Genomic DNA, 72089 nt, shown 5'->3' on the forward strand with positions numbered 1-72089 from the left:
ACGCGCAATGCTGACTAGTGTTGGAGACGGATGGAAGAAAGTTAGGGGCGGTCAAACCAAAACATGGCATCAGTCCATAAAGTCATGAACTTCTGATATGAGACATGTTGGTAGATGCAAACTACTTGGTTGGGGTCTACGCGGCATCGCAACCATTGGTTGGAGGTCCTGGGTGACATGGCTTGGAATCGATCAAAATGACGTAGGTGTATACACTCTTTGTCTGCCCTTAAACCGTGAAATAAAAATTACTTTATATCTTTCTAATTCTTTCTTCCTGTTTTATATCCTTATACACGATCTTTCTTTTATACATCACTACCATTGAAGTAACTTCTTTAATGAATTTTGTGTTCATCTTGTTATGCTAATGAGGTATGGCAACTTGAACGAATTAATATATATGCCTGATCCTACCATATCGATGATTGACTGATTTTGAAGCCTCTGGTTCAAGATTAGGAAAACTACGCTCATGTGACTTATCACTTTATCTAGTCTACTTATAATATAGAATTTCAAAAAGCAGCCAAAGTATAAATTATAGGAACTATTCATAAAAAGAAACATTTGAATGAATTGTTGCCTCGACTTATTTTCAAATCAACGCTATGCTGAAACCTAGTGATATAGTTCTATTTCCATACAGTTAAGATCGAAAAAGGACTAGGAGAACATACTGAATAAAATATGGTATAAAGATAAGTTTTAAAATTCCTTAGTGTAAAGGTACTTTTAAAAAGGAAGTATAAAATACACTTTACATTCATCTTATCAGGCAACAACACGTAAACAGTAGCTTACACATTTTGCGCTCTTATAATAAAAATTTCAGAAGTTGCTAACGGAATTATATGCCCGGATTTTCTTTGAAAAACGTTCTCTTTCAATTATTCTACGTGATCGAGTGAATTTGATTTAGCATCTCGATGAGGTCATCCAGTTCGTGTTAAACTCTGGAAAATGTTATTACAGAGTAATCAACATGTTCAACCCCTTATGGTGTAATATTCAGGACCACTTGATATTTATTTATACATAATTCGGTTAATGACACAGAGGTAATTAGCTGACTAGTCTGCTAATAATCTCAACTTTATTTGACCCTTGAAAATTGAGAAAAATCTCCTTTGTAAATGATTGTGACTTAATGGAAATACGGGGGCAATCCGTGCTGGATGCAAATACACCAAAAAGAGACTGATCATTTGTCGTTCTAAATAAACATCATTGGGAAGATTTGTACAACCAGTACAAATGAATTAAAATTAAAACAGGTATATTAAAGTAGTTCTTTAAATAATTTAATATTAAAGCAGATGAAGATCATAATAAGTAATGGGAATAAATAAAAATGATAAACATATTAACTGAATAGTTTTTATTGGTACAAACATTGTTTTCAACTAAGATACAAACTATCGTTTAATGCAGGTAACATGCAACGTGTTGATTTATAGAAAATATTGCTAAGTATCAGTAAAAACTATTAGTAAACGGTAAAAAAGTATAAATTCAAACAGTAACTGCAGTAATCAGTCCGAAAGATACAGATTGTAAGATACTAAGAAAATATACATTACTTCAACGATCAACTCAAACTGCCCCATGAAAATACTACTTCAGAAATCTCCAGAAAAACAATCCAAGTACCAGCTCAAATATTGCTGAAAGCTCTTGAACGAATGATATAAGAAAGCATAAATGCAAATCAATCTCTGGTTCATCACTAAAAAATTCGACATAGCAACCTAAAATATCAAACTCCGCATATCTATAATTTCTAGCAATATTATTTATCGGTTTAAATATAGTATAGTGATAGATAAAGGTAAAAAAACCTCTAAAATATGCATGCTATCTCAAAGACAAAAACCAATCACTTTTAGTTATGGATTCAAAGGTCTTATGAATTAGGGGCAGAAAAAATCGGAGAACCAAATCGTGATTTCCACGTATAGCAGGGACATATAGTTTGGACACATTAAGTTTGAACAAAATAAGGTAAATTGTAGTGTTGAGTCACTTAGCTATTAGTATTACTGCAAACTCTACGACTGCATTGTATAGCATGATAAATTTACGTTAGAACAAGACATTTAAGTGAACAGTTTCTTATTAATAATTGAGATAGTCGATTGTGTTTTAACGGCTATCAGGAAAACCAATATTAGAATTTCGAAGGCTAGCTTCAAATAATTACATTAAAGATACACAATATACGTTCATTCCTTCTAAAACAAATTGTGGAAGACAAATTGATAGTATAGATAAAGGATCACGTTTAGGCTCTATCTTACTTGACTTTTTTCTTGCAAAATTAAATGAATATATTAAGGAGATTGCTGGTAGGTTGGATTATATATTGATCAACGTCTATTAGAGTATTCGATGAGAAATAGTAGGGTAAATTCACAGTGTTCTCTCGACAAACATGTTTACTCGTGAGGAACTTGACAGTAAATAGCACTTCTTCGACGTCTTGTTAAACTGAAAGGAAAATGAGTTTGTCAGTAGCGGCGCTCATAGTTAACGTTTACTTGAGTGTTGGTACGCAGTGGTTTCTAACTTCTTACCTATACACTACAATAGAAACCGAATTAAATGCCTTTCAAACAGAGCAAATGCTCATACGACGCTAAAAATAAAGAACTGCGGTTATACATAATTTGTTAATTAGAATAGGTTACTCACAGAGTCTTATGAATAAGCATATATCAACAACTAAGAGGAAGTCAAATCCATGAGCTGTTTGTAAAGACCCTTTCTTCCTGAAGCTACAATATAACGGCAATATAACTAGTGATGTCTGATACGATAGATTAAGCAGGGCTGTGAAAAAGACATCGTGTGCACATAATATCTATTTGTCGTTTACCAGTTCCTTAATTGAAGAATATGTTACCTAGTCTTATCGTCTCAATATGTATTTATGAGTTCAGCTAGTCATGTTGAGAAAGTCATATGGCCACACTAACAGTCAAATTGGCTAGCAGGTTGGCGAGCATCTCTCATTGTAAACGGTCAGACAAAATCTATACGCAGAACTTTCCTGTCACACTTGATAAATGGTGGTCATGTGCTCGATAAAATCGAAGTATTCATAGTATACCCTCAAGTCTTCCTAATAGGATGCGACCTCGCCTTTTACCTTCAGGAGAGACTATGAATATCCAAGCTAGCAACTCTAATCTTTGTATCGAAAAGACTTGCAATGACGTTATCCACTCTATGGTTAGAAAACGTCTAGTAGGCGATTAGACTATTTTTTTTACATCAACCCTTGATTCGCTTGATCTCTTTCTCATCTGATATTTACTACCTAAGTATTTGAACTGATTATCCATATACATTTTATCATACGATTTTTTCAAGTTTCAACATACTTCCTCTGCTGAAATTATTATTGTTATTGTTTTAATCACTACAGATGCCGATGTCATCTTACTATCAGTGCATACTTTCTATTTATTACGAATGGTTATGTAGTCTATTTAGTTGTAGTCAATAACTCACCAAGCGCTTAGACTTGTTTAATATTTTTTAAATATATGGATAAACATATTATTTCAAATCAGAGTAAACAAAACCTGGCAAAAATCTGATCACAAACAATACTATTCTCTTATATGTATATTATAGTTATCGGTGTCCACTTTCATTAGTCGTTACTGGTTAATATTAGGTTCTGATTACGAGGACCAATCTGTAATCAGCTGCTCTCTAATTTTACCATTAAATGTAATCAACTGACTGCATAATTACATAATTATTAAAGACAATATATATTTTAATATATACATGTCTTGACACAAATGAGTTTAAACAAGTTTAAAAAAATACATATTTAATTAGTTTTCTCGGTTCATAAATGATTTAAATACGTTGATTTCTTATTTACAGCTAAACTCAAATACATGGTCAGTTGCAGAATAATAAATGTGATTAGTAATACGTGGATATACATATGTGAAAATGCACATTATATATATAACGGTTCATAAAGATTATTCTTTCTATCTACCTGCAACAAACGTAAAACTGTTTTATAGTTTCCTTTCTTGAAACGCCTGAAGATGAAGATATCCTTTGCTTGGCTCGATCACTCACGAACACATCTCTGCTTAACTTCATGTTAATAATAATTTGGATGTAATCATTAACGTGTAACTGCATCATTACCTCTTATGGGGTTAGTTGTAGAGCCAATAAAAATTGCTGGACCTTATTAGAGACAGAAAGGGAAGAAAAAAGTAACTGGAAGAAAGTAATAAAAGAACAGTAAATATTGCACGTTGGACCAGTGGTATGATGAAACTAAATTAGGTTCTATGAAGAAAATAATAGAAAGTTACAGTTCAAATATTGTTTGGAGAGATCGTTGAAAATACACAATGACATCAATAGTTTGAGACAGTTAGATTATTGCTCTGTAGATTAGGATAATAAAGTTAGTAAGGGTTTGAAAATTCGATCTTTTTTTTTCAAACATGCGGTTCAGTTCTCATTATGATCGTGTTCAGTGATGATTATTTGGAAGGCTGTGTACAAATGTTTTAAGGAGCAATTTCAATCGGCCTAAACTGCGGAACCTTAGTCACGAGTGTCAATAGTATTTAGCATTGTTGTGTTCAGACAGATATCAGTTAAAAAATTACGTAATGTGAATCCACTAAAAAGAACCTAAATGAAAAAAGTATCACTTGTTTCTAACTACCAAAATATTCTCATGATCAATGATGATCGCTTTTTTGTCAGTCAGAAGGCTGCATTATCATTCATAGGAGTGTATTCTAACGACTGTTATTGAGTCTTTAGGCAATTTTTATGCTATTCATTTATTCAAAATATAAGCGCAAACACAGATGAAGCATAACCTACTTATTTTTATTGAGCATGAGTCATTATAAATTTCAGGGTTTTGAATTAACAATGTTGAGCAAGCTCTTGTCAACATACTAGAAGGATTCGTAATTGGTTTATTTAATAATAACGGTCTTGAACTGTATGGTCGCCATAGCTTTTGTTTTCTTCCAAATCGGTCTTTAAATATATCAATAGGTGGTAAAGGAAATGAAGCCTGGACGAAACAAAAGAAACATGATAAAAAATTACGTAGTTCTTTTAATGTTTGGGAAGATTTAAGAATAAAAAGCCTGGTTAACTACACTCTTTAAACCAGAAGTCTCTTGGAAGAAATTTTTGTCCAATTTACGAGTCCAGTGCAATTATATTTTCTCGAGTTCTATGAAAAACAATAATGATAAGAAGAGTAGAAACAGTGAACAATAAGGTTTATTATTTTCGTCAACAAAATATTGTGCTCATATAAATTTTCATTCGAAACCCCATACTTTTTTTATTATTTACGAGAAGTTTGGGATTAGATTGCAAAGTAGAAATAATGGCAATATTCAAACAATTAAATGTTAACAGGCTCTACTTAGCAAGAAACCAAAAGTAGTTACCTGGGATTGGAGGATGATTCAGTTGAAAAAAAATGAATTTTTGGTTGTACACCATGATAATAGAGTATCCAGACCGCCGTCACACTGTAGTTAATTAGTAACCTACTGGATATTCAAATTTTTAGTTTCCTCATACACAAGACCGTCGGATAAATTTATTTAATAACCATACCTTAAAGCCATAGCAATACAACCGGAATGAACGAAGATGGTATCAAATTCTTGAGTGGTGGGAAATATGGTTAATCTCATCCGTATGTTTAATGATTTTATTTCCATCATAAATAGAAGAAATGAGGAATGAAATTTTAGGTTTTCTTAAATCTTTTCATGCAAATAAAAGTTAAAAACTCAAGGGATTTTTCTTTGAATATATTGATCTCAGCATGTCAACCTATCACCTGAATTAGCAAATATCACAAGACGATCTTGATGGTTTTAAGAAGAGATGGATGTTGGCTAGTAGTGAAATCTAGGACCCTTGTTCCGTCCTATTTGGGACTCGTCAGCTGGGTGTACCTACGCCACAGAGTTGATGTTTACACCAACACTCGAACATAGTACCATTTGCTGCCAACTCCATCGTGTTATCTACTTAGCAAGAGTCCAAACAGCCACTAGCTTGTGCACTGAAGTGAAGTTTAATTCATTTTTGTATTGGTTGTAGGTACATACATCCGATGAGCCCCAGGTACAACGAAACGTGCCACCTGGATTCTACTGCTATCCACTAATTACCTTTGCTTATAATGCTTGTGACTTAAGGTAATATCGAGGTAATCCGCACAAGATGCGAATATGCCAATAACAGACTGACCAATTTCAGACTTAAAGATCAATCAGACTCAAACGACCAATCCGAAAACGAATGTCGATGGTTAGTGTAAACAATAACAATCGTTTACTTCCTTATATACAATCATAAATTTTATGCGAACCTCAGTACGTTGCTACTCAATCTTCTGGAAATAAAGACCAAGCTTTTGTTTTTCTTAAATATAGGAACGGAATAATATAAAACAAAAGTGAAAATTTTCAACGAATACCAGTATAAAATATAGAATCGTATCCTTAAGAGGTGATATGAGAATAGATATCGCCTCCATTTTGATAACTTTCTTCATAAAAGACAGAACACGTGAGCACCGTAATATTAAGGGGTTGGAGAATTAAATTGAAATATAACAGGCAATAAAATGTATACTAAATGTTCAATAAAATTCAACTAAGACACCATTTATCGCTGTACTATTATGTAAGTAATGGGAAGCAATCAAAAGCGAGATTATGGATTTATTCAGTATGATAATCGTTCAGTATAAGCTTGGATTATATTTTGACAATTTTAGTTATTGACTATTTCAGTGTGAAATGAGGTTGTATTCTGACAATTTCTGGTATATGAGTACTCGTTCAGTATGACATTTGTTCAGTGTGACACTTGTTTAGGTTCTAATTAATTAAATTTGGCTAATGATTAGAGACTTTGGGCGACAACTCAAAATCGTTCTAACTGACGAGAATCAATTCAAATTTTTTCTTTCCTTATATCACAAGTTTCTAAATTCCGTACAAAACGTTTTTCATCTCAATAATTTATTTTTCTTTAAATTGTACCTTCAATACCCGATCTTTTCTATCATCACTGATACTGTTACTACCTCTACTACTGTACAATATGGCCTGAGAAATACATATATCTGTGCTAATGAGGTATGGAGGTTTGAACTAAAGTACATAAGCACCAGATTATACGTTGTATATAACTGACTGACTAAAATCCAACTAACAATCAATTAGAAGAAACCCTTATTTAATAGAATGGTATTTTTCCTTAAAATATATACTTCTCAGTAACAAGCCGGGCTTTATCTTCTGATATGTCGTGGCTCGAAGAGTTATATGGTGCTGGAGTTAACAACCATATTGTTTGTCCAATAGTGTGGTATCGGTGCAAATCTATTTACAATTATCTTATAAAATAAACTTGGTCATATAAATGAGTTATGAAATTTTCTTAAACATAACACTATCTTTTCTAATCGTGTATTGCAAGTTGTGTGAACCCACATATGACATTTCGTGTATTTGTTCTTAGCATTGAATTAGTTAAACAATTATTACAAGTGATTTCAAGCTAAATTACTATGGTTTCCATAGATATTAAAAAAATGAATAATTGGTGCTTCTGGTGACACGCATAGACAGAAGTAGACATTATGGGAAATAGTCATATATTCTTAAAATTATTCAACAAAATACAAAATCTAATTTTAATTACACCTCACAGATTTTAACTTACTTGCTTTGGAGAATTTTGATTCCAATGCATAGACGATTTCGATGGAATTCTTTGTGTAAAAATAGATGTGTTCCCAAGAGTATTGCTAATGTTGTTCTGTTTCGCAACTAAATTCTCACATATTTTTTTATGCAAATGTGTTGTATGCTGGTTACTTTGTTCACTACCTTGATATATTCCAAATCCAGTTTTATTATTTGTAAATAAATTAATCTTTGGATTTGGCAGGCTTGATTCTATATTTAAAGAGTTGGATGGAGGAAAACATATAGCTGTGGTGACGGTTGATAAAATGTTTATTGGATTAGACAACGGGGGTAACGTGAAATTCCCTGAACTTGTAGTTTCATTCATCATACTGGTTGTATTCACCGACAGAATTTGGCTACTGCTGTTTATTGAATTAGGTACGGTGTGCAGTATTGTTGTTGTTATTACTAGTGGGAGTGAAGTTAAGGCATTACTTACTGTTACAGGGGACAGTAACTGACTAACATTTAAATTATGACATTTTGCTAAACTTGCCGAACAGGTAGAGTTAAGAGAAGTCTCTGTATTTGTAAAATGTATGTTTGCGGTTGTTGATGATACTGTGCTAAACAATGGTTCCTCCGATATAGAAGAGTATTGTGGTGGTAGAGGTGTACGTAATCTATCTAATGGAGCAAGTTTTTCATTATGGTATAAGTTAGCGGCAACACCAATAACAGCAACTCCACTGGTTCTGCTATGATGAGATATTTCAGGCACAGAATTATTACACGTAAGGATAAATTTACGTGGAACATTGGTTGCAGATTTATTGTTTAAACTGGATATTGGCCTGTTGATAGAAATAGTTCCAATAGATTGGGGACTTATACGAGATAATGTTGTAGTAATGGTTGTCATAGTCACTGATGTCAACTGTGAACCACCTACAGAAGATATTGAATGATTATTTGTAGAGTCTTTCAAAATTGTGTTACTTCCAGTGTACTGTATTTTAGTAAAAGGATCAATATTTTCCCTGAAAAGGATTAGTGAAATTAATCAACAAAAAGAATGTTAAACAACAAAATCTACTCAAACTGTATCATAATTAAGACAAATTCCTTTATTCCATTAAAAACACTGACAATTCAAAACATTGAACAGAAAAAATGATCCATTAAACGATAAAATTTATGGTTAAAACATTTTTAGAATGCCGATACTTCTGAACTATTTTAACGTCACAAAACAGTGTTTAGGAGTTAAATCAACCAGAATAAATTTGTAGGAAGTGAAAAACGTTTTGTACTTAGCAAAGGAACACAGGTTTATGCACTGAATATTGGGCCGCACTTTTATGTTTGAAAGCTAGTGATAGCATTTAGCTGCTCATATCTAAATTAGTGCAACGAGATTCTTAACTGCCATTCAATAATCAAAAAATAAATAACAAGCATTTGCCTACCACTGCACTGTAGATTGAACAACACTAAGTACTTATTTTTAAATTTACTGGAATTCAAAGCTAAATTCCTTGAGTTCAGTGTTATTCCAAGCCTCAACACTAAATATTAACCAAAACATGCCATTAAAAATATCATGTAGTTTCCTAAGTAAGGACCTATTGCAGATGCAACTCTAGTTCTTATTTTTATATATTTCTGGATTAGGAAAATTATTTAGCTTATCCTGGAAAAAACTTTAACTACAGAATGCTTATTTTTTTCTTTGAAAGATAAAAAATGTTCCCTTATCTAAAAGAAATTATATGACATAATTTCTTAAAAGTACATAAAGCCACATAATCTGATGACTTCATTTTAGTCATTGTTATTGGCAAACTGTAAAAGTATGACAATGTGAAGCGAGTTACGGCGTTTAAATGACATTGGAGATGAAGTCATTAACAAAACACTAAACTCATAAAGTATACATACTAGTGAGGTTAGTGTCGTGTTCATATGGAGTACCACTACTGCTATCAGATAAATAATAGGACCAGACTAACGGAAGTAAAGGGAAATTCTGTTTCAGCGTCAGAGATAAATTTTAAATAAAAAAAGACAAAAAACACAAGGAACAGAATCATAAAACGACGCATATAAGTCTAATAGAGAAAGAAAATGTAACCATCATTTATGGTGAAATGTCAGGTAAAGTAGAGAGTATAAAAAAGGGAAAATTATCAGGAATATTGTTTAAGTAACAAAAGGAAATATGTACTAGGTGGCAAACAAAAGGAGTGATACCGTATGAATATGCAAAAAGAATATCAGAAATCATCCAGTAGCTAAGTTACTATTCATATACGATGATATATATAACAAAGCAATTCTGTATAGAAAATGAAACACAGTTGATAGCTCACTAAAACATCAAAACGCCATTAGCTGTGGTACATAAAATATACAGACCAGATTGCAAATGTAATTTTTAGTTTAGCCAGCTACTAGGTTCAATTATTTTCAGTATAATCGAATTGGCTTGTTAAGCTATTTAGAAAGAAAGACTCACAGAGACCTTGCAAATGAAAAAAAAATACAAACATAGATTTATGTAGTGCGAATCTGTCAGCTTTATACTAAGGGGATTACTAACTCAATTCCCCAAGCTAGTAAAACACAGATGAAAATGATTTGCAGTGTTACCAAATTTGTATCTTCTAACATAGCAGAAACCTCGTTGAAATCACGGACCAGCCAACGATAAATAGCCGTCGGAAACCTGGGAGCACTGGATGGCTGTCATGTCCTCGTATGGGACTCATCAATAGTGCTCATCCATGACCCTGCACGCGGGACTCGAACCTGGGGCCGCCGATCTCATGTAAACGCCTCAACTCTAGACCACTGAGCCGGCATTCGACGATGTTAACGTCTACCATCAACCAATCCACGATATTGTGTGACCATCTTCTACTGTGTCCAGTGGTTAACTGCCTCATACTCGACAACGTTGGACTCCAGTGGTCAAGGCTTCTCCATAAAACTCACTAGAACGAAACGGATGTCCAGTGTTTCCAGGTTTTCAATAGTGGTCTGACATTAGTCACTTCATGATTTCAATGGAATTCAACAATCTTCACAATCTCATACTGAAAATAGAGGAAGTCTGTTTAGGAATGTCTTGGGCAAAAAGGCTTAAGAGCTAATTAACATGAATGAGAACCAACTAGATCTTTATTTTCGCCTAAGCAACACGGAAGATTGCGTGCACACATTAATTTGCTTGATTGCACGCTGATTCTGTCAGCCACTTATTATGGAAACTCAAACGTGTTAAACCTATCCCATGAGGTTGATATATGATGACTAAGAGAACAGATGAAATTTCGTTTTCTGAGTTAATAGTAATATGCCATCAGTTTTTTTAACAATAACAATACGATTTTACTCAATAAGACTTACTGAACTAACGACTTTTCACGTGTTTGAAGTGTTTTGGTTGAAATTTGCAATAGATCGGCAAGTTCAATATTTGACTCATGAGTTTGTACAGCGTGTTGACCGATGAGGCAATTTGGTGTATCTGAATTAGAATGCTTTGTTTGTTTAAATAGTCGAAACGATGGCAAAGCGGATGGATTTTGTGCATCACCAACTGATGAATCGCATCGTGAAAAAGTGGTATCGTGTAGCAGATGAGATTGAAATGGACTGTGAGAAGCTTTCTGACTAATTCCATTAGTTTCATATTTGTTTAAGTTCGGAAACGTATTCTCAGCTGACAATGAAATAATAAACATTTCAGGATTCATCATAAGAAAACTACTTTGTTAGTTGAAGTAAAATTTGAATAAATAAGAAACATAATGACAGTTTTCGATTTGGACCTAGTTATTTTCCACAAAATAGGATTGTAAGTATTACTTACTTACTTACTCAAGTTACCCCTCATGTAGGAGCATAGGCCACCCATCGGTATTCTCCATCCAATTCTGTACTGGACAATCTATTCCAGTTGCTTCCAGTTGTTATTGATTCTTTTGATGTCTGCTTCCAATTCTCGAAGCAGTGTGTTCTTTGATCTTCCTCTTATACATGCTGCCAAATCCTTCCTCATAGTCGAGGAAGTTGATGTGTAGTGACGAGTTCCATTTAATTGGTTGCTCAACGACGATTCGTAGTGTCGCGATTTGGTCTGTGTACGGCCGATCCTTACGGAATCCGACCTGTTGATCTCGAATCTGGACGTCTACTGAATCTTTCGTCTGGTTCAGCAACACTCTGTTGAAAACGTTTCTTGGTACCGATTGTAGTGTGATGTCTCCGAAGTTCTCACACATGTTCAGATCTCCTTTCTTTGTATCTTGGTGAGGTATCCTTCTTTTCAGTCTGTCAGTGGCACTTGTTCTTCCTCCAAAATCTTCCTGAATAGAACGTGGAGCATGTTTGCAGTTACTTCTACGTTTAAATTCAGTTCTTCGGTTGGTATATTGTCAGGTCTTGCTGCTTTCCCACTCTTGATTTGTCTGATGGTCATGCTGTCTTCTTCGATCATTGGTGGAGTGCAATTTATAGGAAGGTCTGTGTGTGCTGCTTTGATGTTCGGTGGATTCAGTGGAGCTGGTCGATTCAAGAATTCCTCAAAGTGTTCGACCCATCTGTTTCTCTGTTCTTGAATCTCACTGAGTTGCTTGCCTTCTTTGTCGTTGACTGGTGTCTCTGGTTTACTATATTTCCCTTCTAGTTTCTTCGTTGTGTCATATAGTTGTTTTATGCTTCTTCTCTTGTAGCTTTTTCCTCTGTCGTTGCTAGGTCTTCCATGTATTTCTGCTTGTCAGCTCTGACGCTCTTCCTGATTTTATTGTTTGCTTCTGTGTACTCAGCTTGTGCCTTGACCTTCTCTGTTCTTGTTCCGCCATTGTTAATTATTGTCCTCTTGTTCTTCTTTTCTTGAATCTTGTTCAGGTTTCTATAGAGGTCCATCCCTTATGATGATGTTAGATGCGCTTAGAACCTACTGACACGTTGAAGTTAGTGATTCTTTGATCTCTTTCCAGTTGTCGTCCATAGTAGTTTTTTCTTGTTTGAGTAGATCCTGTAAGGCTTGGAACCTGTTGTTGAGAGCTGTCCTGAATTCGTTGAGTTTGTCAGTATGTCGAAGGAAGGATGTATTGAACTTTTGTAATGATGTTTCTCCAGTTGTTCACTGCATTTTTAGCTTTAGTTCACCTTGGTCACAACTAGGTGGTGATCCGAAGCCATGTCAGCTCCATTAGTTGTTAAAACTCCAAAATCTATATTGGTTGAGAACATACAAAGAAAATATGCTTAAAGCAACAAACACAGATGCTTTGTACTTACATAATAACATCTTCATCCACTGTGTAAGATCATTCCATAACTGCTGAGATATTATTCTAAGAATCATTTCAACTGAATTTAATAGTGGGGAAGTGAAGTCGCTTTCCGAATGACAATTATCCAAACTATCAGGTTGCTTAACCCTTTCCAATGCTATGCAAGGCGATGAAGGGAAACACGAATTAGATACTGCATCAGGTAAGATGCATAATTTGTCATTATATTCTTCTGAATTCGAATGTGTTGGAGCAGGATTCGATTTTTCTTTGTGTTTATGTCTAAAATGATGATAACCGTGATACTTATGATGACCATGATTTTTGTTACTTTGATGGGACTTCGAAATCTTAGGCTCTTTACCATCAAATAACAATTTATCTTGAATATGCGTATGATCGTATGATGATAATTGTTTACTTTGTTCGATGTTGCAAGTTGGATTGTATTTGCTAAAAAACCGAAAACATATTTTATTGCCTTAAAATTAAACCGACTGAATGTGAAAGAAACTATTGTTTATACATTGATTACCATTATAGAAAAGTTGCTTATTGATACATTAAAATTGTTGATCAGCAAACAAACTGAATCTGGTGAAACAAATTATTTTCTCCAGATTGCCAAGACAAATAATATTAAAAGTATCCAGGAAGTATAAAATTTATTTAGAAAAGCATTACAAAGCAGATGTGGAATAAGACGAAGCTATTGATGCTAGATAAGCTTTGAAACAAATACTCGTTTCACCCATAGCTGATAGTTCATTAACTGCAATGTTTACTATCCATAAAGGTAAGTCTAATCATAAAAATTGGTTTATAAGTTATAAGCATCATTGTTAAGTTATTTTAGTTTTTACGACTTAGCAATCAATAAATTATTCCCAATGTCCTAGGTGTTTTGGAGCCGTTAACATGTTTTTCATTTATTACAAAGCAATTAAATATTATGATTAAAAAGGTTACCAATAATCTTGTTAATGTATAACAAAAAGAGAGTTCAGTGAAGAAAATTTTCCTTTCGACAAAATTACTTACTTAAGCTGTACATTCGTATTTATAGTTATATAGAGGATAGAAAAGATTGCATCATAGAATGGATTCCAGACTAAATAACAAATGAGGTTACGTATTATTCAAGGGGTAAGGAAGAAAATAGTTTATGGGTCAGATATTGGTCCAATTGACAGATATACAAGTTTTTTTATCAGAAGGGTTTTTTTAGTAATTTCAATTGCTGAGATCATGAGTCAATTGAAGCTAGACCACCATGGAAAATCTGGAAGCACTGGACGGCCGTTTCAAATCCCGCGAGGCGGATCGTGGATGCGCACTGCTGAGAAGTTCCACGATAGAACGAAACGGCCGTCCAGTGCTTCCAGATTTTCCATGGTGGTCTAGCTTCAATTGACTCATGATCTCAGCAATTGAAATTACTAAAATCTCCACAAAAAACCCCCTTCTGGTAAAAAAAAACTTGTATATTTGTCAATTGGACCAATATCTGACCCATAAACTATTTTCTTCCTTACCCCTTGAATAATACGTAACCTCAAATAAGAACTTTCGTTTAAATTTGAACGAATAGTTCCACAATATTTGGGCGCCGAGTTTATGTGAGACATTAAAAAGAAGAATATATTTGTAAAATCTCAGCGAATGAATTTTAAGTAAATCCAACGTTTCGCCTGGCAATCCGGTCCAAGCTTTTTCAAGGAAAATATCAAACAACAAAATTATCGAATATAAATAGGTACAAGGTTCTTCGGTTTACTGTATACTGAATAAGTCATCCAATCATCGTGAAGGATTTTTTTTATAAATAGGTATTTGTATTAATGTGTAAGAGACATGTTTATATGAAAATAATAAAGGTCAAACAAGTAAAAGTTCATTTGAAAATAACCAAGGGGAAAGGAAGAATAAGAAATTGTCGTGTTATCCTAGGCCATAGAATGACTTAAGGAATACAATGTAAATTCAAGGTTATGACAAATTGTTTTTGTACACATAAGGACAATGTATGTGTTATGAAACCAAAACGTCTTAAGACAACAGAATGTGTTTATACGCAAGTGATGTGAGAAGAAATTTCATTCAACTAAATATTGACTTCGGTCTGTGTATATTAAAACAGATCATTTTTATATATGAAATGAATCAAAAATGCCACAGCCTGCATTAAATGAAGATAAATAAGATAAGTAAACAAAATAAAAGAGGAATGTATATGTAATTGAAGGTGTGTGTTATTTTTAATGTTCCAGTCAATTGTTTAACATATTTAGATAAGATAACGGATTTGAATCATTGAACGTATTATCTACCAATTAGTTACTATGGTATAGATATATCAAATTGCAAGAAGGAGACCAGGTTTACTTATTAATTATTAGTTGCCATGGGACAGATAGTTGTATTCCATCTCTCCTATTAATATTGTTTGAATTAGCCCATATATGTAGGGCTTCGGCTGTTAGTCGTTCTTTGTAAGAATTAAATCCTTCTTGAATGATTCTCGTGCTATTGAAATCAACTGTATGACCCGATTCAATCGAGTGTAATACTATCGCTGATCTGTTCTCAAGCTTTTTTTTTACATCAATTGGGGATTTAGGAATGTGCTTTAAGCACAGTTTGTGTTCCTTCACCCTCACATTCAGTTGCCTTGATGTTTCACCTACATACGTTGCATTACAGTCATTACATTTGATTTCATAAACACAATTCTGTTGATCATCCTTGTGTATTGGATCTTTGATTCTTACTAGTTTTGATCTTAGAGTATTGTTTGTTCGAAAGAATACTCTTATATTTTGACGAGTTGAAATCCTTCTGATGTCTTCTGAGATACCTTTACGATATGGGATCACTACTGTGTTCATCCAACCTTGCTTAACTCTTTTTTAAAAAATATCATTCCGTTCTTCATTCTTAATTATTCTTTTAATAAAACCTTTCGGATAATTATTCATTAATAGAGTGGATACAACTAAATTCATTTCCATTTTTATATCATTTGGTTCAGTGACAAATTATTTGACTCTGGTGATCAAATTTTTGGCCACTGTCACTTTGGTCGAGTATGGATGCGCAGACTTAAAATCTAAAATTTTCCCTGAATATGTAATCTTTCGGAATATATTAATTTTTAAACAATCATTATCCTTCCTTTCAACCAGGCAGTCTAGAAAAGGTAATCTGCGTTCAGGTGATTCCAACTCTTTAGTAAACTTGATTTTGTCATCTAAGCTGTTGAACTGTTGGAATAGTTCGTGTAAACCATCTCGTTTTATAATGACAAAGGTATCATCTACGTATCTTACCCAAATTTTTGGTGGAATGGAACACATTGAGATAACAATTGTTTCCAATGAATGCATGAATAAGTTAGCCAACAACCTCATTTGTTATTTAGTCTGGAATCCATTTTATGATGCAATCTTTTCTATCCTCTATATAACTATAAATACGAATGTACAGCTTAAGTAAGTAATTTTGTCGAAAGGAAAATTTTCTTCACTAAATTCTCTTTTTCTTATTCAATGACACTATGGGCTATTTTAATTATTTGTAAATGTAAATACAATAGATAGTGAACATTCAGAGTATTCACAATATCTAAACTTTAGTTAGTAAAATAAATAATAAACTGTGACTCATAGTTAAAAATATTAAATATAATTTGTTAGTGTAAATATGATAAAATTCTTTTAGTCTGACATGTCTTTCAATGAGCATTAGGGTATAATTAATTTTTCTAAAATTTGGATTAACCTCTTTGTAGTTTTGACTATAAAAGAACACATGAATTTCTTATGTGAATGTGAAAGAATTGCTATGAAGAGTCTTATAGAAAACTGCGTTTAAAAAAGTGAAGTAGTTCTTTTTTTAAGGTATTTCAAATACTATTTTCTTTGTTTAGTTCCAACAATTACAACTGTCATGTACTCAATATGTCAGTGCAACAAATTATGTTTCAAATAAAGTATACCTAAAGCATAAGTTTGAAAAATTATTCGTTCGTAAAAAATGTTTCTGTTGAATGATCATATTCAGGAGTTATGTAAGTTAGCAGTTTTCATGAGTTAACATCAACCGAAAAACTATTTACTGGCATCTAAATTATTTTACTGAGGTTCTTGATGGACGTTATGATTTATTTTTTTACCATATTTGAGATAGAAGTAGTTACTCACTAATGAAATTCGGTGTGGATTGGTGTGCCACATAAAATTCAGTAAAGTTGGAGGTATGAATCATTGCAATGCCATTCCCAACTCATCAATGTCTTGATTACTGCGGGATCAGAATTTTCTGGGTTCTACTTCTTTTGGATTTAAATGTATCCAGATGGAAGAGCTTCAAAACTAAGGCAGAATTATAATCTAATTTCTGGTTTTCAACAGTTCGTCAGATGACAACAGTTAATGGTGAAAATCACCTTCAGATAAACATACATTTAAAAGTTTAAGCAACGAAATGACGAATCCCATTTAAACAATGATATGCTTGAGAAGTCTCAAATAATTATATAAACTAACGATATGAAATCAGAGAATAATCTTAGATAAAGATAAGAACCACTGAGGAAAATAGTAGTTAGTATTGATTTCGTAAGTTCTAGTAAAACAAAATATATTCTTTGTCTCCCCCCTTTACGTCAGACACTTACATGGACATCTCTTATCCAACTGAAAAATAATTTATAGTGTCACTGAATACAACTAACAAAACTAGATTACGTAGTGATGAGTTTTTATTGGTTAATTAATAAAGCAATTATTGATCTTTGTACATTAATATCCTTGCCTTCATCATAAGGGAGATGAAATATGTACTTTAAATCAAACAATTTATTAACATTTTAAGGAATTTATGAAAAATAACAACAATGATGATACATGTCTTCATTTTAAATATTTATCGTTGTCTAGGTATGGACATACGGTAATGAATTTTTTTTAAAAAAAAACACGTAGATAGACAATATGGTTTACAATTAGTTCCTTCATTTAATTATCTGCGAAACATGTCTGAGAAATTATGTGATGACAACTGAAGCACAATCGTACCAATATCAATAACAAGAATGAATCACAGCAGAAATAAGCTGCAACTTCAACATTCCATATTCGTCCGAAGAAAAGATACAGTACATGTGATGTAATTCAGTACATTTTAGCTTAACTGAACAAATAAAGTTTGCACTTGATAAAGAACGATGAAAAATGTGCAACATAAAGAACTTTTTAAACTACAAAATGTCTAGACACTTTTTACTAAGTTCTTTCTATCTACTAAAGGAATGTGTTGTAAAATATTTTTTATTAAAAAGATAGTGGTTATCTGCTCGAGCTGAAGCGATAACAACAGTTGAAGCTAATACTAGAAAATGTTAGGTCTGATATACCAAATAATATGACATCCATGTCCATTACTTCTCACTTCCCATAAAAGCATTAAAACCAATTGACACATAAAAGCTAAGCAAATTTTAGCGTGTTTATCTTTATTGAGAGCAATAAGGATCAGTCCTTTCAAAAACAGCAAAGTAATACTCTATGGGTGGAAAATGTTTATCATGGTTTAATCTCTCAAACAGACATTATTTAATGGAATGGAAACTTCGATGACGATACAGGTATTCTCTAAACTTTCGTTTCATAAAAGTGCAACAAAGTAGACAATGCAACTCAATAGCAATTCACCATTATGTGTACTAGATTTCTAGTCATGAATGTTGCCTGAAAACAAAATACGATGTACAGAAAACAGAGTACGAACCATTGTACCCCAATTTCAACCTGCGAAGTAATAGCTTATAGTTTCAGTCAGATATTTCCTCGACATAAGTTCTGATTACTTTCTTACTGATGTTTCCATAGCGATAATCAAAGAAGTTTTGTGGTTTTATAAGTAAAATACCTATTAATAGGAAGGGCGAGGAGAATCAGTTCAAATAAATTTTTTTCGAAAACATTTGTAAATATTCCTTTAGATATAACATAACTCTGTTCATAGCATGTTATCATGTAAACCTGCGCATTTCTAACTCATATTCCAATAAATACTCACCTGCTTACGGTTACACCATCCGTAAATTCTTCATACTCACCATCTATAGCGAATATCTCTTCCTCCATGCAGTTAGTGGATGTTAGTGAACTAGAAAGATGTTCTTCAATTTTCCCCGTTTTACTTCTATGGAGAAAAAATAAATAGACCAATTAAGTTGCAGATATCAACTGGCTTGTTATTATCATATCAAAATTTCAGCTAGATGTTTTAATCCGTACAATACAAGTTAGTCATCCAAAACAATTACAATGACATTGCATAAAAAGAACAGTACTGTTCATTCACAAAGTCCTTAAGTGAATATGGACGATGAACAGTAATCAAAGTTACTATATTTATATTTCACATATTCTCAGGAAATCAATTTTTTTCAAATGCTTATTACGGACAATCCTTCATAAGTAGTTTACTATAAGACAGATATTTTAAATGTATCCGTAGGGTGTTCCTTCGAAAATAGTTCGAAATGTTAGAAACAAGCTCAATGGTAGGGCTTCTGAATTCCATAGATACATATGCATATGGCTTACTTGAGTGTAATTAAGTCATATATCTAAACACCAATAGGGGGTAAGATTGATGAAATATCATATCTGTAACAGGTTACTTAAACTGACGTACTTTTAAATCACGTGACTGAATATCGATTAGCATAGTAAGTATGTCCTCTATGTTTTATTTTTCAATTTCTAAACAACGTCATTTTTCTTCTCTTTACGAAATCCTCTTTATTTCTCTTATTTTCTTCCCACTATCGAAAAACGGAGAGTATTAGAACTCTAATATTCTTTATTCTCTTTTGGAAATTTTCAAAAATAGTTTTCGACCATTGTTGATTTCTATTCACCCTCCTGGTATAAAGTTTTCCTATATGAATCAACAAAAAAACCTTGAAGATCCGAAATTGTTGTGTCTGCCTAACTTGTATGTTCTCCAGTACAGTAAACTGTCTTTCTCATAAATATCAAACTAACAAGCGAACGAATGCACTGTACGAAGTATCAATTAAAAGATGGAAAAGCACTTTGGTTCTCATACATATTACATATTATCGTTAAGTGAAGCGACTAGAACGTAATCAGCGAATTTTAATTCGGTAAAAAAATAATGAGAAACGCGAGCAATCATTTATGTCACATAATAAGAACAGTAATACAAATGTCTTTTTATTTTAGATGTTGAAAAACGACTCAAATAAACCTCCTAAAAACGAAACACAAGGCATGAAAGTTAGAGTAAATTAAAACTGTGTGAGTTTATTAGTACTTGCGAAGGATCACTAATTGCGTAGCATTGCCGAACAGCTGATACCATTTTAAGTGCATATATAACTTCAAACATCTAATGAACAGGTAAAAATTGTGTGAGGACGATAACGAAAGCTTGAAATAAAATATTATAACTAGATTTCAACAAGGAAATTGGTGTTAGTTTTTCATCCTTGAGATAGAGGCATCCAAATTCTGAAGATATTTAAATGTCGTCTCACTTAATGTAGGGATGGGATAATAACAGTAATAAATATGTATGCAAGGCCTACAAAACCAGCTTACTGTATATGATTTAACCTTCTGTCAGTGATAACTTTCTTCATATTCAGAGATGTATCCATGATTGTGCTTGATACGTTAATCATGTTAGAGAACTCTATAAAAATTTAAAATAAGCGTTATGTAAAATAAATAATATGAATTGACGACAGTTTGCTATTGAGACACTTGTCAAAATAAGTCCCATTACGGTCAAAAAAGAATCTAACAAAATATCATTATTTTAACATGCACTTTGAGAATAAAAATAATACAATAATTTTAAAGATAAGTGTAAGTACTTGTGAACTAATATTAGTTGGAGGGCTACTGAAAACTATAGAGCTGTAGATAGCTGTTGCTTCCTAATTGTTGGATCGCCTAGCAGTGGGTACCTATGAGAACAGAACGTTGAGGTTATTACAGAAACACGATAACTGCATCAAAATCCACTAAATCACACTTTTAACTTCAGCCAATTCATGCTATAGCTTCACGTAATGTCATTTGTGAGTTACTGTATCATAGGCATCCAACTGTAACTTCAAAAAACTCATCTCGATCATTTGGGATGAGACGATTGTTGTCATTTTCTCGAGTGCTTCTGTGGAGGTTCAGTATAAAATATATCAAGTTGTACACTAAAGTCTTGATAAATGTTTAATTCTACGAATAAAAATCAGATATACCTGGCTCACGAAATACTTACTCATGAAACGAAAACGCTTTATAAGTGACAGAAATATAACCCATTGCCAAAGAAAACGAATAATAATTTCTAGATTAGAATATCCGCATACACCATTTTATAGTAATCCTAGAACTTCCAAACCGACTAATCATAGAAAACAAGGACAAACCACGCCAGCTGTAATGAATTTCAACAATTGCTTACAAAATTCTTATCATGAACTTGAAGTAAAGGTATAATTCAGAAGATAACTTCTTATTGGTCATCTGCCTTTTGAGTGTACACATTTATTCTAGATTTCAGCAAGTCGGAGTGCTTAATAATATTTGATGTCGATGTTTTCTGTTATTGCCATAAATTCAAATTGACTGAATAAGTGGGGTTTTACAACTTCCAGATTTTTTCAGAATGCAATCTGTGTTATACTTTGATATGGGGTCAAATCCATTAAGGAGCATCATTCTCTTCAAGATTATACATACACCTTGTTAGTGAGTGCCAAACAGCACGAAACCCAGGTCTAGAGTTTCCTGCCGACTACCTCCAAGCACCATCTTACATCATAACATGATGCACACGTTGCCGAGTCACTTGACTAGTGCCCATATTGCAACTTGATGGGTAAAATTAGATATGCAATAAGAAGAGCCTGATATACATGACATTATTCACTATTCAGTGATCGACCAATTGTAAATACATCTTAGTCCCACAGGAGGTCAGTCGAGACCCAGATAGATCAGTAGCAACCTGTGATTGTGAAGCTGTGTGGCATGTGATCGAGTGCGTCAGAGAGAATCAGTCTCCTCAAGATTACAGGTACAGTTCACCGAAGAATATCTATCGGCAGAAAACCTAGGTCCAAGGATTCTTATTGATTGACACTACTTTATACTTTGGAGTGTACGAAGAAAAGTGGTCATCAAGAAGGCAAATGAAGGTAGCGAAATTACGTGACTTCGAGAAACAAATAGATTTGTCCGTAGGGATGAATTCTTAATCTGCTTTTAACCACAAAAGTAAACAAATGTACATGAAGCTAACATCAAATAGTGGTAAATAGTAATGCTTAAAACTGGGACATTGAAAATTGACCCTATAATCTGTCCCCAAAACCCGATGCCACAACTCTGTATATACCCTTATTTCTCTATCCTGAACCATTGTTACATTGTGACTTCTATTCTGAGGTAAACAGTGAAAAGTTTCGAAGTGTATGTCTTCATTATTTCAGGGGCGAGCCCATATAAATCCTGATCGGTAGGTAACCGAAATAAGCAATGACAGGTATTCATGAAACTCTTGCTGTCTGAGAACATCATTACAGAAGCAAACTACTGAAACCAACAGCAAAATGTTATATCATTGTGGCTTTTGCCTAATACAAGAACCTTCACAACACACATTTACGCATTAAATGTAAAGTAATTGGAGAGGCTTTCATTTGTAACTATGTCCAAGCATAATTTTATGAAAACTAGTTTTCGTCTTAAAACGTATTACCTATATTTTCTAGTGAAAGTTCATAGTATGCTGTTTTTAGAAATCAAATACTGAAGCAATAAATAAACAATATTTTCTACCTGATATGAGATTACTATCATCATGATGAAAAGTAGATTTATTTTCATCAGAAAGTTTTATTTGTTTACCAACAACACGTAAATGTGGGAATCGAGATAACCAGTCTTTACATTCATAAAATAAATGATCTTGAATTCCACAAGGATTATTATTTATACAGTTGGTAACTGATGAATTAAGATGATCAGGATACTGATAAGCTGTAAAAATATTTTGATTAAAGAAGAACAAACAAACGAATTACTTAAATAATAATTCTTTTTTCTATTAATCATTTCAAACAAACTAAATACATGCACTGCAAGTAACATAACAAGAGAGAACGAATGTTTACTTTGACTTAGTTTAAAACAAAATTTGTAAATTTCAAATAATTATTAAACAAAACCAATTTATTTTCTTATAGCCTCCCTTTGTTTATCTCACTGATTTATTATTTAACGTGTCAGTTATTGAAACAAACAAGTAAATAATCATAACAAATAACAATTCATTCATTTACAATTTATTGAACTCAAAGGTAGTGACATAGTATTTGTTTTAACTTGTTTTAATGATGATCATCATTAAATATACTGTAAACAATAAATTAATTAGTGATTATATTGACTGTTGTCACATAAATGATCTATGCAGGAAAATTAGTGTTTGTAAATGTCTAAATTATGTAAGATATTTATTTTCAATTATATTACTAAACAATGGTTTTTATTTAAATTTGAAGTTCTTCATCCAAGATAAAGTAACAGTTATTTGTTGTGATTTTGAGATAGTGAAAATAGATCTTTATAACAAAAGAATGGTCTGGGTCAGTTTTGAGTATGATTGACTTAATAGTAAAATAAAATTTACCTAATGCCAAATACTGTATCTTTCATTATTCTTATGTTTCTTCTTCTTTATTTATTTGAACACATGAATATTGGTACAAGAGAGCGCCAATATATATGCGCCACACAAAACAATGAGAATTCGAAGAGAAGTGGAAAAAGAAACTAAGGAGCGCAAAAGAAAAAGAGAACAATGACGAAGAGATTGGAGTAAGGTAGTGTGGTAGTAACGACGGAACGAAAAGGTACAATCAGAAGAAATCTTTCAGGTAAAGGAAACACAACCACTTTTTACGAAGAAAGTAAAAGAATGTTACAGCAGGATCGCCACTGGCTTCTATTCTGAGCCATATCTGATAACGTCTCTAGCCACTGTGTAGCACCATCTCTCAGACCCAACCAGGGAGTCGTGAAGGACCAACAGAAGCCAGTCCTTTACAGCTTTCTTTCACACCACGACACCATGTCATGCACTGACCACCTCTCCGCTTCTTCCAACCAGTCCCAGAGTCGGCAAATAATGCACGACGTGGAATTCCCTGGGACGACATTCGTAGAACATGTCCAAGCCACCGAAGTCGGTGTTTGAAGATGGTGACACCAATTGAATTATCGTCTCTGTGACCGAACACACGATGCCGAATCTCTGCATTACTGACATGGTGTTGCCACTGAATGTCAGCAATCCTTCGGAGACAGCGATGATCGAACACAGAGAGTCGTCTAACGTCCTCAACTCGGAGAGGCCAGGTTTCACAAGCATAGAGCAGAATTGCTCTCACTGACGCTATTGTATATCCGACCTTTTACAGCCAGAATGACATCACGAAGGCGCCAAAGATGGCCCAGATTGGCATAAGCCGCTCTGGCTTTCACTATGCCTGAATTGATCTCATCAGTTACGCCACCACCAGCACTTATGCAGCTACCTAGATACACGAACTTTTCGACTACTTCTATCTGCTCACCATCCAGAGTGAGTGCAGGGTTAGAATCCTGCCAGTCTTGTAGAAGTACTTTGCACTTCGAAGGTGCAAAGTACATACCATACTGATTGCCAACTGATTAAGTGTGGATTGCATGCCTTGGGCATTGTCGCACAGTAAGACAATATCATCCGCATACTCAAGGTCGAGAAGTCTTTCTCCAGGCAACAGATCCACACCACCATTACTTACATTCATCAGAGCTGTTTCCAGAATGTCATCGATGGCAAAGTTGAAGAGGAATGCTGAGATTGGGCAACCCTGCCTAACCCCACTACTCGAATGGAACAATGGAGAGAGGTGGTTGTATGCCCTCACTCTGCCTGAGGTGTTTGTATATAGGGCTTTTAGGATGTTAATAAACTTCTCAGGCACACCCTTCTTCAATAGACAATCCCAGAGAACAGTCCTATCCAACGAGTCGAAGGCAGCCCTGATGTCAAGAAACACTACGATTGTTGGCCTTTGAAAAGTATGGCGGTGTTCTAACATTAGGCGGAGGGTGAATATATGATCAATACATCCTCGACCAGAACGAAAACCAGCCTGCTCCTCGCGAGTCAATCTTTCTCGGGTTTTGAACAACCTACGCAGAATGACGAAAGCCAATAGCTTGGACGCAATCGGAAGTAGACTTATCCCTCGACAGTTGCTACAGAAACGACGTGAACCCTTTTTAAAGATAGGGACAACTATCGACTCATTCCATGACGTTGGTACACTCTCTAGTTCCCAAACCTTTGTAAACAACGTCGTCAATTCCTTAGTCAAAAGTCACCACCATCTTTAAAAAGAGCCGGAGGTAAGTCATCTGGGCCAGGTGATTTGTAACACTTCAAGAGTTGGAGTTCCTTGCGGACTTCCTCCTCATTTGGTGGATCAGTCGTCACCGGCCATGGAGGGCAGGACAGTCTGACCGATGTTGCCGGGACAGCAGGCCAGTTGAACTGCCCTTCGAAAAATTCTGCCCATCGTCCAAGACGTCGATGGATGTTAGTGATTGGCATCCCATCATCCTCGCAGATTGTTTCACTCACACCAGACTTCTTGCTGCCAGTGGCTCGGATGAGTTGGAAGAGCTTCCGGTAGTTACCAGATACAGCTGCTGCTTCCAGCTCATTAGCACGCATCGACCACCAGGCTTCTCGGTCCTTACGCAAGCTTTGCCCAATTTCCTTACGTAACATCCTTCGTTTATGGTCAAACTCACGGTCACCCGGAGTAGACCGACGGGCTTCAATGAGTTGTAAGGATCCTGGAGAAACCCAGTGCTTAAAAGCGGGACGTTTCGCAAACCCACAACTGACTGTTCCCGCCATTTTCATGGCGTCATGCAATTGTAACCAATGCTCATCTATACTTTTCGGTGGAGTGGTAGCTAGCCTAGAGGCTATCTCGGTTCGATACTTACTTGCAACAGAAGTTGCAACCAGCTTGCTAACAACAATCCGTTGGTGGTGGTCACTTCGTTGGCCACTGAAAAGTAAGGCAAGATTGGCGCAGACCAAGGCATGGTCAGAGTCCAGATAGGTACTCCAAAAGGAGCGGCAGTCTTGTACACAACCACGCCAGCGGTAGCTGATCGCGATGTGATCAATCTGAGTCCAGGCTTGAGATGCAGAGGGAGGACACCAGGTGGCACATCGGTGATGACTGTGCCGAAAGTTAGTGCTAGCCAGAAACAGGTTGTGGTCTGTGCAAAGTTGCAGTAGACGGTCCCCGTTATCTGACCTGCGACCAACGAGTCCCCATCGGCCACCTAAACGACTCTCTCCTGTGCCTAGACGCCCGACCTGAGCATTCAAGTCTCCGGCTAGTACTACAATATCTGTCGAACGCACTTTCTGGAGAAGAACAGATAACTGGTGGTAAAACTCATCCTTGATTGTTGTGGCTGACTGACTGATTGCATCCGGGCTGCAATCTGTCGGAGCATAGGCGGAGATGACGAAAAGACATCGTTTCTCACGCCGATTTCTTCTCACTTTGATGGAACTTTCTAATCTAACAGCACATAACCGACTGTTAATGGGGATCCAATCGACTAGTGCTGCCTCAGCTCTAGCGCTTAGTGCGACACCAACGCCAGCAAGACCAGACGAAGATGCCACAGGGTCCCCGGATAAGCGCACGTAAAACAAGCTTTTCGAAGCGACAGATGGAGATCGAATTTGTAGTACTTCACCAGAGTCTTGAATACGGGTCTCGGATAGACAACAAACATCAATATTAAGACTTTCCAAAGACATAGCCAGCCCTATCTGTTGTCCGACCTGCATAAATGTGCGAACGTTGAAGGCAGCCAGTTTGAATGGTGCACGTGGTTTCAGAAAAACTGCTTCAGTCCTCGTATTCGGTGGTAACATACAATTTTCAACCGGACAGTGACTCGAGAACGTTTAGATACAGTCGAATTTCCACCAAAGACGAGCCGCTGTATAAGTATAAAAGAGGGTGAATAATGTGGAAAATAATAGCAATAATAATAATAATAATAACAATAATGACAATACTAGTAGTAATAATAATAATAGTATTAATAATGACAATAATTGTAATGATAATAATCTGAATCAATTGTTTGTTTTTCAAAGCGAGAAAGGTAATTTCCATAGGCATAAAGAGTTCATCAATTTGTGTGTGGGCTGTGATACTGCCCGGGTGCCCAAACCGAAGCACGTGGTTATCTTAGGGGCCACTCCCCGAGCCTTTGACCTAAAGGTCTAACCCACAAGGCAGTGGAGCATCGTAAGGAGATGCAGTCCCATGGTAGCCGGTGACCAACGATTGGTTCATACGCCATTTGTTCCCGCAGGATACTGGAGCCCATGTGCACCATTGATTTGGAATCCGGTTAAAGCGCCGGACATTCGCTTTTCGTCCTCTCATTTTCGTAAACAACACCCTCGCCACGAGAAGGCAATGAGTAGGACTTCCCTGGCAGAGGCTGTATACGCGTGGCCGTGTGAGAGTATTTCGAGAGGGAGAGCGGACTCTCCCCACTCTCGGCCTCTTGGATAAAGTCACTAATATACAAAATATCATAATGTTTACAGATTAATCTATCGTTTGATAATTCAAAGTAAAATATCTCAGTTATTAATTCATGATTTAGCACAATAGACAAGAGGATGATTTAGAAACAATGTCATATATGTTAGACATCGATATATTTCAGAATATGATTTAATATATGTTACGAAGTAGATGCGGAATTATTTGTCACTAGTATATAAAAATTCCTTCGGTATTATCACTAAGTAGGATTCGTAATGCCAATTTATTTAAATACTGCATTTTAACGATATGATTACTCATAAAATTGTCTTTTTGTACAATGAGATATTACAAAGGTTTGGTAAAAATCTCATGATTATAGTTAGATGTTGTTTAATAATGAACAGATTGAGATAGCTAAATAATCCAAGAAATATTTAAGATTTCACAAGGTATATTGTGATTCATAAGCTAAACGAAGTTGTCAGTTAGAAAGTGTCAAATTTAGTTCAGAATGGTTTTACATAAAATAGGCAACTATTGGCTACTGAGTCTAGAAAAATAAAACAATTATATTTCATGACTTAAAAGTCTTGGCTACTGATTTGTTTATTGAAAATACTTACCGATTTTTATTAATACCGTTCTCAATGAGATATCACATTTTTCCTACTCCGTTTGATAATGTTTTTTAAATCTTAATCTGCACAAGAATCAGCTGATACGTAGATATTTCATAGTTGGTACGCAAAAATACCAAAAAAGTTTATGGTATATGGTTAGTCAATTAATAATAGACAACGTAGAACCTGACAAGAAATGTAGTATGAGCTCGTTATCAAACCTGATAAACACTATTTACAAATTTACTTTTAATAAACTTCTATGAACATTCTGGAAAAAGTCATTTAATCAATGTCAGAGGTATCAATACACCTTGAACACAGAATATCCAGATAAATAATCGTTTATTTTAAATTTAGAGGAAAATTCTTCGAATTTTACGCAACACGTCATTCAGCTAATATTAGCATTTAAAAAAAAATCTATTAAAGTTTGCAATAAAACTTCCTAGTATCAACTGCAGTAAATGGGTAAAAGTTTGAGAATGAACTGAATTTTTATGCATCGGGCAAAGAGAAAAGTTAAGTTGTCATGAACATGACAGAATGTAAGACCATAATTGATTTTGAATATAAATCAAGTAAATATAAGATTATCCTTACTGGAATTTAATAAAAGAATGTATTATGTTACAAGTTCTAATAATGGTAAAGAATAAACTATTGTTCGAGATATACAGCTTTATGTGAACTTTAAGATCTCTTTCTTTTAGAGTCGCTCATACTCTTTAGCTTATTGATTATAAAATATTACTTTATTTTGTTCCAAACATTTTGCTTCACTGTTGAAAATCTAAAACATGCTTGCGTGAAATCTTTACGTTACTGTGTCCATTTGTCAACCTTGAGAGTAATTGACAAAACAGATTCGCACTTCTTTCTATTCACAAAACATATGTAGAATAAGGGTGTATAGTTACTGCTTTGTGTCTTTAACAACCCAAATGAATTTCCACTCCCATGTTGATAAAAATATTTGATATATACTTTGTTTTTCTAATTAATCATGAATTCTTGTACATTTACGCTCAAAAAACAACAATACCTATTTACATATTTTCTAATTCATTAGAATAATTTCAAGAAAAGCATTCAATTTCAACTAAATCATCACTTTCTAACGTAAAGTTTTATCCTTAAATTTTATGTCAAACGATTTTTCATTCAGGTTACTTTTCTGGATTGGTTACCTGTTCCTGTTGATAACAAGTAAGGATCATTAAAATGAGGCTTTATCAGATTGCTGTAAAAAACGTTTATTGATTTGACATGATTATCTGATAACTCTTACAACTAACCAAATGAATGAATATTTGACAACAGAATAGTAACACTCTAAAGTATTACACACTGAAATATAACATCTACTATTCCGTATAGGAAAGTGTAACGCTAAGTAACTCTATAAAATAGTTTTTAACAAAACTTATAATTTCTTAAAATTAATTTCTATTTACATTGACACAAAATTACTTAATTTTCACTTTGTAGACAGTATTGATCAAATAAGTAAAAATAGGAGACAGAAAAAAATGCTACTAATGAAATATGCTTCTGTTTTCTTTTATTGTTTCTTATATTTACGGCAAATCTGGTTTCCTTACAACTTGGATAAGTAGTCCAACTTTTGGTCAATCAATTTTATGTAAAAATATAGACCACTGTTATTATGGACCAAGTTAAATATAACCATTGGTGAGTGGGTTAAATGTGTTATGATTACTTAGAGGATAATTTTAATATGGTTTATGTAACTAAAATCAAACTGTCTTATATTTCTGTCTTCGAACAAACATCAGTCATGAAGATAGAACGGATCGCTCACTAAGTACGTGAATAGATCGATACCTCTTATTATGCAAGTGACGTAGTAATGCTTACTGTTGTGCAGACTGTATTTAAATGGTCTTGGGAAATGAATCATATAAACAAATAAATTTGAAGTCAACAAAACCGTGACTAGAAAATCACACTACCTGCGATTCATTGTTGAGAAATTATAATTTATAACATACCATGCCACTATTCAGATGTTCGTAACTGTTCATTTGAAATCCTTCTGGAAACTTGACTTTTTTATTCAGTACTGTTTTTTGTCTTTAAGGTTCACTACTCTGGTTCTTAGAGTAATATATTACTCAAGATATAAAATTTCCGTCCAAAAATTCTTTTTAGACATATCTTGGATAAACATACTTTCTCAGCTAGCGCAGACTTAATTTGAAGTTAGTTCTGGAATGCATAGGCTGTAGTTAAGATTTTCTAGTTAAACCTGTTCAATGAAAGCCTATCACATGCATTCTATGGGCTATGAGTACTTTTAGTGAAATGTGAATCTGGCATCCTTTGCTTTAGACACTAAAGTGTCACCTATTTATTCATAAGGCCCTTCGCTTATCGACATATTATGTACCTTAAGTACTAGTTGTTTACGCAATTGGTATATTTTTAAGTACAATGTTATTAAGTTTTTACCTCATTGTTATGCTTGTTCACTAGTTATTCATCGGCCGGGGAATTCAGAAAAGTCTGAGTGACCATACAATAAGAAAAATTCATGTAGATCGTATCAAATGATTGAGTATTCAATACAAGATAATAATCACGTGAATCAATAAAGCATTTTAGGTCCGTGTTACTTCAAAATACTTTGTCCATAGGATAGAAATTTAGATCATGCAAAGACAAGAAAAAGTTTATCAGAACTATGTGCTATATTAACACAATGCATTTCCAATAATCTTAGCACACGCTTACTTGCTATGACATCTATGAAAGGTGAAGGCCACACTAGATAAATTAGAAGTTAAGCAAAATAAGGATACTTTTCGTATATAAATATTTATACAAGTAAGTGTATGATCAGATTGCTTGAAATTTATAACGGAATGAGCGGTTTTATGTGTAAAGTCCCGTAAAATCATTGCCAATTAAAAGCATCCACGCGTAATAGATGCCTAAGTAGAGGCCATCACAATGAGCACTGCTAGCCGGCTAAATTGGTTGAAAGAAACGTATGGTTATAAATTCATTCATTAAGTTAGCCAATAGTAAAATGCAATTTAATTCCAAGCAAACTGATGCATTGGGAAATACTCATTAGATAAAACTTAATTATTATTAACTAAGTATAGTAAGCATAGATAAGTGAAGAATTATAATGATAATTAGTGATTCGCTTGAAACACTGTTACCTTAGTTGCTTGGTTCTTCTGTTTCAATGACAGCATATATATGCGTCAATCTTAAATACTTCTAATCACTTATTTCGCGCCCTATCCCTCTTATAATAATTTTCCGTCCCATTTTAAACATCCAATATCCAATTCACTAATTGATTGTATGTTGAATCCTTGTTTGCAATCATATTACGAAAATTTCCAGCTATGAATTACAATTACTTTTTGCGCTTCATCCGCTAAAATTTAGAGTAGCCTAACTGGTGCATGATCGATATTGATAGCATGATTTAAGGAAAGTTTAATTTACACTTAACCCAGAATAAAATGCATTTATTACTGTAATTTTTGAGAACGATCATAAGAGTAAAATATTGTCTAAAATAACTCTAGACTGAACTTACTTTTTACAAGACGTAAAACTACTAAAGAGTGAGTGCTTTCGGTGTTCTTGCTGACTGAGCTAAAAATCTTTAGTGTTTACCTTGTAACAGAGTGAAAACGTATGTAGTAATTATTTGCTTTCGATTATTCGTCAATTCACGGTAGTTACTCCATTAAACATTTGGGGTCTAAGTTAAGATATCTTCAAAGCTGCTAAACTAACGTTAAGTTTAGAATTATACCAGTTATTCTAAAGTGATTGGAATTTACCACACATATAACATTAGAATCATCCCGACACGAAATCAATAAAACTGGTAAATAGATAAATAAATATCATTTTTACTGAGCAAAGCTGATTAAAACCTCTACTAGGCACTAAATACAATTATAAATCGAATTCATAAACTCAGCTAAAGAACGAAATATGATTTAGAGTAGAAAATTTTTCAGACAATGTCACTTTCAAGAGATATACAACTGTATTTTATATGAAAATACTGATGTGATTAGAGAGGATTGTATGTTTTTTCCAAGGTTTGTAATGAATAGCATTCATGGAGTGAACTTTTTAACCATCAGTAAAATAGATTATTAATAAATAGGCAAAATACTATACTGGCTCGAAATTACGGGATATTCAAGAGACTAAACTCAAACTCATAATGAAATGCAGTAAAGTTATTCTCGTCAATCGACTTATATAGCCACCTTGAGCCTGGTGAGATATGATTGATTAACATCAGTTTTTTCTTAACAAAATCCTTGTGCTGGACAGATATTTTCAATAAATAAGGTTTGCACACACATTGATCAACTTTTTGTACAGTTCGCACAAGAAAAATTAAAATTAAATAGAATTTTAGATTTTAAAAAAACATGGCTTACGTGGATTTCGATTTTCAATTGAATCTAAAGACATTAACGCAAAATTATCTAAACCCATTGAATCATAATCATCCGTGCATGAAGGCGAATTGATAATATTTGAAGTATTGATATGCTGAGACGGTTCATCGTAAACATTTGTTGTTGTTATTGATGTATACCTCAGTATTGAATCTTGTAGATCTAGATTCGAGTTATCAAATAAAATCCGATCGATTTCCTCAAACATTTCATGTACACGGAAAGATTGTTGACGATCAAACTCCTTAAAATGACGTAAGGATATATTAGTATATTTGTGGGTAATTATTTAATTTCATGTTTAAAAAATTAAATGAAAACGAAAACAGAACAATAAATATTTTTAAAAGGTAATGAATTATTGAAGTTAAAAGTCAGTTATGGAGGGGGGACATTAAAAAAAATGAAAGGCACGCACATTTTATAAACATGATTAACCATCGTTTCTATATATATATATATATATATATATATATATATATTCGTTTTTATAAGCAACGTTATCGGTTGTTTGACTTAATGACTATATGAATGAATGAATAACAGTAGACCTTTCGTAAAAATTCTTAGTCCTGCAGCTAACAAAAAAGTTCAACGAAAAAACTTGTAAAAAATTTGAATACAAATGGTAATTTTTGTTGTTTATCCTTTATTAACAAAATAAATGATCTGAATTACATGACCTTTTTCAGTAATCTCACCCGGTTCACAATCATAATGATGTTCAGGTACCTGTGACCTGATTATATTACCGACTTTTCAAATTTATCTGTGCTAGCTTCAAGTAAATCCCAAATACGATCCTCAGATAGGTATGTAAGCTCTTCAACCCCATTTAATAAAAAGATAAGTTGACCTAAAAAAGGTCATCGACACATTCAGTTTAGAATAAGCTAGTGAAGTTGTCATCTAACTTTTTTTCAACATCAAATCACAACCTTATATATGAAAATTGTTGTCTCAAAACACCAATACAAATTTTGAAAAATTCTGTTAATAGTGTGTATTCATCTGAGGATAACACTTTGTACTAGTCTGGCATTAAAAGTTGATTAGTCTGTCTCATTAAATTATTCACCACAGAGAACAGAAAAGATTCTCCTGTATGCCATACATGCATGTATCTCATGTACCTAGACAGACAAAAAATGTCCGTTTTCTTTATTAGTTTTTAAATCTGAATATAAATTATAAGTACAGACTCAACATAAAATGTTTGACTACTGAGCCAATAAAATCTGCTTCAGTCAATTTAGAAACAGAATCTTTAAAAATATAAAAGGAGCAACTGTTTCAGTATTTTATGAAATTTTTTTATTTGTCCAAATATCTCGTTTTAACATAAACAGAAAACTCACACAAAAATTAAAATAGAACACAAGTGTAATTATTCCGTTTCTCAAAGTAATCTGCAATTTACGCCATAATGGAATAGAATAATTAAGAAACACCCATATGAGGTCGAGGAGATCATCGAGTTTTTGATTGAGATCATGAATCGATCAGAGTTAGATTATTACTGAAAACCTGGAAGAACTGAACGTCTGTTGTGTCCTAATATGGGACTTTTCAACAATGCGCATCCAAGATGCAGTTTTTCAATGGTGGTCTAACATTGATCGATTCATGATCTCAATCAAAGAGTTAAGAAATAGATTTTTAAAATTTCCGTATAAATTTTCCCTCGATATTTATTGTTTATTAACTCTGGTAAAATTTATGAAATTTATCAACTCCATACTAAATATACAGATATATATTTCAAAAGGTCTTCAATAATCAAATTGTTAATCACTAATTTGTCAAGCGAATATATTTTGTTTGACCAAAATCATAGAACTTTTTATTAAAGTTGCGAAAAATAGATTAAGCATTGATAAAAATTTGAATAACTTGCCAAATGTAAACCTTAATTTATCTATTGTTTTTAAGTGTAAATTAATAAACTGAGATCAGTATTAATATGTTTATTTGAGAGAAAAAAGTTGAAAAGTGGCCTAAATTGTTGAACAAAACAATCCCTCAGATGTAATATATTATTACTTAGGAAAACATTATTTTGAGGAACAAGAAGTTGCCTACAGGAGCATTCTTCGACAATTTCATACAGCTGGAAAATTATGTCACGAACAATTATAGCCAGGTCGACAAAGTAATCCTCCTTTAATCTTTTTTTAAAAATAAATACTATGCATCCTAACATAGACGTTACACTCTTTTTATAATTGCCAATCTCCAGTATTTCGAATGCCGATTACGCAGGTAACATAATTTAGATCAGCAATTAAACTAGTAGTTAGTTTACAATTAATGTACCGTCATTATTCAGCAGAAATCGGTACAATATTCTTAGTACCTTTAAATTACTTACTACATAAAAATGTACTATTATGGGGCATTTCTGTAGTGCCACGAGTGTCGGATATGTCTAGTCGGCCAAGGTTTTAATACTAACTCGGAATCAAGAACTTCCAGTTTTTAGACGTGTGAAACTAGTTTTATGCTCACTTACTGAACACTGAACTTTGTCTTGAAATCTATTACAAACAAACCTGAGGAAACGGGTTTTTAGAAAAGGGGATATATATACTCAGGTTTTCAGATACAAATTGTTTATTAATGATCACAACCGCAAAACATATGTCCAGAGCATTCTTTGAACTGCATTAATGAAAAATTTATATTTCTCTAATCAAAAGTATATGACACGACACACTCATTAAAAATCAAGGACAAAACTCACATTTGTTATTTTTTGTAGATTTATGTTAATATTTGTTGTATTTATATAATCGGCCACATTTGTGATATTAAATCATTCGTTATAATTCCTTATCAAGTAAAAGAAGCTTGGTTGCTTAGATACACACAAAGTGTATATTTTTAACAAAAACCTAACTGAACTTTAATTTAATTCTAAAACAATGCATATTAGTAAGAATAGGTTTCTTCCTATTGTATAAAATAAATCATCTTCCTTTGTTCTATCAAAGTATCAATTAAATGTTATGTATACATTTCAAAAGTGCTTTTAATAATTTGTCCACAACGTTACTTAAATCTTACAGAAACTAGGCCATATGAGCCTGTGATAGGATACCTCTTTACATCCATATATATAATCAACATAAAAACTTATTTACAAGAACGAATTGTTGACACAGGACTCTTTTGGACGGTTTAAGTACCGTTTAATGTAGTATGGACCTATGGCATTATGGAAAAATAAAATACATGCTAAATACAGACGTATAGGAAGACGTCTGTTTGAAATATTCAAGCAGTGTTGATGATGAGTAAAAACATTTGGGTAAAAACTTAGGTCAGTCCGTGAGATCACTGATCTGAGAAAAATAATTTGTCTACTAAACGTAAAACCCAAAGAAATTGCTATTCATACTGAAATGTTAGGTTTTGTCTGATTTTTAATTTGATGCATATGAACACATTCATGCTTTTTAGTTTATTACTAGGATATGTTATAAATCAATGAACGAAGACTCTGAGTACTATGACCAGAAAATTATTATAAAAGTCCAGATAAGTTATTTTCCTTTACTTCAAGTTGTTATTAATCTCTTCTGATCATTTCTGAGCTTAACTTCATTATTTTTCTCCCTTTGTTTCTTTTCTATTTTTGATGTCCAAAAATATCTAGACTTTAACCAACTCCCAATTTCCGAGTTTCTTGTGTTGGCAAATGGTTTGATATCTTTGGGGCAATTAGTATTTATGGTTGACCGCTGTTAGAATAGGATGAACCTCTGAAAGCATATGGCTCTATTAAGCATTCTTCCGTTAATTATCTTGTTTACCTACTAAGTAAGCATTTACTCAATATGGTTGAAAAAAGAGTTAATATAAAGCAAAACTTCTTTTCTTTAGTAATGCTGAACATAGACTTTCGATAAACCACTTTGGATTACTATTTGACTAGTAGATATGTAAGGTCAAAGAATAAATACCTATCTATATGCATTCTAGAATCATTTTTCCGTACAGTATGTCAATATGTATAAGCATGCGGTATCCTTCAAACTGTAAATCGATAGTACCCGAAACTTCTTATTATTTTGTAAATAAAGTAAGACTGAATAACTTAAATCTTATAGGGAAAGATACCTGGATCTCAGTCAGTTAGTGGTCTTGAGTGCTGTTAGAGGTATGAGGACGGTTTTCACTTCCCGGTCGCCCACACCGTGGAACGGTTCTCCTAGAGGTACCTGAAAAGGAAATTGGGTTAGAGGTGGTCTTAGTGATCTGAGAGCATGACCACAACACCCAAGGGACAACTTCTTGAGGGTGATCACAAACGACCGTTTTGTGGATAATTTTTGTGTTAGCTTTGTACTTGTTGAGACCTTGCCACCAGAGAAGGATATTCGCGGGATGAGATGAGGTATGCATTTTTATGGTCGGCCTTTTCTAACCCCACCCCTTCTTGTGAGAAGACAGCATCGCTGTTATGCTAGTTGTCTGAAAGAAAGACCTTACTGTCGTTACACCTCTGTACAGTCAGCAGTACGACTTCGTCCTCGGACCCTGGGTTTGCTGCTTTTAGTCTAACCGCTCTTCAATCGACCTACCTGGCATGATATGACCTTGAGAAACGATTGTTTCGGTTTGTATAGCCCGAAAGGTTCATCACGATAGGTAAGCCCGATCACCATGTCAAAGTGGCAGCAACAGACCTGGGTCTTAAATGTCACTATTGTGTTTGATTGACTTGAGTGAATAGTCACTAGTAACTAGATCAGCTAAACATAACAGTGTATCATAAAGTATTAAACCCTTAATCGTTGGCTGAGGGTTGTTTGATACCCTCTAGTAATTTTAGCCATGAGTTACTAATATCTGACTTTACGTGATTAGTTAATTTATTGGTTAGACTATGTAAGATATTGATGTTCACTTGATTGATACTGGAACTCAGTAGTAATAATTTATTCTGAAATAAAATGGATGGGGCGGAGTCGTAGGATCTGAATATTCAAACCATGTCTAACCATCCGATTATGGTTTGATTATTTACGATATCTTAGAAATTGGAATTTAAGTATTTTAAATCCATTATTTATTTTTTTCTCTTGAGAATAGCTTATTTTTAAAATGAAAGGGAAAAAACGACTTTTTGTGAAATATAACTAATAATTTTAAACTGAAGCCAACTGCTTGCTACTTTTAAAAAACAACCCTCCATTTTCTAAGATCGATGTCAATTTGTATATTTTATCTGCCTGATAAAAATTACTCAGTTATAACCAACAAAAGTTTAGTGATTAGGAAGTATATACAAAGGTTTACTGCTATGTTACTGGTACGAAAAGTTAACAAAACACTCGAACTATGTCTTATTGTGTATGACTTAAACTTTGAAAAGACTCATTGCTAAGTTTTAAATACAATGTTATGTTTATGTACAGATCTGTAAAAAAAACGCTTCACTAAGTTACTTCATAGTGAAAATTATCTCCAGACAAATTTGTGAAAACTAATGAATGAATAAAAATATGAATGTCTTCTAACTACTTACACACATATCATCACCCCATTCAGATGAAGAAACACTACCCCAATCTGTTACATTTGTAGAGTTAATATCATAATACTTGGCAGCACTAGAATTTACGTTCTCATCAAATTCATTATCAATTAACTGCTCACTCGGCTCGATTTCTGAACATCGATAATATTTCGAAGCATTGATGTTTGTTGGTTTGTTGTAGGTTTTGTGATTGCGATTATTATGTTTTTTTATAGAATACCCTGAACTGATTGTATTCAACTCATTTGAAACACGTTTAGCTTTCCCATTTGATTTCTGCTCATTGAAATCAATGCTCTTTCCTGACCCAACTACTACATTAGTTGATTGTTTTATAAAAGGCTGTGAAGATAAATAGCTGTTGACGTATCCTCGTGGAGTTGAATCTATCGCTTCTTTTTTATTATGTAATGTCGTAGAAGCATTGTCACACTGCAATAACCATGAAGATAACTGACTTCCATTTAATGAAAGATAATTACTACACTTAGAATGATCAGATTGATTAACTGACACCTTTTTTACCAGTTCTGACTTGCCAGTTGTCAAGCTAAGAGCATGTTTGTAATCTGGTTTACTTATATGACAGTTATTATTTAATTTTAAAGGATTATAATTGTGTATAGAATATTTTTTCTCAAAACTGCTTAAAAAATCCTTTTCATCTTTTCGAATTATTGAACGTCTTAACCTATGTGTATTATTTGTAGCGGCTGAAGTATAAGTAGTGGACGGTTTTACATCAATTTGAATGTTTGTTATTCTATTAAAATTTAAATGCTTGATTTCTTTGTCGTTAACCGATTTAAGAGAGAACTTGGATATGCAAGCAGATGGTGTGATGTTTACTAATTGTTTCTGATTACTTTGTTGGCATTTCGAAGCACAACTTTTTACATGAGGCAGCTCTTTGCTTAACTTCTTCATTTCTTTACTACTTGATTCGCTTTTATGCCAACTACGTGCTGAAGTTCTATTTGGCAGCGCAGGAGCTCGGGGTACATCTCTATCATTAGGCCTGCTAAAATATAAATTCAAAAATATACAAATTTATTATAATCAATTTTGAACAATAGCCCTATTGAATTCGGTAACCTAAGCTTACTTATTTATTTCACAATCAGCGAATACATCAATTGCTCTTGTTTTACAAGTAAACAATAAACAATGGTTTTACTAGATAAAACCACATATTAACTAAAGATTTTATTTGATTGTAAAATTAGTAAACTTCTTATATATGTCCAGTTCAGTTCAATACCTGCTCTTTAACTATAAGAAAACAGAAATAATCAAACAAAGCAATCCGCAACTAATATGAAGTTTGATATATGTTTTTTAGATCCTTAGTTCTACAAATAGTTAACCGCCGGAAAATGTTTCGAAGGCAAATAAAAAAAGAAGAGTGAATACGGCAGTATTGTCTGTCACGGTAAAAATCATTGTTTCTTATACTAATCATTTCTACTGGCAAGTTTAATCTGATTGCTTTACGTCCGTAAGCAACAAGTCTGATTAAAGTATAAAGTTATCTAATCTATTTTACTGCTTATCCGAGTACGTATATTTAAATAAAAAGGGATGGATGTTACCTGAGATCAATAGCCTAATTCATAACTAGATTTTAGGAGTTTCAAAATGAAGTCTTAGATGATAATCAGATCATAAGATGAAGATTGCTATTTATTAGCTCTGCTCGAAAAGCATATTGAGCGGTAGAAAATAGTGCTTTATGGATTGAAACCATTGGGTAATCTTAGAAGAATCCTTGTCTAAAACTTTCAAATAACTGCAGTTTATTTAAGTAAGGTGTCATATCGGTATCTTTTAAGAATCAAGCACTTTGTCAAAAAGAAACCGACCACCATAAATATGAATATAAGGCAATTAACTTGGCTAATTAAACAAATGATTCGATTGGTAGTGGTTTAATTTTTTAGTAAATCTTTAAAGTAGGTATACTGTGTACTTTGTAAGATCCTTCAAAGCACTTCGAAAACTATGTAACTTAAAATTTTTCTGAAAATATGGGACTGTAGTTGACAAGTATAAGCGAAATATGATGGAAGTTGTTAGATGAGGAAGATCATTGATCAAAATGGCTAGTTAAGCATAAGATACTTCTCCTCATAGGTCAGTAAGTAAAACGCTGTTATAAACTATTTTATGCCACAAAATATAATGACGTATACGTCTACAAAGACCTGAAAAATGTGATTGCATAGAAGACCATTAGCTACATTTACATGTTCTGCAGTCGGAGAAACCACTGGAAAAGTGAGGAAGCTATGGGATATAGAAGGTAGGTATGAGTGAAATAAGATTAACCATGATAACAGTTTTTTGAAAAAATTCAATTATCGTTCCATAGTGCTTTTTCGTTCTGGGTCAGAATTACATTACTAATTTTTAGTTATACAGCAACTAATAGAAGATGGGTTGCAATAATCGGACATTGAAAGTAATTGAGTAGGAAACTAATCAAATGATCTGACGATAATGTTTAACAACCCACTGAATTCTCGATTTAAAATCATATGATATGCATAATAAACATCACGAAAAGTCTTAGATTTATCAATATTCAAGAGTGCTCAAAGTAATTTGGTTCACGAACCAAACATTTACTTCAATAAATCGTTTTTATTAATTGCTGTTAGTTCGTTCTTCACTTGGTTACGAGTGATTTAAGGGAAGTTGAAAAATGAGTTTATGTGAATCTTCAATAACTATTCTAGAACTTTCACTTGCCTTCTACAGCCATGGAGTATGAAAACTACGGATTACAGAAAGGTTATGTCTATATCTCCCTGAAATGGTCATATTTTTAACAACCTTCAGACACACTCTTATCCTATCTGAGATAGTATTTCAAGATAGGCAATACCTGAACATGATTGACATACGTTCAAATCACCATGATCAAAAATGCGTTCATGACGTTTTTGTCGTCCTACTTTTAACTTCATCATTACCTAAATATTGATCCAGCAAAAGACAAAACTGTTTCAAACACTCCTGCAATAAAATGCTAGTTATTTGCGCAAGTATATTTTCAAAAGATGTAAATGCTCAGTGGTATTCGACTTGCAGCAAACGATGTTTCTGCATGTTATTAGTGAAAGTAAAGTGGACAAAGTCACATTTCTTAACAGAAAATTGCATGCCTCAGCCAAATGGTCGAACGCGTCGACAACATCACTTATCTTAGAAGTCTGATCAGCCCTAATGGGCTGGCGCCTGACGAAACCTCAGTACGGATTCGAAAAAATCTATTGGCTTCTGCAAACTTGCGTCACCTATGGCAAAGGCAAAATATTCGTCTATCAATTAAGGAACGAGTATACTGCGCAGCAGTTCACTCTGTTCAACTTCACGACTACAAAACCCGGACATTAAGAAAAGAAGATACTCGTAAGCTATTAGTATTTGACCACATATGGCTTAGAAATATTGCCAGCATCTGCTGGGATCACTGGGTAAGTAATAGTGAACTTAGACACGGGTTAGTAGGGAATGATGGTAAATCAGTCGATGAGGTTGTAAATCCTCATCGACTAAGATGGTTGGATCACGTGTTGCGTATGCCTGAACACCGATTACCACGACGTGCAATGCTATCCGGTATTGGAGATGGTTGGAAGAAGGTTAGGGGCGGCCAAACCAAAACGTGGCATCAGTGCTTGAAGTCACCATCTTCTAGTCTGAGTCATGTTGGTAGATGCGGACTACTTGGTTGGTGTCCATGTGACTATCGTAACCAATAGTTGGAGACTCTGGATAATATGGCTCAGAACCGATCACGATGGCGTAGATGCATACACTCTCTGTCTTCCGTTAAGCTATGAGATTAAAATCACTTCATATCTTTCTTTCTACGAACTAATTCTTTCTTCCTGTACTATATCCTTATACGGAAACTTTCTTCTATATATTACTACCATTGAAGTAATTTTCTAATGAATTTGGTGTTCATCTTGTTGTGCTAATGAGGTGTGGCAACTTGCATATATGTTCCTGGTTCTACGTTGTAGTTGACTGACTAAATGATATCTTTTTCACGTAATAAGCGTTTATTACAAAGGTGGAACAAATGAGATAGATTTGCATGTCAAGTACTCGATAATGCATCAGCTTAGCTATAATTGGTAAGGAACCCTCTAAAACTAAAATTCAAAAGCCTTTTACATAACTTAAGTTTCTTCTAATCAAAATTAAATACTGACCAATTACCAACCTTTTATACCGTACTACTTTGTAGCCTTAAAAGCACGAAAACTAGACGTAAACACTTCAGATACTCTATGCGAGAAACCAAGAGAGAGTGAATAGCTGATTTTACTGACATTTCAGAGTAATCAAATGGATCTTGCAGATTATGAACCTATAATCAAGGGTGCTCCTTTATGCAGTCAAGTCACATTGATGACCTAACTTAGATCCATATATCGACATTCCAAACATCGCATTTACTAAAATAGAGAAAGCAACACAAGTGATGTTAATATATTGGATACGATATTACAGTGTTATCATAAAATGCGCTTTTAATAAACGCTAAAACATGAGCTGTCTGCTGTTTTTTTTCTTAGCTTTCACTGTTAACAAACACATCCTCCCCCTATTATGATGATAAATATAATCAAGTAATTGATCCCTCGGAGTTTAAGCTTTTTACATGTAAATGAGCGAGGACAACCTGGAAGCAGTAAATTTAATGACTAACCAACAACGAGCATTTAAGAGCATCAATATTGTTTAGGCGTTTGTGATGCTTGTTGTCAAATAGTGGAAATGATAACGTTTTAGATCAAAACACAGAGGACAAACGCTGCATGTATGTAGACTAGTAGACAAAAGCTTTTCAGAGAGCAAGAAAAAGGATTGGTGCGCCAATCTTTGTTCTTGCTCTCCTTAAGATAATAAAGGAAACTGTGTGTATGAAAAAGCTGTTCAACAGAACCTCTTCAAGATATGCAGTCTTGAGAAGATAGGTAAGCGTAAACTGCTAACCACATAAAATTAGTAAGGGTCACTGGAGAAACGAATACAAGTCTTTACAATAGCATGTTCTACACGGACTTTCAGATCGTTTTTGGACACAATCTGATTTGCGCTTTCGAACATACCAGTCCTGTAAAATACTTTAGCTGAGTAATTTCGAGTGACTGGAACAATGTAAACCCATACTAATGACAAAATACTCGACGCGTAATGTATAACTATTCTGAATAATAATCATGTTATAGCATAGTAAATGTTAAGATCGATTGCTACCAATTTTTTGGTAGATAATGTTTAGTTTGGAGCTATTTCTCAAATATGCATTTCGATATCCTTGAGGTTGATTACAGCCGTACAACACACAGGAACGTAAGTACGGTCTTTCAACATATATTTCGAAAACGTTTACTAACTTATGTATTTTAACCTGATTTTTTTGCTGCATTGCCCTCAAGCTTTTCCACACTACAAAAGCTCTAAACGGACTTAAAAATGATACTTTTATTAAACCTTGTTACTTTGACCATCATATAATTTTTATCAGATCTCTAATTGAAAACTTTGAAAGAGTCGACTTTCGGTGTTTATAACATTGAAACTAACACAGCAACTCCTTTATCAAATGCCATCAATACTTAAGACTTTCCGATGTACCATAGATAATTCTAGATGAGTTACGTCATGCATTTTTCAACAAGTTACTTGTTCATCACCTAACAGGTTTATGAAGACTGACTGACTCATGGCCAAGGGCGCTCACAATAAAATATTTATATGTAAAATAACACTCAAGATCAGTTCTGTTCGTTACTGTGAAATGTGCCACTACATAAATGCATCAGATATATCTAAATGAACGTTAATTAAACCCAGGGTTAAACTGAAAATAAGGTCACGCATCTTTCCTCGAACGACAGATGAATGAGACGCCTTACAAAGATAAACGGTATCAGACACTTCAATAACCAAGGTCATAGAAAAGCCAGAACTTCACATATATACACACTGAAAGTAAAATGATGAGGCCCGAAGCCACCATTTAAATAAAAAAAAGCAGGTCTTATAGATGCATTTCAAATGTACCAGGTCAACCACAATTTCCAGTAAAAAATATGACTGTAAGTTATGTTGAGGATTGAAGAAACTGCTGTGAACGACACAAACATATTTAAGCTACCAAATTAAGCTATTAATTTATAGCTTCCTACTTATCATAATCTAAATTTCCCAAGTAAAGACAACTAATGGAGACCGATGGAATAGCTTTACCTGGGTGCATCACGCGAAAGATAATAAAAACACTTGGTGAAATTAAAATCGAGCTCATATGAAATATCGAGTTCAGTCAAACTTTAGAGAATTATTGAATAAAATGTTATAAAGTGTTGTAAGATCTAATAAGACTACCGACAAGAGGCGCCACATCATTTCAGCCGCATGAATTTACAGTCATCAACCACGCACAAATTTAAAGAAGCTTTCCTCGCTTTAGATATTTGATATTTCCTGGGTTCCACCTACTTTCGCTAACAGTTTCGAAAAATATGACATGAAATACAAAGACATAAAAGAAGTAAGTGCGTTCACAAGCGCAAATTACATTAAAAAGTATTAACTTACAAACTAGAGATCTGAGAATATTTTTTATTTCCAATGCTCATTTATAAACTGTACGGCACATATGACCCGGCGTCGTTGGAAACCTTTTCAAAATAACGCTTAGAGTAGAGGTCGCATAAAACAAGCACCTTATGTTCAACACTGAGAAGTGAACGTAATCCATATGACTTCCCTCAAAAATAACGTTTTTTCGTCATTTTATTTGAAATAGCTTGCAAAATATGATATTTTCTACCTTCAGTTTTCTGTATCTATATATAAATGATTACTAACCTAACGTTTCGTGAACTAGACATTTCAGAACACTCCATAAAATATCTGCATCTTTAGCATCAAAGATTCAAATCTTTCTTTTAGATTTTCGGAACGCAGTTTTAAAGGCTAAATTCTTTTGGTCATCTAGTGCATGGTTGTTTGTTTTCGTCCCCGTGAATTACAATGTAAGATTTCACATTATTCGACTAAGAGAAAAAAGTTTTCCCAAAATAATAACAGCGAGATTTCTCATACCCAAGAATAATAGTTTTTATGCTCAAACACTTGTGAAAATGAAGTGCGAAATTTTGAGTGATCTGGAGCTAATCATCGGAGTTGATGATAGTACAGTAAAGACCATGAGGTGTGGTATAACAGGACAGGATATTTCTCATTTCCTTCAAAAGCTGCCATAGTATTTCATCGTTAAATGACATCATATATAATGCTAAAATTGTATTAAGCCAAGTGCGCAAGTGAATTTCGCGTCAAAATTCAAGATCTGTTAACTTAGATCTGGTTCGTTTGTAGTCTCACATACAGTCGTTCACGACAACCATTTATATAATGAAATTGCTGCGCATAAGCGAAAAGTAATTAACTCGGGTGAAAAAAATGTATTTAAGATGTAATAGATCAATCACGAACGCTAGTTTTAGTCTTATTTTCTGATGGATCACAGTAAAATGAGCAAAGCTGAAAAACAATATATAGTTTTAAAGAACAAACCATTAGTTACGACCTATGGGATTTGAGATGTTTTGCCAACATGATCAAAAGACAACAACATAGGTTTTCAAACAAAATACTGCTCTGACAGTTTCATCGAATGAATTTAACTCCATGAAATTTCGCAATAAAATGCGTTATCTAGTCATTAAATCAAACAGGTGATAAGATTATGTATACCAAAAATTATACGAACGGTTTGAGTTAATGAATAAGAGAATATATTAACTCTATGGTCTAGGTCTGGGCAGAAGCTCCATAGCTCAGTGCGACAGTCGTGTTGCATTAAAATGGAATGACGAAGAACGAAGACAAAAAATGTGACATGACCTGTAAAAACTGCCGATTCGTTTAAAGCTTGGCATATAAATGTATGTTCATTCATTTGCTAAAGTCCCAAGCTAAATGTTGCAACTATAACGAACTATCGCTGAACAAACTACAAGTGAGTCACAAAAGCAAATTGTAGAGTGTATTGAGGCACAACTAAGTAGAACGGATCCTATATAATTGAAGATCAGCTGCGGCATGAAGAGGGATGGCGTTATGATTTTAAAATCCGGATAGTAATTTTTCGCCAATCGAAAGACGACTCATTCACTCCAGTGCTGCATTAAACTAATGAAGATCGACCGGTCTGATCAGCCTAGCGTCCTTATCGATGCCTTGCTCGCCTAGCCCATCTAGTCTAGTCCAGAACACGAATAACAGCCTCTGCTATGCGAATCATTTACTTCAGACATATTCGATTCACATACCAGCCAAACAAACCACATCGCACCATAAAATAGGAAATAATAATTATACACAATAAAGCCGAAAAGAGGCTGTGAACGTGGGAGACAGTTATTAAGGAACTGAACATAACCTAAGAACAGTAAATCATATAATCATAATCTATAGGTCGAAATAAAGCATATAATAAAGGAAATACAGACATACATAATCTAATTACTGAATAGTTATATTATAAGAATATATAGATAATATTAGTCGATTAATAGGTTTCAGAAGTTACTCGTAATTTAATCGGTCAGTCCGTGATATTGAGGTTGTTCTCCTACGCTCACCATTCAGACACATGTTTCCAATCTTATTCTTGATTAGCTATTCTACTAAGGCAACCGATAACATGCCAACCCAGACTTTTACATTAACACTGTGTGGCAGGCATCGGATGAAAAATCAGACAATAAAAGATATAGTTACTAATTTTCCTAACACTTTACTCTCTATATGCACTTCCTGTTCTAACAAACAGCCCTCCTTATTCCAACCCTGACTTTCCTTCCTTCATTTGAACTTACTCCACCTTGGTAAATATCACAACTCATTGTTCTTTACTACTGCATTTTCTCATTTGGAGCCTCTCATCACATTTCACTCTGTCTACAAAAACTAATACGAATTTAGTCTAATAATTTATCACACCTCCGTCTGTTCCACTACAAAATGTTAAGTATTGTTTATCGTCCATATCAAAGTGCCTTGCTGCTCCTTGGTCTCTCTTTTTTCAGACTCTTGCTCTGAGGGCACAGCTATGAAACCTCTGACATTTGGAACAAACTAGACGTACATGTTTTCCCGAGGTCATAGTTCACACCAAGCACTCTACAAGTCTACTTTATAACGACTACAAACTTAAAAAGCTGCATCGCATAAATACATAGCATGACCAAACTCCTAACACAATTATGCCGAGATTGGATCTGGTGTGTAACGTGGACACGATGCCACTTTGGAGAATACTTTGAAGACTACTCAGTATATCTGAACGAATGAACTGATATTCACTTTTTTAGATTATATTTATCTAAAATGCATACTGCGAAACAATAAATGTTGGAATTTGTAGATCATGCCTGTAAAAATGGCGTGTATCTTCCCTTGCAGAAATATATTATATTAAATAACAGATTAGTATGTGTATTTATTTCAAAAATGTAACGAAGGAATGTAAAGTGTCTTATAACACGAATAACACTGTCACTGTCATAATTGTTCACTTGTCATTTCCTTTTATCAGATGACAACCTTTTATTCTTGACTTGACAGTCTGAATTTGTACATCGTAGATTGTGTTAGTAGAATAGCAAAGTTGACATAAGGTTAAGAATATGAGATGCTGAATATGCAAACGTCAAATAGTAGCTTCAATGTCATTGAACAGTTGTCTTTACTCTAATTGTAAACAACCTGCGACAAACAAGATGCCCAGTGTGTCAGACATAGGTGTATTGAATCATTACCCTAATGCCTAGTGCTTGGTGGTCAGTAACTCCATTATTCCCCAATTTCTGACGTTAGAATCTGTTGAGGATATGATTTACTACCACTGTTCACGAACGTCTTATGGGTACATAAGTGTTGTGAAAAAACAATTTCGGGTTTCTTCAAAAATGCAATAATACACAAGTTTCAATAATGTTAGCACTGTACTTGTTATACTTGAAAAAGAGGAAAAATAGTGATAACTGAATAATAATAATAAATCAGGTTCTGTGTAATTGAGGAGAATAATGAATGACTTTGAAGTAGGAAAGGGAGAAAATAAGGAAATAGAAATAAAGGAGACGTCATATACGCAAATAGCTTAATAAGCATATTTGTGAATGCAGAACAAGAATAAAGGTCTATGTATGTATCGTCAAATTGGTAACAGAAAAAAAATAGAACATAATTAAGAAAAAATAACTTATTATTGTAGTAAGATATGACGTTAAAATAAATGTTTGTTGAGTCATAGGTCGGAGTGATTTTATAGAAGTCGAAATTAAGTGAAAAAGATAACCAAATATCCATACGTATCAGTCATATTTGCATAGTGAAGATAAAAGGAGTCTGAGGTGTTAATTTAAGTGCAACACAAGTTATTATCTTAAAAATAATATTTATGTGGAAGGAAAAATGAGAGATTTAGTCCTTTCCAACTAATCTCATACCGAAAATCATGGGAAAGATAATGACAATCTCAATACCAAACAAAGTATCCGGTGATAAGAATATCATGTTTAAACCAATAGTAATTACATCACATTTTCTCTGGACAGTAGAAAAATATTGCTACTCACACCTCGACGTGCACTAAAAGAGCTCATTGATAAATCTCATTTTGATTACAAATGCAAGTAAACATCTTGGATCCTGCTGTTGTACTGAATCCTGATATGGTAACTAGATGAGAAAGATGTGTAGTGACCTACTTTTACCAAGAGAACGTGAGTTATTTAATGAAAACAATTATTATTATAACCAGTTGTACCAGTGATTGTCTTACTGTGCTCGTTTGTTTAACTGAGCTAATGACAGCAATAATGCTCTTCCATTATCCCCCATTGCCGTTTCATGGTTCGTGACCCCGTTCGCACGAACTTCCTCCTGCCGATCCCGCTTGTACCTTTTCTTGGCACGATCTCGGTATTCATTCGATACCACGAGATCGCCAACGATATAAACTTGGTTCCAATCCGCATTCGCCTTCTGATTTATTTGGCACGTGTTTCTTTGTAGTGGTGTTCATAGTCAGCTTGGACTCGACACCACTCTACAGATACAAGAAATGTGTCCGATTCGATTATATCTTTGATTCTCTTTCAAGACAACTACTACCCAAGTTTATCAGCCGCATAATCAACTAGCTATGTTTGTACCTCTCTGGAAGAGAACGACAAACTGTTTTCTAGTGGCGTGCTTAATATCTCTATTACTTTTCCCCACATATTTCCACTTTGTTCTGCATGGTCTGCCATCTTCCATATAAAGCACCTGTTAAGTATGCGACCGATCTATTGTTATATCTCAATTTCTACCTCTTCATATCCTCTTGAAATGAGTGGATTTTCTTCTGTTTTAAAGCGATGGTCTGTTGTTGATATCGAGGAAACTCGTCCATCTGACGTACCATATGAAGAAGCTGCATACATTTGGCATCACTCGACATTTATGTTCACGAATTGTTAATTCTTGCATGATACTTGCTATTCTTTACAATTCTCCGACAATATTTCCCTTGACACTCAGAAAGGCTTTTCCTCAATAGCAGAGAATGTCGAAGGCATCTCGTAGGACGTGTAGTGGATCTTTTAAGGTCACCATTAATATGGTTGAGGATGTCGACTATCCATATGAACATTCAGACGATACAAGCCTCACGACTAAAATAAAGTCCTCCATAATTACCGACAACAACAAAACTTACCTGTATCTGATATCCGGCCCAAAGCGATGGGATCTAGGAGAGCATTATGGTTTACACAACGCTCGGACGACTACTTTATGTAGAATTTTGCATAAATTTTCGTTTCGTCTCGATTTTCACCTCCCACAACTATTTGGTTGAGTTGCCAGTTATTTATATCGTCGTTTTGAAGACAGAAAAGATCGTTTATCACCAGTATGCATACATATAAGTACATTATTGCTCTACAAAAATTATCCGGAAAATCTTTTCTCACAGGAAATTTACCCTGTTGCATGGTTTATATACTTTTTATATATATTATATTTTATGTGCTATCGTTGTATTTGCTGTAATCGTTGAAAATAATCACTGGAGTCAGTGATCCAATGCAAAGTTTTATCTTTAAAGTATAGACGCTTATTTAAACGTTTTCTATGATAAATCAATGCACTAAGTTGTATAATGATAGTACTATCAAAAAATAACTTATTGATGATTTTGAATCAGAATACTGATTTTGTGTGGAAGGTTTTTACTGTCAACAACCTCCAACATTTTGAGGTTAAAAAGCACCACCATCAGTAACATTTTTTTCGTGTAAATAGGCTATTTGAATCAATTTTATACTTTTTTTGTCATATGCAGATTATTAACAAAATTAACAGATGATACATGGTCAGTGACGAAGACAATTTGGTTTTCTCCTCCGTAATAGTAGTTACTAAGCTGGAGACTGGAATCAAATCAGCTAACTACATGGAACCAATAGCGAAATGGGTATAATTCAGTAAAGATCCTACAAACAAATCTGCAGTAATTCAAGATCACAGCCAATTGTTTTCCTTAAATTTTCTGTTCAAAAGTCCAAATTGTCCCGAAAACAAAATATCATAAGCGACGGATGTTACAAGCTAGGCTTTCTTGTACAAAACAGAAGATAATGTAAACAAGCGTGAGTGACGATCGAAGGAATAGATAGGGTTGACATAGTCCAACTATATTACTTGATATTTGTAAATGTGTTTATTATTTTTTATAAAGGGTTTATCTTTAACTTACTATCAACTGTGTTTTTCTTCTCAGTTAGCTTTACAAGTACTTACGGATTTAACCGTAAGTTTTTAATTTAGCGAAAATATTTTACATTACCTTTAGTACATAATCTACACTTCACATAGTATTACAGGCTTTGGTAACATAGACTCTCGGGTTCGATGATTGTTATAGAACTAGACAGTTGTTAATCAACGATTGGCAATGGAAACTGTTCTGATATTACGTTTATTACATAGAAGACCAATGTCTTTTTACGGTTATATAACACATAACAAAAGTCCAACTTCTACGTGGTAAACACCCCAATAATTTTAAAAAACATTAATACATCAATTATTATTTACAAATTTTTATGTTTTTTTTTTTATTTGGATATACAATTCCACTCATAATATGTCAGTCACTTACATAAGGGATGCTAATATATAAAGCTTTTGTCATCATAAGTGTTAAAAAGATAGTACTACGTCTATAAAGTTAATAAACTGTGATTAGGCATATATATATATATATATATATATTGTTTTCTAAGAATCACTTAATTAGTTTTGTGTACAATGCTTATAAAAACCTACGTGTTCATAGACAATTCAAAGAAGAGTACGCTGTTTTTGAGACAAAGTTCTGTTATATTCATGTTTATACTAGATGAATGTTCATAAATGAATTAGGTAAGAACTAGGATACTAATGTTTATAAATGTATATGTAAGTAGTTGAATTAACTGGCATGTACGGCAGTACAAAAAACTATCGAATTGTGGTATTGTTGAGTGAAAATAGAATGAAATAATATTAATATTTAAATACATCATAATTAAAACTCTTTTTAATTTGATCGGATTGGCAGTGACACCTAGAATCACCAACAAATGCACTACAATGAAAGTAACAAATGCAGTTGTAGCAATGCTTTTGACACTTACATACCCAATAAGATATGTACGAAAATGAGTATACAGTTATATGCATTTAATGCATCTGTATTAAACAACATGAGTTTTACAATATCAACCTTCAAACCTAAACATACCGTTTCACTACACAGTAATTCAGTAGTGTCGGTTGCTATCTTAAACCCACACAGCTTATTCTAGCTTTCGGACGGACCACTTTATTCATTCTTCTTGAGTCACATTTTGACCTTGTTAATTATTCGCTTATCAACCTTGACTGCTTTTATATGAGCGTATGTGTGTGCATTTCTTATCTTATTCATCAAATGTCTGTAAATTATTTCTGTTCGACTATAAATATAAGTTCACTCTTGGTTAAATCGAGTTGGCTTACATGCCTTCTCCACTGCGCGTCATTTCGCTTCGTTTCTCTAAACGTTTGCCTGGATCGACGAACATATGAAATACATGTGTTCGAAATTCATTCTCGTATTCGACTTATTTAATTCCGTTATTCACTAACGCGATTTAAGTAGATGATTATATACGAGGATCGGTGACATATATGTTTCAATAACAATCATCCATACGATCCAAATACAGTCAGATCTCAGGCCACTAAAGTGGTGAGCCCGTCGACAACATCGTCGGCTGATCTAACTGGCACCAAAATAACCGGCCACTAAAGTTCCTATCCTAGGGAATTCTGTGGTATCATGTGATAAGTTCACTCCTCTAGAAAGCCCATTATACTAACGAAAATGTACATGTTGTCCTTGAGTAACAAATGTCGATCAGAATATCGTAAATCAGTGTTCATTAATTAGTAATCTGTCCTCTCTTTCGTTACTTTTAACTATCCCTTAAGATGAGGTTATGTATTTTCCTATCCAACGAAGGCTCTGATAAACTGCTGTTTAGTTATCCTAGGAAGTAACAATCTAAGTGGTAAGTAGATGCATATTACGCACTAATGCGCAGATCTACTATATATTTCCTCAGGACAATAAGTTACCCACATAATTTTAACTTTAGGTAGCTTCAGTATGCACTGTAAACTTGTCACATGTAGCAACACATGGAGCTTTCGTTAGTATTAGGGGATTATTAAATACTTTATTAGAACATTGATAATGCAAAAGGTACATTCGATTACACGTCATCGTGAAATATATCCATATAGTTCAGCTTCTCTGATGGTTGCTTGAGTATCCGTATCTAAGGTATACATACATTTTTTTGGTAACAACGATTACCAGTAACAGCACGTCGTTCTGGAATAAGCAGTTGGATGGCATTGTTAACAGGATAGATCACAGAAAAACGGAGTGATTACTTTGTTTGTAGACGTCACGAGTACATATCATCTGCAACTATCAGAATCGTGCTTTTCTTACACGCTGAAAAACATTCAAGGCATTTTTGAACTCATTCTATGTCAAGAACCTTTGAGGTAGGATTGTCTACCGAGAAGTATCGGTTAGGTAGGTCAAAATACTCTCAAAAATATTCAATGCAGTATTACTACTGAATAAATGGACAGAAAATTACGGCAATCATAAACGAGTGGATTATAGCCAGATCACCATCAAAAAATCTAAAAGTACTCAAAGGTCGTTTTGCCATAGTGTTAGACTTTTAAGTACTGCTCATCTACGACCATGCATCTGGGAATCTAACCTAAGGCCTGATTACGTCTTATTTGTTGTGTTGAATATTGATCGTTTTCTAGATAAATACGATAAGCTACTTGAAATTGGATGTTCCCTAACGATAAAGGCATAAGAGGCTAGCTTTATATGCAGTGTAAAGTACCTTAATTCAAATTGTCACTCCAATTAAACCCATAATGACGTTATTTAAATTAATGTTCACGACGGAAATCTCGGTTTATCTTTGAATCCATTTGATACAACCCCAAAGTTGACCACGATTCGTATCGAGTATCACATCAGATCAATACGAATCGTGATCGCTAAAAAGAACTGAATACACGTATAAACACTATTAACTTCGATCCTTCTATATACCAATTTTCTTTTCTCACCCCAGGCACCGAAATACTTCTTTAAGTAACTATTTCTCGGTGACTTAATTACGTTAGCACTTGCCCTTACTCTGAGCTGGTTTAATTTCATACTTGTAAGCAATAAATGTGTACTCGAGCTAAAAAAAAGGTTTGGAGTTCCTCAGTAGTTCAGCTTTCCCATTATTTCCTAAGACAACATATTGCTGATTGGTAACAACCATCGAGTAATAATTCTGAGTATTCCTCGTCTCACTTTCGTACAGGTCGTTGACTGTCCTAAACTATCCCTATACAATTAGACGAAGTCGTAAGTCGTAGCTGAATTATGCTGATCGTTTCTATGTGTGAAATATTTTGATATCGTAAGTCTCAGTAGTCATCTTCCATGTCAGGACAACTAAAGCAGTCGCAGGTTACATTCAAAGAAACGGATAAGAACCTGAGGAGTCATATTATTTATTATGAGTACTACTAAAGTGTAACAATAAAATGTAATTACCATAGTATCATAAAGCAATATGCGTGAGAATACAATTTCTATTTGATAAGTACAAAAGTAAGTCCCTTGAAACACAGTCGTACCTCTAAAAATAACGCTAAATTACAAATTGTTTCCCACGAACATAAGTATCTGTTGTCATATGAAACTGTCCAACATTATCTAAACTACGTTGACACTGATTACATCTTTTGTACTTCCCAGTTTGTTCTAATAACAAAAGACTATTTTGGGCTTGATCCCTTAATTTCTCATGCACCTCTTTATCATGTTTTACTTGTGAGGCTTTAAGCCATTCATTCTGTAAATATTGTCGCATTGCCTTTTGTTCTTGCTTTCTTTGTACTATATCAGTAACTAAACTGAAAAGTGAAGTAAAAGTATTAGTTTTGTTTATAAAGGATATTGAAAAAGATTAAAATATGTTGATAACAACATATTCCTAACAAGACATTACATGATGATGAAGACATTTTGCAGAGATCTTAGGTCGAAAGCCAGATAGTAGCTGATGTCCCTAGGACTACAGGCGTACTACTTTACTCTCGAAGATCTACAAGAGCTGAGGGTCTACCAAACTTCACAGCCAATATAACAGATAGCATTAACTACTCTCTTAAAAGATTTTCGACAAATTAGCTAAGTGGTGAGAAACGATAATTTCTAGTGTACGAGTTTTCGGCTGTGTTATGATTTGTTTCTATTTAAAATAATATATATAATAGAAAGAGAAAGCAGATTTTGTGGATCCTGAGTAACTAAAAACTAGTCCTATCAGTATATGGTTGTGGAGATTGTTGAGTTTTGATTAAGATTATGAATCAATGAATGGTGGTTCAACATTGATCGACTCATGATCTCAATCGAAACCAGTCCTATGCTTATATATGTTCTTATGGAATAATATAAATGTAAGATTATTTTGCCTGTAATAAAAGCCACTTGGTGGTAATTCCTAATCTAATGATTCAAGGAAGGAGATGCTCTATCCTGTTGAATTGTTTCGGCTGATAATAAAAAGAATGATTAATATTCCTTGACAAAACTGCTTGAAGGATTATTTCAGTCAAATGATAATCTGAAAGATATGAAGCTTGAAGAGTAAAAATGCAACTTACTCATCTTGAACACGTTTTAGTACCTTTTTTTCCTGTTCTTTCTCATAAAGCTGTTCATCTTTGAATTGATTCTTTAATTCCTCAATAGATTTCAACTGATGCTCCTGAACGGATTTTGCAATCAAGTTACGTTCACTTAATTTTTTATCATTATCCACAAACAATCTTAACATTAATCCTAACGAATTGTTTTCAAATTTAGGTAGATATTCCGGTTTATGCTTTACCTATAAAGTGGGGCCACAAAATAAAAATATTTTCAATTTAACTGAAGGATTGAAACAAACGTCTCAGAATCAATACAACTGAAGAGTAATAATATAAGTAATTGAGAATACTTACAATTTTATGTCTTAAATCATAATTAATGTGAGTTTAGGGATCCAATAGAGGAAATCAGCATTTAACATCAAGGGACAGGTAAAATCTTGACAAATTAATTAACATACTAGTTGAAATTACTAAAGCCTTCAAATAACATTAAGGTGTAACTGATCACAGTAACGAGATAAAAAAGAGCTATTAAATTTATTGTGCAATATTTAAGAATACTTGTGAATAACTGTATATGTGGTCATTCTGTGTACAGCTCAGAAACTGTATAAATAAACTTAACAAATAAAATAAAAGGTTTTTACTAAGTTCTGATATTCACTGAGGAAAAAAAAAACTAATCATAATCAAATTACTTGCGGGGGAGTTATTTCGCATGGTAAAATAAAGGTCTAAGACGTTTAGTTTCTGTAAGCAAATTCAATAATACAATTTTTAAATGTCACGATTGACTTTCTGAATTAGTTATTAAAAAGTACATTTATAATATTCATATTCAGTAAAAGAACAGCCCAACAAACGCCTGTTTTAACAGAGAATTGGTTGTAGTTCCCTTATTCGTGGTATAGGATTATATACCATATCAGAACGAAAAGTATTGTATGTGATTACCCACCCCAATGACTTGTCTCTGGATATTCGATATACATTAGTGACGACAACTACTGAAAAAACCAGGTTTTTGAACCAAAGTAATGTGCTTTTGTACACATGAACAAATATTAAATACATAATTAGGGTGTCTACGATATGTGTAAATTATAAGCAACATCCTCGTTTTTACGTTCATCCATAAGCAAAATGGAAATAAAATTCTTTCAAAATTTCTCTTCACTTGTTTGAAACTCAATACTGTGTTGCCTCAGTAGTATCTCAGGTGAAATTATCGATTAGAAATTTCACTGAATCACTGAGATCAGATTTATGTCCATATGCTTGTGTCGAGATTGACCGATCCACTAAGATTTTCACAGATATTAGGTGAGCTTCATCTAAAGCTTTAAATTGAAGTTTAGTACGACGTTAGCTTACATTATCAGCCTTAAACATCTTTTCTCTTTATTTATCGGTTTTACTTCTTGTAAACCGGTTATAATGGTGCATAAACTAAATTCCTATAACGCTTGTGTTACATTTTCGCAAAATATAAAATGCAAATGATACAAACATGTTCTTCATACAATCTGACTTGAATATACACGCAAGACATATATATGCGATTCTCAATATATGTAGGAAAGGATCGTAAAGTTTCGCTTTTGAAAGATCTTTGAATGATATTGTCGCAAATTCCGAAATATTTATACTTGAACATCATATTTGAAGTTAATATTCACTACTCAGCGTATAAAAATTCAAACCAAAAGACTTTTTTGAGATCACTATCTTTTGCTATCAACAGAAAAGTACCTTGAAGACTAAAAACGACTTTCTCAAACCGATGAAGACTTTACAAAAAAGGAGAATAATATGTCTCAATACAATATTACTTATCAGGTAGCGAATTAGACAATCGGAATACTGAACATAATTTTTCTTCACTATGTATCCTGAATCTTATTAAGTGGAATATTCTGTGGTATTATGAATAATTGACGATTCTTTCGTACTTGGTTTATTACGAATTACGAATTTAATACATTCAGTTATGCAAGCGAGCGCTAACTTGCAATCATGAAGGGAAACGGAAAAGAGAAAGTCCAAAGAACACACTGCGTCAAGAATTGGAAGCAGACATCAAAAGGATGAATAACAACTGGAAAGGATAGCCCAGGACGGAGCTGGATGTAGAATGCTGGTGGGCAGCCTATGCTCCTCCACGAGGGGTAACGGGCGTGAGCAAGTAAGTGTCCAATCACAGGCTCCATCACGACACCAATATGATAATTAGAAGTATCCCACCTAAGAATTCCCGGAATAGTTCTATTTATAACAGACAGAACTCAATAAGCACAACTCAACGTGATAAATTTGGAGTTCATAATAAACATGGAATCATGTACGCTGAAATATTCAATTAGTCGAATATCACCAGTACTAATATTATGTTTATTCAGCTTTAAATTAATTTAAATTATTCACCGACGTTCTAATAGATTAAGAAAGAATATAGATTTTCACTTTTATCCCTACAGAAATCTCATAAACTTTAGACATTTAGTATAATTTTTAACTGCTACTCAAATCCAAGTCTCTTATATTTTCATCATTAGTTTGCCATTTTTGTGTCCTAGTAGTACATTATACAGTTATTAATTAATTATGTTCTTTTCTACTTTTGATGGTATTATGTCCGAGTTACTCAAAAGCGTCAATATAATGATAATAGGACTTTAAAATGCTTAGTTTCTAGTGTTCATAACATAATCTGTAGTGATATTTATTACGCTATTTAGATGTTTAACTGGTTAGATTATTTTATGTTTAAAGTGAATTTCATTGTCGTAGCAGCCACTGCGGCTTACTTTATATATTTGATCTCATCACATTCTGTCTTGTTTACTGTTCATGCCTTTTAATACCTTTCTGCTAGTCTGTTGATCAATTTTTGTAAAGTTGTTTTGAAAAAAATGTTAGTTTGGTCACATACTACACCATGAGAAACCAAACAAAATTTGTTATTTAGTGTTGTATAATAGTGTGTGGTATTCACTTGTCAGAATTCTTAACCCTGAAGTTTCTTTGAATAAAATACAAATTTACCAACCTGGAAGTCCAACGCTTCTTTGTATGCTGACTGGTTCTGCAGTTTACTTTCATACATACGTCTTTTTTGAATTTCCAGTTCTTTGACCAACTTAACTTGCTCCAATTTGCCCAAATAAAGTTCCTGTTCTTTCAAATGATGTATATCAGATAACCGTTGCTCAACCTGATTGTCAAGTTCTGTTCTTCAATTCAAATATAAAAATAAATTAGGTATACATAAAAAGAGGGTCTAAAAAGAATCATTTACATGATAGCTAAGCATGAAGCTTAGTGATTGAAATGATATTAAGATAATAAGTTAGTACTACAAAACATTTACAGTTGCGTAACTTATATTCATATTATAACCGTAGATTCATTCATGAGCGACTTAGGACTTGATACAACCGTGTATCAGTCTGAGTTGTTACAGTTCCAATTAGAAAAGCGGGATAGGCATTTAATGAGATAACGGCAACAGGGAGGAAAATGAACACAGGAAATAAGATTCAAAAAGAACAAATGGATATGAAAGAGTAGTATTGCAGAAGCTTAAAAGGCACAAAATTTGAAGTATGTTACAGAATGAATAGGCAATTTTATTAAATTTTAGTTTGGTTGCTTGGGTTCCTGTCCATAGATTATTATCTGATAAAACAAAAACCAATTGATTTAGATTTCTCAACTTGAAAACTTTGTTGTGGATCTTTGCTGCTCTAATGTCATCGTGCAAACGATAAAGGATTCAGCTAAATTTTGTATTTTTCTGTAAATGTCATGATATTATGACGATACACAATTTTATGGTGTTCGGAGTTGACTTCATAATGCTTAAATGCTTGACAAATATAGTTAACATTCAGCAAATTATATACCAGTTATTTCTGAGTTGAAGAAAATTTGAGAATTTCTCAAATATCTTCAAGCATAAAAAAATAGTCGCCTAGTGCTATCTCGTTTTTTTGAATTGTTTTTAGATTAGACATTAACTCACGAGCTACAATTCTAGACATGTCGACAAAGTAAAATTTCAGTAGCTTACGAATATCTAGTTTTGTTAGAAACTCTTAGTCATACGGCACATTTTAAAAACAATCTGATTATACTTACTTTGATGAACACGTTAGATAAAAACATTGTAAAAGATGCTTAATCATCTATCACATCATAGATAGGTGATAATGCATCTTTTTAAAGCTGTTTGAATGATCTATTGTATGTAATAAATACTGAACAAGAACAATGTAGTAAGAACAATTCACACAAAAACAGACTGAAGACGAATATTTTAACTTGATAAAATCATGCAGTTACTTTAGATTGAATTGAGTCTAACTGAATTTGAACTTGTAGTAGGATTTCTTTGAGATAATTTCTATGCTTAGTAAATTATTCATCTTCATAACCGTTGCTAGATAACTTCCAACAGCGTATAAGTTTCGGAAGACAATACGAAGCGTTAACTACAGTCTAATGTTTGCTGTAGCATGTGATCAAGCATAAATCCACATACCAACATGATAATAATACGATGATATTTAAAAAATTATTACTGACCGAATGACACTGTCCGTCAAATACGTTAATTGAAGGGGTTAATAAAACTAGACGTATACAGACTCAAGTGTAGATGAGGTGCTATAAACTCACTTCAATTCTTTTTGTTTAGTTTGACGAAGTGGTGTAAGTGGTCTTTTATCCATAATGAATGTTTGATAGATTGTAGGATCCACAAATGACTTTTTCATACGTTTAGAACAAGCAACACCCAAATTAAAAGCTGCCTGCTTGCATAATTCATTCCTTCTGGTGAGTAAATTCTCCTGATATTCAAACAAAAATAGCGTCGCTTAACTTTTAGGAATACAGCATAAATCATCGCAAGCAAAACTTACATATTACCATCAGTAAGCATCTATGAATATTTGATCATAGATAACCAAAAAACAGACATCAACACATAACCTAGCACAGATGTACGTCGGTCCAAGTCGCCATACTTGATTAGAAAGGTGAAAACAACAAGAGAAATCTAATTAATGTAGTAGTAATGATAGAAATAAAGGTTAAATCTTGGGAATATGATTTGAAAAATAAAGTAGAAAGGTATGTATAAAGGAATATTGGAATTCAAGATCGAGGGAAAATAAATAGTGAATGCAACTGCGCCACAGTCAATGGTTCTGAGCCATGTCACCCAGAGTCTCCAACCCCTGATCGTATTTATTGCGCGGATGCCAACCAGATAGTTTTCCCCTATCTACATGGCTCATACCAACAGTCAATGGTTTCATAGACTGATCCTACGTTTCGTTTTGGTTGCCCTTAGCTTTCATTCAGCTTGCTTCTGCACTAACAAGTATCGCTCGTCGAGGTGGGTGGTAGCTGGGCATATTTAATACATGTCTTAAACACATCCAGTCGATGAAGATTCACTATCTCATCAACCGACTAAATACCTTGCTAAGTATAGCATGCTTAACCTCAACATTGTCCAGTTGGTCATAACACAGAGCACGAGAAATAGTTCGGATGCACCTATAATCAAATCCTTCGGCCTACACATATTTTCTACTTCCAAAGACCATGTTTCACGGCCATAAAACAGAATAGGACGAACTCCTGCACAGTATACTGGTCGGGTGGTCCGGAGACGGATATATTGCTCACGTCACAAGTTATGTGTGTTCGGAAAAGCCAAGTGAACTTTCTGAATGTGTGAATATTATTACACATTAGAAAAGAATGCTTGTGGAAAATTTTCAATTATTACCACGGATTGACTGTGTATAAAAAGCACCGGTTTTAAGTAGTTGTCTAGCTAAAGTCAGTCCGTGATAAACAAACTACTGCCTCTGTTCAAGTCATCAACTTCATGCTAAACAGACTACGGACAGTCTTATGAGAAAAGCAGCTGCATTATGCGGCAAAGAACAAAATAACGGATAAAAAGTAGCCAGCTAGTCTACTTTCTTTTGAATAAAGTTTTCTCTTTTTGTATTTGTTTGCTTAAAAACTACATCGTTATCTAAATGCTCCAAATCAATATTTCAGTATGTTAGGTTATGTAAGTACAAATCAACATTACTGAAGGGAATATTTTACCACGTTCACGAGTTCTAATAAACGAACGACTCATGTTTCGTCTCCGATCATTTCCAGTTGTTTTCACCGTTCTATTTATTCGTTTATTTCAAGCCAATATTTTGCAAATCACCGCTTTCAATTAGTGAACCATTATTTAAGTTTTTACGTTTAAGGGGCGATACCTAAAAGCAAACAATAACTTTACTAAAAGAGCTCGATTCGCAAATTAAATGATTCATTTGTATTTATATATTTATCTACGCAACATTTTCGGACGGAAAAGAACAGATACTGTAGTGAACGAGAACACAAATGTGAGAACAACAGAATGTATTTATATACAAAATTACAGAATCTCTCAGTAAAATCTAAGGACCATACAGTAGATATTTCATTTGCGAAATGTCAATCAATTGTCTTAGACTTGATTGCTCCTTCGTTTCTACACCACTTATTTTCTGTTCTCGGCTGCGGGAAGATGGTGTAGGGCGGAATGTTCTGGGGTGGCAGCGCTGGCTGCAGAGGGTGCTACCGACAGAGAAGAGCAGTGGGACTTTCGGCTTCTGAGACGACATCGAATGTAGATGGCTCAGATCGGTGTAGCGCAGGCATCAACCGTCCGAGATGCTGGATGTATGTCGGACTTTGATGGCTCGGCAGGTCGACGGAGCTATGATAGTCAGCGCGTGCGCCTCGGACTCGACATTTTGACGCAGAGCGGGGCACAGACTTCAGAAAAGAAGAAATTGGCACAGTGAAATGAACCACCGCAGAATGACTGCTTTAAAGGTGGGACGATTGTGGTGTGTGCTACTGATAACGACAGATATAAGTAGTATGCATCATCAATTGAACGTCAAATGTCTGGCGGCAGAAGGGTAAGAAGATCGAAGAGAAGAGAACGAGAACAGAGGATGGTTGGCGTGAAAATGAAGGAACAATCAAGTCTGAGACAATTGATTGACACTTTGCGAAAGAAATATTTAATGTAAGGTTCTCAGATTCTACTAAGACGTAATGCAATTTTGTATTCAACTACATTCGGTTGTCTCCATTGGTGTTTCCGTTCACTGCAATACAACTGAGCAAAATGTTACAATCTACTGGTTACTGGATTTTAACGCTTTTGTCTTCACATATTTCGAGGTAGGTACATAATCATAAAGCTTACTTGTTCTCGTTTAGCTTCATTATTTTCCCTCATTAGCTGATAAATTCGTAAAAGTTCATCTTCGGCTTGCTCCCTCTTCTTTATTTCATCTTTTAAATCTATATGAATGTTACGTATACGTCTCTGATGGCATAAATAACATAACCCATTATTTTTACTTAATGCATGATTACAATTGTCATCAGTCTTAGGTATTCTTTTCTCTAGTTCTTCAATATTAATTTTTATTGAGCGTACACTTGATAGTGTAGATCTTGAGCAATCTGACAATTTAGAACTTGTATGGGATGCAGAACAATGACTTTTAACTTTTGAACTCTGTTTGACATACTGTTCAAGATCGGTTGTATAAAGTTTTGGCAAATCCGGTGAAATGAAACTTTTTTGATTTAACTCAGGGTTATCTGCAACAGTTGAAGGTGGACTTGAAATTGTGGGATTCGCATTAGATTCTTCTTCTAGGAATGATTCATGCTGACCGACAATTTCCGGTACTTCCTCAACTGTTGAAACCTAAACAATTAGATCAAACAACGATAAAAGTTATGAAATAAATATATATCTTTCAACAATCCCAAATGATGAATTTGAATATATAAGAATTTTGTTAAACCCATGTTTTTAAGTACTTCAACACCAGTATTCCTATTCAGATTGGCGTTAAGGTGCGACCACTGACAAACATTTTGATTACTAACTTGATGATCAGATGTTTGAGTCAGTAACAGCAACGTCTTATAGTACATTTTTAAGATGAATTCACTCGCAGTATGATTTTATATGGGCCATGTTTTGGTCAGTTATTCGTTTTCTTGGGAAATTCATTTCAGTATATAGTTCATCTACAGTTGTGTTTTTAACCAGAATTTATTGCTAATCTTCTATAGTCAGCAATAATTAGTCGATTATCATAATCTATGCTGTATAATTTGCTTCAAAAGCTGACTCCTCAACTTTCTAAAGGGATAGAAAACATAAGTTCCTGACATTTACTCAACAATCAAAACTTCTGTTACACAAGACAAAAGGGTTTCATACTTGATACTTTTGGAAGATAAATATTTGTGTCATTTAAAAAATTGGATGGTTCCTACCTAAGAATGTAGAGTATTTCAAGCCCTTTAGGTTTCCCGATTCCTTCTGTCAAAACTTGTAGTAGTAAAGTAATATATATTAGAAAACTTTGTGAATTTAAAAAATATTAAACAAAACTACATAAAACACGTCTTCCGATCAGAAATAGTACAACCTGTAGTCCGCACAGTGGAATATAATATTTAATGTATGAAGATAGTCTGCAACAAACTGTGGATGGAAGTATTGTGATCGTTCTTGTCCGGAGGCAAACTGAACCAAATGATATTGCAGTGTAATTAATTAATCGACCACCAAAAATACTTAAGTGATTGTTTTTAGAGTCATTGTTTTATTTCGTTTTTTTTGCAAATTACAACCTTTCTTAGTACTGATAAATATATTCTTCCTGTTTATCTAATTGGTAAACAATGTGTTTTGAAATTATGAGCACCATAATAACCGTTTAACTATGAAATAACCATCCATTCCACAATTTCATTGTACTTAATCATGAACTTATGTAAAATTCTAGACAATAAATGACTATGACAAAACAACAATTACAGAATATCACTAGCTAAACAAAATTATCAAAATCCCTAACGAGACAATTATAAATCCTAGTATAAGTAATTTTGGTGTGATTGAGTTCATAATCTCCATTGTGTTTCAAGTGTAACATAACTTAAACATGATATAAACACAGTCTACGTTTTTTTGGAAGTAACAAAAACCATTATGGAAAATTTCCAGTAAGAATTACTTGCTACCAAAAAAAAATGAACAGCATACATCTGATGTTAAACGACAGTAGGTAAAACATGCTATAATTCTATGTACTTGACATTTTTACTTCTCTGCTTCGCTATTTCTACAAATCAACATCTGTTGAGTTAAAGGACATACTAGTATTTCAAGTGTTTCAATTATTTATCATCAGAGCTAACTAAGCCTGATCTAAAAAGCATATACAAAATATTTCATATGCGAACTATGTTTTTGATGATTATTCATAGTTTCCCTGCTTCATGTGATTTGATTAGTCACTTCTAAGAATGAGACTGAATCATTTTAAGTATAATAATAAAAACTATCAAAACACTGAAACAATAAAATTCTTGCGTTAATGTTCACATACTTGGTTGTTTCGATGTATTGGACTAGTATGAATACAAGATGCTAAGGAATCAGTATTACATTTTACAACATCACGATCATCTATCCATGAAACTTTATCACTGGTACTTGACTGATCATCTATGGATTAGAAAAAAAAGTATCATTTGCCAAAAAACGAAGTATACGAAATATTTCTCATTAGTTTATTACCTATAGGTGCATCAATCTTTAACAAATCTGATTTTCTGTAGTTATCCGTAGGGCGGTACATGGTCAAAATAACCTACTTGTTGCAAAAAGTAAGCTGGCTTATTTTCTTTTACTTAGTATTCAAATCATCAAGAAAAAATAAGTTAAAACTTCTGCAAAAATAGGATTTGTTTTCGCTATTGCACATCAGACCAAGAGGCAAGAATATATATAAAATATTAGTATATGCGAAACTTGGAAAAAGTCAGAAGCTGAGTGTACTTGTACATTTATAAGTTATGTGAACCAAATCTTGTTTTTAACTACTAATTCTAGTTTCCCCAAAGAATCCCTAGCGATGCGAGGTGATAAAGAGACGTGGGGAGGGTTAGTCGGGGAGGTAAGAGAGGTATTAGAAGGTGTAGGAAAGATTTGAATGTGACCACCTTGGTCTCTTGTGCTGTTACGGGTATGAGGGCTGATATCACTTCCCGGCTGCCCACACCGTGGAAGGGTATTTCTTGAGGAACCTGAAAAGAAAATTGGATTAGTGTTGGTCTTGACGACCTGGGAGCGTGACCGCAGAGCCCAAGGGACAACTGCTTGAGGCCGGTCGCGCACGGCCTTTTTGTGGAAGGTTTTTGGCGTGTTAGCTCCGTTCTTCAAAGGGCCTTACCGCCGGGGACGGAAATCCGTGAGGTAAGGTGAGGTGTGACATTTTTAGGGTCGACCTTTTCTAACCCTACCCCTCCTTGTGGGAAGGCAGCATCGCTGTCATGCTGGTTGTCCGAGGGAAACACCTTACTGCTGTCACACCCCTCTACAGTCAGCAGTACGACTTCACCCTCAGACCTTGAGTTGCTGCTTTTAGTCTTACCGTTCACCAACCGACCTGCCTGGCATGGTAGAACCTGCAGGAACATATGTTCCAGCCAATATAGCTCGGTTGGGTCATCACGATAGGCAAGCCCGACCACCGCGTCAAGGTAGCAGCTTCGATCGGGCCCCAAAGAATCCAGACATAATAGTCTACATAACTCCCAACAAAGATCAAATTCACCGTCAATAATATAATAGATCGGTTATCTTAAGACAAATCAATATTCTGGAAAAATAATTGTAATGGCATCAAATTATAAATTCCACTCAATAAACTGTTAGACTACATTTATAACGATGCGTGTTTCAAGTGGAGAAACCCTTCAGTTACATATCTCACAATAAATGTGTTACATAATACTTTTGACTATAAAGTAACGGCGGAATACTCTCCTTTACACGGATATTAGAGACAAAAGTTTTCAAATGATTATGAGTATATTCTAAAACTAGTGAGATAGAAATGTTCTATGGAAGTAATCGGAAATTTGTAAATTTCTTAGTGATTGTGTAAGCTACTGTCAAATTTGGTGATTTGGATTTATGTGGATTCTTTGCAGCCTCTAGACAGGACCAATAACTGAGACATTTTTGTTCTATATCATGGTCCACTGACTGGCAGTATGAAAAGCTACGAGCCAGTGATTTCATTTTACTTATCCCAGGGTGCCCGCTGTGGAACTGCTTAAGGACTTGCTTTCGTAGGTTTCTGGGGATAACGATACGGTGGCCAAACATGATGCACGAGTCGACAACTGTCAAAGAATCTCGTCGACGAAAATATTGCGGCAGCTCTCCATGTGGTCTAGATGAAGGCCACATGTTGAATATACAACGGCGAACAACCTTCTTGCTAGCTTCTCTAATGACTTCGGATGTGGCCGGAAGTTCGGAAACTGCGTCTGCTAATGCTGTGTGAACCTCAGCCTTAACATCTTCGGCAGCTACAAGCACCTCCTCTTCTTGTTTTCCATGGGAGCCAATCAATCTTGACAAGGGATCTGCCTGTCCAAAATCCGGTGTCGGCTGATACTTTACCTTGAAATCATAGCCCAACAAGGTAATTGCCCATCGCTGTAGACGGTTTGCTGTATATACAGGGATACTTTTCTTGGATCCAAAATCTGTCAGTAGCGGTTTATGATTTGTTAGTAAGGTCTACACTCCCACTTGACGTATCATACTAACCGGCGGGTAAATTTTTGGTGAAAGTTTAAGAAAAGTTAGGACACATTATGTTACCTATATATTAAGTCACTGTTTACTGATATGAGCCTTGTAGGAGTAAGCAAACTTGAGATCCATGAGAACCTCAAAATGCATTTTGGGAAAATATGGAGAAATAGTATAGATACACTTCTCAGTTCTTTTCAATATTTCCTTCTAGACTCTAAAGGCATTTTTATCAGTGCACACAGCGCTTGCTCCCTTGTTTCATTCTCTTAATATCGATAGTGCTATAATCCTTATTAGTTGGTCTTCCTCTTATCTATTTCAGATTGATTTACTGTTGTCAGCTAGGACAACTTGAAAGTATGCAATGCAGTACCGGTTTGAACAGATTTCCTGAGCTTTGATCACTACCACGCAGTGATAAAAACTATAGTAACAGTTATTAGCCGTATGCTAACTGAACGATATTTTTAATAACTGTTTTGTTGCTGTGGTACGTTATTGTTAGTCTTTGGGACAGCAAATGCTTTACAAAATAGTGGAGTCTAAAACTCTACCATAGTTGAACTATATATAGTAAAGATCAAAGTAAAAATTCATATCTGTTTAGTAACCAACGTTAGTTTCCAAAGGAGATGCACAAAATAATCAATAGTTTGATAAATACTGACCTAATCATTGTGACCTTAAAATATCAAGTACACAAAAAACAAATATTCAGCTATTGAGTACCAATTATATGACCTGAGAGCGAATTCGAGTAGTAGGTTCAGGTGACCAGTTAGTTGTGAATTTATCTAAAGCCCTGTTTTAACCTTTTTGAAACCCTAATCTTGTTCAACGGAATATCATAGAAACATTAGGGCAAGTATTTAGAACACGATCCTGTATAGTTTTATAGGATTTGATCAGACAATATTTTCGATTACACTCTCAACCATCTAGTGTGGCATATCATTTGGTGATATTCACTAATTACTTTGGCCCATCTTCAAGAACTTGGAACACTGTGGGGACTTACCTTTTATGGTGGAACACCTTGACAATACTCCTTTTGTGAGAATTATATGAAGGAAGGATCAAGCCATAATGAACATATGATTTAGTAACTAACTATTATGAATTTATATTCCAAAGTCACTTTTCAACTTGACATATTTTAAAAACTAAATATTCCTTTGTGCACTAATATCAGCTGAATATGTCGATCTGAATTCCCTGTTTCTAACTTTTTGTCACTGGTTATTTTCTTAAATAGGATTTCACAATGCTACTTCTACATGCTTTAAAAAATCAAAGCCAAGGATTCACGATAGCTGATTTATTGAGTGATCTACCTATTACTTCTTTATCGTCCTGAATATTTGTCCTCATAAAACTAAATTTCAGGAGTATAAAAGTTTTAAAATAACTGTGATAAGCTTAAATCTAAGATTTGAAAGAAGTTTTCTATAAATATCATACATAAATTCATACAACCTTGCGCTTTGCAGATTCAAAACATCTCAGATCATAAACCTTTAAAAACACTTTGGTAATAATAAATCAATACATACCTTGTCTCTTAGATTGATGTGTTTTTTCACTTAACGGAGGCACAGGAGATGTAGAAGGCTTATCTTCATCTATGGTTGCTAATCTCCTTTAATAAAAATTTTAAATAACTGTACGTTAAAGATAGATTTGTGAACAATCAGTAGATTTTTCTGTTTTATTGTTTCAGTTTAAAAATCATCATGGTAGAATATCGGAGTGGTAATCTGAAGTGTTTTAAACAGGTCTCGATAAAATAAACCAATCAGTGGACTACTTTTCCTCTAACCTACAGTTTAATGAAGAAGATCTTTTAAAAAATCTAGTTACTACCAAGGATGACTGTTTAGATCTTAATAACACAGAGTTGACTTTCCTAAAATTGACTAATGGCCAGTAAAATTAAAAGTAAATAAAATCGATTGTTTAAGCCATTTCATTAGACAACGTAAAATTTATATTACTACTAGAAATTTGTATTTTCCAATGAGTGAAAACAAAAAGTCAAGTGTTTTTATGGATGGTAATAGTTTTATTAAAGTAAAAGTAGACCAGAATTTACAAAAATCTCAGCTTATATCCAATCAAAGTTCTCCCGTATTAAGTAAATCTGCGTTGTTGAGTGAATGAATTGATACAGATTGAGATTTTTTAAAATTCTGGTTGACCATCATTTTGATGAAGCTGTGAGCAATGAATAACGAACAGCCAGTAAAAATACTGAATTTGTCTTTTTTACTCATTTAAAAATACAAACTTCTAATAATAATGTATATCGCTTGCTCAATGACCAAATTTCTAAAACCATTTAAATTGGTCTGAATAACCCAGGCCTAGAATCTATGTAAAAAAGCTGTGATTTTTCTCCCGATGAAGTTAATTTCTTGCTTCAATCATATCATAATACTTTCAAATTTTGTTCTCTACATGAACAGAGAAACAGATGGGTCGAACACTTTGAGGAATTCTTGAATCGACCAGCTCCACTGAATCCACCGAACATCAAAGCAGCACACACAGACCTTCCTATAAATTGCACTCCACCAATGATCGAAGAAGTCAGCATGACCATCAGACAAATCAAGAGTGGGAAAGCAGCAAGACCTGACAATATACCAACCGAAGAACTGAATTTAAACGTAGAAGTAACTGCAAACATGCTCCACGTTCTATTCAGGAAGATTTTGGAGGAAGAACAAGTGCCACTGACAGACTGAAAAGAAGGATACCTCACCAAGATACAAAGAAAGGAGATCTGAACATGTGTGAGAACTTCGGAGACATCACACTACAATCGGTACCAAGAAACGTTTTCAACAGAGTGTTGCTGAACCAGACGAAAGATTCAGTAGACGTCCAGATTCGAGATCAACAGGTCGGATTCCGTAAGGATCGGCCGTACACAGACCAAATCGCGACACTACGAATCGTCGTTGAGCAACCAATTAAATGGAACTCGTCACTACACATCAACTTCGTTGACTATGAGAAGGCGTTTGACAGTGTGGATGTGAGAACTTTATGGAATCTTCTTCCACAGTATGGTGTACCTGAGAAAATCCCCAACATTTAACGGAATCCATAGTAGGAACTTCACTGCAAAATCGTGCATGGAAAATAGCTGATAGACGCATTCCAAGTGAAGACCGGAGTCAAACATGGCTGTCTACTCTCCCTTTTTCTCTTTTTTTCTGGTGGTTGGCTCGACTATGAAGACCTGTACATCTTAGGGAAAGCACGAAATACAATGGACAGCTTGGATGCAACTAGACGATTTGGACTTCACAGACGACCTGGCTCTCCTATCCTATAGACACCAACAAATGCAATTCAAGACAACCAGTGTGGTAGTAATCTCTGCAGCAGCAGGCCTCAACATCAACAAGGAAAAAACAAAGGTCCTCAAATGCAACACAGTGAACACCGACCCAATCACAATGGATGGGGAAATTTTGGAAGAGGTGGAAACCTTCACTTACCTGTGCACTGTCATCAATGAACAATGAGGATCCGATGCAGATGTAAAGGTAAAGATTGGCAAAACAAGGACAGCATCCTACAGTCAAAGAACATATGGAACTCAAAAAACTGTCAACCAGTATCAAAGTCAGAATCTTTAATACGAACGTCAACACAGTTCTACTGTACGGGACTTAAAACTCGAGAACTAGCACAACCATGATAAAATAGTACAAGTATTTCTAAACAACTGTCTGAGCAAGATACTGAATGTCTGTTGGCCGGATACCATCAGCAACAACCTACTGTGGGAGAGTACAAATCAACTTCCATTTGAAGAAATTAGGAAAAGACTCTGGAGTTGGGTAGGACATATATTGCGTAAATCATCAAACTGCATCACGAAGCAAGCGCTAACTTGGAATCCTGAAAGGAAACGGAAAAGAGGAAGGCCAAAGAACACACTGCGTCAAGAATTGGAAGCAGACGTCAAAAGGATGGATAACAACTGAAAATGATTGCCCAGGACTGAGTTGGACGTAGAATGCCGGTGGGCAGCCTATGCTCCTCCATAAGAGGTAACAAGAGCAAGTAAGCAAGTAACAAACTCCAAAAAATAGTATCCAATTTAAATTTTTTAAGATTGACTGACTCAAAACAAAAGTTAAAAATTTATAGTAAACACCGAAGCATTAAAATCGCAGAGGCACCAGGCTTTAATTAGAATAGATAGACTTCTTTATCATTTTGATTGCTTCCATTACGCTTCTCATTTTACCAAGATTAGTAAGAGAATTCATACCAATCCTAAAGACATACAACGAGACATATAGTGTTTGAATATATCATCGCTGCTTAATCAAATCGCCATAACTTACTTTTTCACAGAACTAATAGATCCATGACTTCTGTTGCTCAACACTGATCGATCAGTTGTTACACCATCAGAAGATTCTGGACGCTAAAATTAGAAACAATTACATCCTTTTGATAATTTACAATACTAAACTCTTATTTAATCGTGTAGAACAAACTAATGTGGCTACAGAAATTCGTAGAAACTTCAGTTTGAAATCAAACGAGAGAAATGCCAGATACTTATAAATCAAA

The 72089-nt window shown here is 34.1% G+C and overlaps 2 protein-coding genes across 3 annotated transcripts in view; both read right to left on the reverse strand.

Annotated features, from left to right (window-relative positions):
• Window positions 1–1439: 1439 nt before the first annotated feature.
• Window positions 1440–45092, reverse strand: CCDC81_1 (Coiled-coil domain-containing protein 81). Its single transcript, XM_051210952.1, has 11 exons — window positions 45011–45092; window positions 38375–39407; window positions 32821–33085; window positions 22933–23133; window positions 20683–20776; window positions 19127–19252; window positions 13050–13498; window positions 11151–11466; window positions 7771–8779; window positions 4882–5080; window positions 1440–4224 (listed from the first exon to the last, which is right to left on the reverse strand). The coding sequence occupies exons 1-11, from the start codon at window positions 45049–45051 to the stop codon at window positions 4160–4162; spliced, it is 3798 nt and encodes a 1265-aa protein (XP_051070979.1). The 5' UTR covers window positions 45052–45092; the 3' UTR covers window positions 1440–4159.
• Window positions 45093–54593: 9501 nt separating this feature from the next.
• CCDC81_2 (Coiled-coil domain-containing protein 81) overlaps window positions 54594–72089 on the reverse strand; it is a 25408-nt gene continuing 7912 nt past the window's right edge. Inside the window, exons 5-12 of one of the 2 annotated variants that reach the window (XM_051210954.1) lie at window positions 71858–71940; window positions 69044–69129; window positions 65266–65384; window positions 63051–63563; window positions 60443–60615; window positions 58812–58995; window positions 55772–55998; window positions 54594–55015 (exon numbers count right to left, since the gene is read on the reverse strand). In XM_051210954.1, coding sequence (XP_051070980.1) covers window positions 54751–55015; window positions 55772–55998; window positions 58812–58995; window positions 60443–60615; window positions 63051–63563; window positions 65266–65384; window positions 69044–69129; window positions 71858–71940 — 1650 coding nt within the window. In that variant the 3' untranslated portion in view covers window positions 54594–54750. Of the gene's footprint in view, window positions 55016–55771; window positions 55999–58811; window positions 58996–60442; window positions 60616–63050; window positions 63564–65265; window positions 65385–69043; window positions 69130–69549; window positions 69705–71857; window positions 71941–72089 lie in introns of those variants that run through there. The other variant, XM_051210955.1, reaches the window with a different exon arrangement.

The sequence above is a fragment of the Schistosoma haematobium genome, chromosome ZW, assembly GCF_000699445.3.
Source record: "Schistosoma haematobium chromosome ZW, whole genome shotgun sequence".
NCBI classification, from domain to species: Eukaryota; Metazoa; Platyhelminthes; class Trematoda; order Strigeidida; family Schistosomatidae; genus Schistosoma; species Schistosoma haematobium.

What these genes read in the sequence shown, in the direction of transcription:
- CCDC81_1 (XM_051210952.1), bottom strand. Translation starts at nt 45,051, where the DNA reads ATGAGCATTGGAAATAAAAAATATTCTCAGATCTCTAGTTT. An exon ending in AATTGAAAATCGAAATCCAC is followed by an intron (nt 23,134 to 32,820) that starts GTAAGCCATGTT and finishes ATATTTTTACAG; the next exon opens with CTTATCAGTATCCTGATCAT. An exon ending in TGATAGTAATCTCATATCAG is followed by an intron (nt 20,777 to 22,932) that starts GTAGAAAATATT and finishes AAATTTTTATAG; the next exon opens with AGTTCTCTAACATGATTAAC.